Source organism: Callorhinchus milii, unplaced genomic scaffold, assembly GCF_018977255.1.
Source record: "Callorhinchus milii isolate IMCB2004 unplaced genomic scaffold, IMCB_Cmil_1.0 Scaffold9, whole genome shotgun sequence".
Classification (NCBI taxonomy): domain Eukaryota; kingdom Metazoa; phylum Chordata; class Chondrichthyes; order Chimaeriformes; family Callorhinchidae; genus Callorhinchus; species Callorhinchus milii.
The window spans coordinates 18,596,810-18,668,898 of NW_024704750.1; the positions used below are offsets into that span (position 1 = coordinate 18,596,810).

The 72,089-nt window shown below is 44.4% G+C and overlaps 2 protein-coding genes across 4 annotated transcripts in view; one reads left to right on the forward strand and one right to left on the reverse strand.

The window, feature by feature from the left end:
- Positions 1 to 1,667: 1,667 nt before the first annotated feature.
- On the reverse strand, positions 1,668 to 33,031 carry bmf2 (BCL2 modifying factor 2). Of its 2 annotated transcripts, none has more exons than XM_007893194.2 (4): positions 32,882 to 33,031; positions 15,988 to 16,362; positions 13,501 to 13,685; positions 1,668 to 3,334 (listed from the first exon to the last, which is right to left on the reverse strand). In XM_007893194.2, exons 2-4 carry the CDS (start codon positions 16,286 to 16,288, stop codon positions 3,221 to 3,223), a joined length of 600 nt encoding a protein of 199 aa, XP_007891385.1. In that variant the 5' UTR covers positions 16,289 to 16,362; positions 32,882 to 33,031; the 3' UTR covers positions 1,668 to 3,220. The 2 variants fall into 2 exon arrangements, with proteins under 2 accessions (XP_007891385.1, XP_007891387.1); XM_007893196.2 differs by lacking the exon at positions 32,882 to 33,031 and adding an exon at positions 21,254 to 21,270.
- A 38,690-nt stretch (positions 33,032 to 71,721) lies between these two features.
- The window catches only part of bub1bb (BUB1 mitotic checkpoint serine/threonine kinase Bb), a 26,325-nt gene continuing 25,957 nt past the window's right edge, over positions 71,722 to 72,089 (forward strand). For both annotated transcript variants that reach the window (XM_007893191.2, XM_007893192.2), the window contains exon 1: positions 71,722 to 72,008. The gene's annotated coding sequence lies outside the window, so the exon portion shown is untranslated. The remainder of the gene's footprint in view (positions 72,009 to 72,089) is intronic.

Sequence of the window (72,089 nt, forward strand, 5' to 3'; positions counted from 1 at the left end):
CTCCTCCCAAATAAACCTTGCAGTCACACTTCACTCAACACTCACTCACCGAAGAGTCAACAATTGCTGGTGAGTCATTTTTTGATGGTCCACATCTTGTTCCATGAATCTTAAAGGATAATGTGTGTGAGAGAGATATTAATGTCCATTTATCCATTTCTGTTCTGAGTTAAGATGCACAAAGGGGTAAAATAATGCAATGTCTCTAACACCAGAAAACTCTGGAACTGTCCTTATAATGGGAATTCACTTTCTAAGCACGTTAGTGAACAGCTCATTGTTTAACACCCAATAGTTGTGGCAGTTCACATACTTTGAAGAATTGATCAAAGTTCCTTAAAAATGATTTCAAATCATATTTGAAGAACAATCGACTTGTCAGTGTAGAACAATATAACTGATTGTCCACATCACAGCGCCATCGGCCCACTCGCCGGTTGTATTCTAGAATGGGTCGTGGAGAGAGACTTGATGAGATTGTACTACATTTGGGATCAGCTGCTATCAAAACATATGGTCCCAATTGGCACATCTTACATCGATATTGCTACCTGGCGTTACAGGTCTGATATCGGCAACAATCTAGAAGGGAGGTCCAACCTTGTAGCTGCTGAGGGCCGGATGCCCTATTTGAAAAACATCCGCGGACCGCATAATCAGGATTTTTGTGTTTTCCTTCCAGAAACGTAACATAACATTTAAGGGTTATGGAGGGAACGGGTGGGCCAGATGAAATGGAGAGAGGGGGGCGGATGAAATCAGCCCATGGGCCGGATGCGGCCCGAGGGCCACCTGTTGGACCAACGTGACCTAGAGCAATGGATAGATGGATATTGAAGGACTGAATAATTGGACTGAATAGATCTTGTGGACCCACAACTTGCATGCTCAATTTAAGACCAGCCTTTTCGTCCTTCCCAGCTGTTAGGTAATACAAATTTTAATAAGCATTTATTGTATAATCTTTTATAAAAGCCTACTTCTTAGTTAAGGGGTGCTCTGCATTCCATGTGATGTGGGCGCAGTGTGACATAGGATCAAGCCTTTAGATTCTCACAGCGACACCCAGTCTGAGCGGCAACATTGTGGGTAGAATCAGGTGAGGATCAGTGTTTGCAGGTGCAGTAAATTTACAGTGCATCTGTGACCTGTGGCCCCTTTAGGCTGCCATCATATGTCCAGTACTGCCCCTCGAGCCAGTTCCAGTGTTTGTATAAGTCACTCGTTTAAGTTTCATTCTAAACAGTATATTTTCATTAAGAGCCAACAACACACTGTTGCTGCTGTGTGGAAGAGGTGTACACACATTATTGCCTCGCTATGTGGAAATGATGCTTCCTGTGTACATTACAGGCTTGCTGTGTGAAAGGGGGCGTCATGTATATACATTAGTCTTGCTGTGTGGAAGGGCATCCTGTATTGCAGGTGCTGTTATACGTAACCGATTTTAATGAGATATGGATTGGAGGTGGCCTTTCAATAAGCTGAGGACCTTAACTGTGAACTTGTGGTCGACTAACAATGGCTCTTTACTGCACTTGCGAGAAGTAAGTGGTTGTTGTGCACTGGCTGAAAAATGCATCTGCTACTTACTGAAATGTGTTCCCAAAATGCACAGGCAAAAAACACTTTACAGTAATTCCTGTGAAGCTCTTTGAAACGTCTCGACGACGTGATAAGGCGCTATATCAAATGTAAGGATTATTATTATTGCTACTGGGTATTGTACAGGGATGTCAAATCCTAAGATCTCCAAAGAAGCTGTACCTGTCAACATAGTGGTCATATCATCAAGTGTGAATGTGATGCAGCTTGTTCCTAAACAACAATAGCAACATATCTGCTAAGCTTCGGGCATCTGCCAGCATTCTCCAGAGGTTTTAAAGTTGGCAGTTTCATTCCCCACCTGTAGCTGTCAGTCACTCAAGCCAAAATTACACTATTACAGAAGAAATAAAGAGGTCCTCATGGGGAGTTTTCAAGTGGTAACCCTAAGACCTAAGACCGGGAGAAATCACAGATAATGTGGAGCTCCTTCTACATTAAACGTCAATAGGCTTCAATGCCCTTCCACAGAAGCACACTTGGTCCATGTGGTACCCTGTCCCTACATTCTTCCTTCTTACTCTTTGTGAACTGAACATACCAATTTTGGTTGCAATTCATGTCAGAGCAGAATTGTGGGCTGATGCCCACTACCCATGTTTGGAATCAAACTCATAGATTACAACTCAAGAGATAACTAAGCATTTGAACCTAACCACAAAAATCCATCCGATTAATTCGGTCCAGCAGAATAGGGAGGTCTGCTGGCTAGAGAGTAAACAAGAGATGACAGCTTTCTTCAAAGAGTAACTGCTGTGTGTCATCCTCTCCCACTCTCATCTCCCGACCTCCGGCAAGACCTTAACTGCAGTATTTGGTTCAATTTTCATTCCGTTCCAAGACTGGAGATGGAGGACAAAAATATCCCACAAAAAGATTTTCATTGCCGGTATTGGGGCTTTGCCAATCAAGGCCAAATGACTGCCTAAGTGAGCACTTGGTAGGGTTCATTTCCACCATCTACACAGTAAAACTCCAAACCCACAGTATTTATAACACAAGAGCCTAAATAAACTTCATCCATGAAACGGCCCAATGGCTCTCTCATAAAAATGAAGATAAACACTCAAGGCACTCAAGGTGTTAAGAAAGCGGTTCTTACGAAAAGAATTGAGTTCCTGGAGAGGTTACTCAATGAGGTTACACTGCTACAACCCTTAGTTTGCACACGACCAGCGTTAAGGGTCGAGCAACCAGTTAGGCTTGTTCCACACAAGTCCTGAAGACATTTGAAAGGAATCCTGAGGTCAAGGAGCTCCCCACTCCCTTGTTTTGCTTTGAGTTTCTGGTTTTGGAACTCAGAAGCTTCGCCAGCGTGGCAGGAATGAGAAGAGGGAAAAGCCACGTTCTTTTCCAACGATGCCGTTGGGATCCAGGAGTTAATGAATGAGCCTTTGAAGGAAGAGGAGCTGCCGAGAGATGGGATAGAGAACAGCCACGTATTGTCCTGGAGTTCTGTCGGAAGCGCTGCTTCGTGTAGAAAAAGGCAATAGCATCCGGCCAGCGGCGTGCGTCTTCAAACCCGTTCTGTTGTTCCCTTGTTTAGTGCCATTTGCAACACACTCTGATGCTTTTGTGGTGCGGGGTGGTGGGTGGAGGGGTTGGTGTCTGGATCTCATCTTTGACCTGGCATTGCCCTATTCTCTTCTGGGTCAAAGATCATAGCAAAGAGGAGGACAAGAAGTCTCCACCAGAATGGCTGGTCCACGTGGTTTTCCATCCTGTGATGCTGTGGGGAGAATAAAATGATTTTGAACAATTAAAGCTTACGAGAAATAGCCACCCTACCATTTGAATTTAAAATCTAGAATTAATCTGTTAGTCGCGCAGCGCTCTGAGATGCTATCCTGCTTGATGGGTGCTATATAAATGCACGTTTTTGTTGTAAGATAGGTAAACTGGGTTCATTCAAACCTGCGATGGCTTTCAAGATCATTTTCAAATAGCCGTCACAGAATTAAACACTGGGTGCAATTATTTCCCTGTGCTAAGTGTGATTCTACAGGAATCTTGAAGCTGCGGACAGTAAACCTCACATAAGCCATATCAGTTGGGACTATACATTTAATATGACTTAGGGAAAGTTATCTAGAAGATAAACTCTTGAACGCGACTTGGGCAGATGTACGATTTAGAAGATTATACAGATCAGACTTATGCGAGTTCTACTGTATTTGGGAGTTGAGAATATTAGGCTTTATGTGCGTGCACACATACCCACCTACAGACACACACACTTACAGAAATCCCAAAAGAGGTCAATGGAGACCACTTAAGAGAAGCTGAGAAAGTGAAACCTGGCACCCAACCGATGTGTGGCTCAGTGCCACTTCAGGAAGATCACTGTGTAACTCAAACTCAACAGCCTCTTAAATCGATTGTACACTTGCCCTCCAGCAGTGCTGCCTTTTGTTTCCAGTAAAATTCACATCACATTCACATTTGAATACACAGTACAGCAAGTGCCAGGCAGGTTTATATTGACATGCACCATCATTGCTAGCAGAGGGATTTGTTTTCCCTCTTTTTTTAATGTTAGGAATTATTTTCCCTTCCCTTTGAGTGCACAAAGTGCCAGGACTTTGCTCGGGCCAAATTAAATCATGACCCTGTGCTCCATTCTAACCTATCGTCTGAGGAACAACTTCAGGCTGAACAAATATCTGAATTTACAATCAGCACTTTACACCAACCTGTCAATGTGAAAGATTATTAAGGACTTTCGATCTTAAATATGAAATAATTATAAAAAGCAATGCATTCAATGAAGCAGTACTCCAGCACCCACACTAACACATTGTGCAGCCACTTTATATTGCAGAGTACAACACAGACCCTTCTGTTGGCAGGTTTAGCCCTGTCAGAAGACTACTGGTGCTGTGTTTGACCCTGCTGACACTATGGGGGTGTAGCTCTCCAGAGGTTGGAGCGATACACAAAACCCAGCAAAGATTCTCCTGAGTCTGTACAAAGTGACCTCTTTCTGCAACCCTGGGCTCAGAGCCAAGTGTTCCACTGAGCTAATCTCCAACACAGCTTTACAAAACATTGAGAAATCAAAACAAACTTTAGTGCTGTTTATCTCCACACGTCGCAAGTAAAGATTCCGTGTTCTTGTATTTTCCACCTCAAGGGTGTGTGTTAATACAAAGGTTGCTCGACTGACTGCATTGAGTACATTTCCAGAGTGATGATCAATGTAGTGAGTGGTAGCTTTAATACTCTTAAATGCTCGGGAAATGGGATTTCCCCCAAGGCTCCGAGACTCTGTGTTGGTGAATGGTTCCACAGCCCCCTTTGATACTTCATACAAGTGTCCAGTTTTCATGTGAGATCAGTGAGAGTGTAGCATCACAGCCCAAACAATTGACCTTCACCTGATGTCCATGCATGCATACTTTGGGAGGTGGGGGCGGGAGAGGAGAAAAGAGGAATCTCTAGAGGGATGAGGAGGAGTGGGCAGCCTGGCTAATCCTACCCTTGTTAGCCCAGGTAAACTGAGGACAACTGCCATCCGTTGCCCTGCTCACAATGACCTTGGACTTTGTATGCACTAGAGCTACACTGGGCAAAGACTTTACTTTGAGCAATGGAAACAATGACGTTTCTTGGCTGGGAAGGCTCGAAAAGTCGGTAATATGGTCGTCGAACAGCGCAGTGTTCGACGTTCTGGACCGCAGTGTTGTCACAAGTATTTAAAGCAAATCTGGCATTGAATTTAGTAGCGAGTTGTCACATCTCAGGCATAAATTGAAAGTCATAATCAGTGCAGAGACAGTCCGAATGTTCCAATGTTCAACCCCAAACATCTTACAACAGTGAATACAAGACTCCAGAACTGATATTCAGTAACTATCAGTACTTGAGGATATATTGGAAACAGTAAAACATCTCTCGGGGCATTAATTCCTCACAATTCACCTGCAGACACACTTCATTTCCATTGTGTTCCTTGGAGTGTGTATGTGGGAGAGAGAGTGTGTGAATGAGACAGAGTGCCTGTGTGTGTGGGCTGGGGAGGGGGGGAATCTATATGAAGATAAAAAGAATCCTTGCACACACTCCTTGATAGGGCGCTTTCACACCAGGATGATATCTCAAAGCACTTCACTGATTTATTGTGAAGCGTAGTGACTGCGAATTGTGCTAGCGAACCATAAATCTAGAAAAGCAAATCAAGAAGTGGTTAAATGCTTGGGTTTGGGGTTAGGATTAAACCATGAGATACCGAGAAAGGTGAGGACTTCAACAGTCTTGAGATTCTGGGGAAGAATGAGTTAGAACAGGCAACATTGCGTTAAGTCTCAATTTCAACAAAGTGAGGATATATACCATTTACCCATCCTAATCAATTGTTCACACTAGGAATTTAACAAGCGGCTATTTAGGAATGACAGAGTCATGGCATGTCTTTTCACACGGTAAAAAACACACCATTCTCATCTGTTGCAGTGATAATAATAATCCTTGCATCTGATACAGCGCCTTATCACGTCGTTGAGATGTCTCAAGACCCTTCACAGAATCTATTGTAAAGTGACTGTAACTTGCGGGTGAAACACGGCAGCCAACTGTGCACAGCAGTGTCCCACAAACAGTCATGGTTTGAGTGACCATTTTTTGGGGGGGAGGGATTATTCCTCCTGGAAAGTGATCCGCCAATCGACTAACAACCAGGTTCCGATTTACTGCTAGGTAAACAGAAGCAGATCAGTAGCAAGTCAGCCGAACTTATGCAATGTAACGTGAGGCACTGGTCAAGAAGTTTCACCCGTCGCTTTATATGGTGGAAGTACTGGAACATCTCAGCCCTGCGGGCTGCCTTGCTGCGGTTTATGCGCAGGCTGAATCAGCAACAAAAGGGGAATGAATCATTCATTTGCCTTTGTGATTGCAGAGCAAAAAGAGAGTGTGTGTGTGTGTGTGTGTGTGTGGAAGGGGGGGAGGTGCGCCGGGGTGGCTGGCTCTAGTCAAGATAAGGCACGCAATTAAAGTATTAAGCATGGAACCCTGCTCTGTCCACCAGGAACTTTATTGCAGGTGTTCTGCACCACTAACAGCCTATCCCTCTGCCAGCACCCCAGGCACAATGCAGGCATGAGCTCATTTCAGCAGCTAGAACAGATTAAGATGACAAACAAGCACTCCCTTTAAAGGGGGCTGTGAGCAGTTAGCAATCTTTCAAAACACAAATCTGTTGAAATGTTTTCTAATTACATTTAACATAGGCGCTGACTGGCTAGGAGGAGTTACTGTGCCCAACGGTGCAAAGGCGCTGGAATAACATCAGTAAGCAAACAACAGTAACACAAAGCATTGACTTGCTGGCAGGAGTTATTAAGCTTGACAACAATAATAATCTTGCATTTGATATAGCACCTTATCACGTCTCAAAGACGTCTCAAAACGCTTCACAGAATATACCGTAAAGTGAATTGACTGCATATTTTGTGGGAGAAATGCGGCAGCCAATACCGCACAGCAGTGTCCCATAAGCAGTCGTGGATTGAGTGCCAACATAAGTATTTTTTTGAAGGGATTACTACCCCTGGAAAGAGATCCGCCAATCCACTAACAACCGGGTTCCTACGTACTGCCAGGTGAACAGATGTGTGTATGGGGAGTAAGGAAACTTGCCTAAGGTTTCGCCCTGCCCAGGAATCGAACCCAAGTCCTCTCGCTTGAGAGGTGAGTGCTCATTAATCCTCCACTACTGTGAGAGAGCTGAAAAATACATTGGTAAAAATTGTCATTAACAAAGGGTTCTGGCTCTGAGCCCAACTGTGAGAGGGAGCGTGATTATCAGCAGCAGTAAAGATACAGCCAGTAACATAAGGTGTTTGCTGGAAAGAGATACAGAGACTGACGGTACGAGAAAACTGGATTAACATTAGTTCAGATTCAGATTGTCATTAATCCATGAGTCACTTAATCAGTTTTAACGTTGATTTATATTTCTGGCTTTTAAACAGGAATTTCCTGCCTGCAGCAACTCCCACTGACATAAGGTTTTGATTTCAGTACAAAAGAGATACAGATGAACCAGCTGCAGTACGTCCAAATGCCCAAGCCTCGGAAACTGAGATAGCGACGTGAAATTCACTGCTTCGGGTGTACAGGGTAATTTCACAAATCATTCCATTTAGTTCATTTCAAACACATCTGCTCCCATGGACAAGTAGGAGTTTGGTTTGGCTTTAGAAAACATCATCCTTTCTGAAATGTTCAGCAGGAATATTTCATAACCGCCACGGTAGCCCATGAAATGGTGCCATATTAGCTCGCTGTTTTGTCTGTTGCTTGAAGGAGCAGGGTGACGTGAGGCCAGAGATATTCAATGCGATATGTGGCTATGGGATTTGTGGTTGAGTGTTAACATGTAAACACAGCCAGAGTAGGGAAAGGCAGATTTAATAGCTCTTCTATTAACCCACTGCGTCCCCAGTGCCAGTCTTCGTAACTCCAGTGCCAATGCCCGTACCCCCTTAGTGCCACAATGCTAGTCCCTACCCCCACCCCTAGTTCCAGTCCCTGCACCCTCAATGCCAATCCCCAACGTAAGTCCAGACCCTGCTGCACTTATTCACCACGAGTACCAAGAAAATTATTGTTTAGTCAGAAAAGTTTGAGACTTAAAGGGGCAGTGCCATCTACTGGGGAGGGGAGGAGGTCAGCCATCGCCAACATCAATGTGAACTGCAATCTTTTCAAGAATACTATGGTGGACTGAAGGGACAATGAGGGTTGAACACCCATTCTCTGCCCACAACACTGACCTCTTATTGTCGTGGTATTTCCATTATAAATGCAGGACTCAAAACATAGCCACTGTTGGCAAACAACGAAGGTTAGACCCTCGTGTCCCTGACCGACTGACTAAGTAAACACTCCACCCAATATGCTGTAGAGTCGCACAGATCTGATCATTGATATGTGATGAGTTAGTTGATCTCAGCCGATGAGTGCTACCCTGGGGATCATTGTGGTTGGGCTTGGGAGGGAAAAGGAAATCAGCCTAACTTCCTTGCCTTGATCACAGTCCAAATTGCATGTGTGAGGATGTCAAAGATCAGAGGTAGCTATGATCACCCCATATTCTCTGTCTGGATTCGTACACGAGAGCTGCTAGTGCACAGGGAACAATACACCAGCGGTCACCACTTACAGGCCGAAAAGTGGATGGGTAAATGGAGAAAAAAATGGATCATTACCACAGCAATGTGTTTAAGAATAGGTTTATATCCAGAAATATACTGAGGGTTTATATGTACATATGAGTGTGTCAAAGAGTGGGTGTGCGTGTGTATGTGTCGTAGAAAGTAAGGTACATGTGCTCATATGTGTTTTAATGTGTCACGGGAAGTAAGATAAGTGGGTTGAAAGTTATCTGTATACATGCGTGTCTGATTAAACACGTTTGTATGTGGGTGTACATGTGGCTGTATACAAACACATAAGTACGTGTCAGTGTATATATATATATACACACATACGTGTACGTGTCTGTGTATATACATGTATACGTGTGTACATCTGTGTATATACATATACAGGCGTATGTGGGTATCTGTTCATTGTGGGCAACAAGGTAGCGAGGGTTGTCTAAGGCAATTCAAGTTGGCAGCTAGAGCGATGACTCAGGCACTAAATATAGGCAGACAAACACAGACGTACATGCAGACAGAAGCAGTCACCACAGGGCAATCTGTCACACGCACCATGCACAATTGCATCATTGTACAATCGTGCCTATCGAAACCTACTGCTGATAAGAACTCACTGTCTCCTAGTGAAACAAGTTCAATGCTCCCAATCCATTATCACCCTCTGCCTGCTTCTCTACAACACAGAGGTTCCTAGTGGAGGAAAGAATATTTTAAAAATCAAACAGTGCCTTTTTTAAAAAAAAATCTTTTTAGGGAAGGGAAGTTTCTCAAAATACAGAATGTTAATGTTGGGAATCAGAATTTGTTAGCTCTGAAGTCTAAGTTAATTCAAGTTTTTCTTTTGCAGTTGAGGCTGAATTCAGCAATTTACCAAATTACAATAATAATCCTTGTATTTGCTATAGCTCCTTATTACATTGTCAAGACGTCTCAAAGCGCTTCACTGGATATACTGTACAGTGCAGTGACTGTGTATTTTGAGGGTGAAACGTTTACTTTCCAACTGATGGGCACTCACTCCAAGTCTGGATACAACATTACCGGGTCAGGATTAGTGTGGTCAGAAACTCCCTCTATTCTGCCCTCAACGATGTGGTTTGTCATCCTCCATGGCTAAACATTGCTGGAGAGTTTCCTCACCAATTTAAAAGAGAAACAAGAATGATCCTCAGTGTCAGAGGGTTGAGCTACGAGCAACAATTAGACAAGCTGGGGCTCTTCAGTCTTGAGTGAAGACATCTCATATATGACCTTAATGAAGTATATCAATTTTAAATGGGATTCAAAAAGTAAACCCAGATCAATACTTTAAGAAGCACCAATAAAATAATAACAGTAATCCTTGCATTTGATATCGGGCCTTATCACGCCGTTGAGACGGCTCAAAGCGTTTCACAGGATATACCGCAAAGTGGATCGACTGTGTCGCTCGCATTGTTGGAGGTGCTGTCTTTCAGTTGAGACTGAGCTCCCTATCAGCCTGGTTTGAAAAATCCCATGGCCCCCATTCAAAAAGAGAGAGGAGTTTCTCCCAGGGTCCTGGCAAAGAATCCCACAAATAAAACTGGTCACTCACTCCATGACCGTTTTGAGACATGGTGGCAATTGCCTGTTGTGTTTGCTTACAAATTACACCGTTGCAAAACCTTATAATAAACAGTGTGAAGTGCTTTGGGACGCTGCTATGCCAAATGCAATGGTTATTTTTTATTAAGCAAGGCTTGTGGCAGCCAGCGAGAAGGCCACTGGAAACCAGCAGCCAAGCGGGGTTGGCCTCAAACACATCCAAGTACTTGCAGGATTCGTTATTTGTTAATCCAGCCAACTCGACCCCAGAATGCACTGTACACTGACTTAGTCGAATGGAACAAGAATAACAGTGGAAAGCTGCTAATGCACCGATTGTTAAATGTGACGAATCTTTCATTGCAGTGCCGAAGCCCTTATCAGAAACTCAGTGAAGGGTTGCCACCCTTAGTGAGCAATACATTACAGGCCCTATAGTGTCAGGTCACATCAGGCGGGATCATCCTGGTATCAATGACACATACGCTGCAGCCTACACCGCCTCCACGAGGTGGTACCACACTCGCTGGTCTGCTTCATACAGAGAGTAGCACATGGCTGTCAGCTCATGCACAAAGTCTCAGTAGTTCAGCCAGAGGAGACTCGGCTTAGCGAAAATAAACCACCTCGCCTGACTCAACAGCAATTTACTTTTCCATCGATTATGTCGTCCTGAGCCGCCTTAAAAAAAAATGTTGGCTAATTTTACAACTTTATTCTACATTGTTTTAATGCTGAAAAACAGCGTATCCATTCTGTGACGATTTACCCAAGGCCACTATTTGCTCTGTAACAGACATTCACATATCCCGCCCATTTATCCCCCCCCCCCACACCCACTCTGCTGGGTGGTACGACACAGTTCCACAGTCCCTCCACCAGTCCCCAATGGGCGAGTGAGCAGAAGCACAGAAACCACCCCGAGCAGTACGTTTTGCACTAATCGGGGGGGTGGGGGGTTGGGGGGAAGCAAAAAGAAATTTAGAAAGGTGTCTTGATTGTCCGCTGCTTTGGTTTCTGATAGGAGAACATCGCCCCCTTTACATTACTCTCACTTCTGTTGCTAGTGCAAATTGAATGCTATTTGCCTACACAACAACGCATTCAACGCATTTCCTTTTAAGATGAGACGTCTTGATGTGAAAAGCTGCTATATTCAATGCAAGTGTTATTTTTCTATTGCCTGATCATTATCGCTTTTCCGAGTGAGGCGAGTTCAACTAGGTACCGTCTGCCTTGGGAATCAGGCTGGAAGACACTATTTCATAGCGGAGGGAATGTCAACCCCATTTATTGACAGATTATCTCACTGCTATTTGTGAGACATTGCCTGGCAGATGAGTTGTTCATACATAACATAATCCCAGTATTTGCATTTTTTTTGTATAGAACTTTTCACCTCAGGAGGATGTCTCAAAGTGCTTCACAGGATATACTGTAAGTGTAGCGACTGTGTATTTGTGAAAAAGCGCAGCAGCCCCATTTACACACAGCGATGTCCTACAAACAACCATAACGTGATGACCAAATTTTACCTGAGGGATTGTTGGTCAGGGCACCGGGAGAAACTTCGGCCTTTCTGCCCCCACCCTTTGGAACTCCATCCCACAATCCCTTCGCCTCGCCCACTTCCTTGCCTTCTTCAAGGCACATCTCAAGACCCTCCACTTTGACCACGCCTTCGATCACCCTCCTACTCTCCACCCTCCCTGATCCCAAACCCCACCCCCTCGCTCAGGTCCAAATCCCTGGGATGTCCTCCTGACTTGAAAGGCGCTATACAAATGTAATTTTGAATTGTATTGTACAATTTGCCTCAGTATCCCTGAGCTCCAGAGCGGAAAAATAGTCAGATCGTGTGCTGGCTCTCACCAAGATAGCATATGAAGAATGTAACTGAGGAAGTTAGCGGTGAACCAGGGAGCTGAACCCAAGCCAAGTCAGTGTCTTGAGGTGAGAAAGGAGGCACAATGAGTACGAAAATACAATATCTTATACCTTAGGTACCCGCCCGGATCTGGCACTCTATATGTATGATAAATGATTCCAAAATTAGTTAAAATTACCAGACAGTGATGTGGTGATGAAAACGTGTCAAACCACAAGGCTAACGCCACTATCTAACCGAAACAAACCTAGCCTTGTGTTTATAATTTTTTTTTAAGTCATCCTCGTGTCTAAACACATCACCGTGTTTAAGAGTATCCCAATCAAGCTGTGAATTCCACGCATCCCAACCACACATGGAAATTCCAGAGGTAGATCGTTGCAATGGAATGTTGAAGGCTTTACAACAACAACAACAAAATTACACTTATAGTGAGTCGTTCACGTCAGGAGGACATCTCAAATCACGTCGCAGGATTTACTGTGACATTTAGTGACTGTGTACAAGTGCTGACATACTCAACGTATGTCACTCCTATTAGAAGATAGTTAACACGAGGGGTTTTATGGCTTTGTTTTACATGAAAAAGAAACCAGTTTCACACAGCCCGCAGAAAGGTAATAAAAATCCTGGAATAAGTCATTGCTTGTTCACCCACAAAGGACTAAACACTGGCCTGGCGTCCAGTATCAGTCTCCTCTAGATACCAACCATCTCTGACTGGCATACTACCAATACACTTAATTGCGGGATAAGATTATTTATGTTGACTATGATCGTTATCGGGAGGCGGCCAGCATATTAACAGGCCTGCGTGGAGCCGATTTCTATCATCACATGACTGGTGCTAACCCACATCTGTCTATGATATACTGGAGGATTCAATTACACAAGATACAAATCTTTTGGTGAAGTGACATTTACATAAAGCGATTTGTAACTGCTTTGACTTGCAAACAAAAGCAAAGATTGTCAAACCAATAGACATGACCTTTAACAGTGAAACTGTGCAGTCTCTATTTATTTTGTTAGTTCTAAGTGCTGCTCGTGATATAAATATTATATATATTGTGACAAACCTCTTCCCAATTTGCATTAAAGTTCCGATGGTCAAAACTCCTACCATTCACACCTGTTGAATTGCGTGCGTCAGGACCTTTGAGCTCACATCGAACACTCCAGTCAGTGCAGTACTGGGGGAGCAGCTGCACTGTCCGAGATGCTGTCCTTTCAATGAGACATTAAACCAAGGATTGCTGGTGGAGAGAAACCTACCCTCTCCATGCAGGAGCTGTGAAACTGGTCCCCGATCTGCTGCAGCTTCCGGCCAATCCCGACCTCCACTCTGTCCTCAGGCTGCAGCTCCATTGGCATTCCATCCCCTCGGCCTTGATGGGGGAGGCCACTGGACCGTGGCACTTCAAACACCTCCGGAGAACCCAGCCGATATCCTGCATTCCCTGAGGAAAAGAAAACAAATTGGTAACTGCAGCAGTTACAGGAAGGTTTTTTTTTGTCTGACACATGAGGAAACCCATCGCCATGCTTAAGAGGCTTCAAACCAAACTGAGAATTCCATACATCCCACCTAAACATGGAAATTCCAGAGACAGGTTGTTGGTATGGAATCTCTCCCCTGAGGGAGGTATCCTGTTTACCTATTTCCGGAGAGTATTAGGTGCAGGTTGACAAAAGCCAAGGCACTCTCTGCAAACTCTTACAAGGAAGATACGATCCTACAGGAGGGTCTGATCGTCCCTTTTTAATGATGGATTAGAGAAATAAGTCTCCAATTAGAGAAATAACTAGATAGTCTGTGTGTGTGTGTGTGTATGTACACATCAAATAAGGACAGGAGTTAGAGGATGTCAGATTAGGACAGAACTGGGTTTGGGTTCAATGCCCCACCCCCTCCATGGGAGGATATAATAATAGTAATCCATGCATTCAATATAGAGCCTTATTACGTCACTGAGACGTCCCAAAGCGCTTCACAGAATATATTGTAAAGTGAATTGACAGCAATGTCCCACAAACAGCTATGGGTTGAGTGACCACTTTTTTTTGTTGAGAAATTATTACCCCTGGAAAGCGATCTGCCAATCAACTAACTGAGTTCCTACTTACTAGGTAAGCAGAGGTGCATGGAGTAAGGAAACTTGCCAAAGGATTCGAACAACCCGGTAATCGAACCCAGGCCCTCTCGCTTGCGAGGCGAGCGTGCTAACCACTATGTCCATGTGACCAGTTGGGGTGAGGGGCTGAAGGAGAGAGTAATGGTGAAAATTGCTCCCCCACCAAAAAAACATCACAACTAATGAATAAGAATTTAAAGGGCCTGAGAAAAACTTTCAGGGTTAATTCGAAAGTGGCTGTGCAGGAACTGGAGTCAGGAATATGATCAGGACGCGAGCACATCCCTCTCCACAGCTCTCAGTACATGACACAACAGCCAAGTTTGTTGCATCAGCTATACTTGTTCGAGTGATCAACCCCCTTCATGGGAAGTGTCCTGGAAAGCTGAGCTAGCCACAAGCCAAGCTGGAGTGGGAGGGAGGAGGGTGACAAGGCAGCATTGGATTGGGCAGTCAGGTCTGAGCATAACTGGTTGTAAGTAACAGTGGAGTCCCATAGCTTAGTGGTTAGCACTCTCACCTCGCAAGTGAGAGGACCTGGGTTCGATTCCCAGGCGGGACAAAACCTAAGGCAAGTTTCCTTACGCCACACACTTGCCTCTGTTTACCTAGCAGCAAATAGGAAGCCAGTTGTTAGTCGACTGGTGGATTGCTTTCCGAGGGTAATTATTCCTCCAATTCATGATTGTTTGTGGGACACTGCTGTGCGCAATTGGCTGCCGAGATTCGCCCACAAAATACACAATCAATCTACTATATCCTATACAGTATACCCTGTAAATCGCTTTGAGACATCTCAACAATGTGATCAGGGGCTTTATCAAATGCAAGGATACCTATTATGCAAATAAAGATTGGAATTTTAAATCCAGACTGTAAACTTCTGAGTCGTATTGGAGAATCGGAGATTTTGCGTGAAGGCCAAGCACGTAAATAGTCGTTGAAGGATCCAGAGAATTGTTTTTTTTAAAGAAGAAGCATCAACTGTGTAAAAATACGTTTGACAAACAAAATCAGAAGAGCTGGATCAATTGAAATTTTCAAGACTGAGTTGAATAGATTGTTCGGTAAGGGTGTTAAACGATATGGGGCAAATGTGGTTGAATGGAGTTGAGGTACAGATCGGATTGAATGACGGAAGTGGCTCGAAGGGCTGAATGATCTATTCCTTTCCCAATTTTTCTAGATAATCATTATAATCCTTGCATTTGACCAAGCGTTTTATCACATCACTGAGATGTCTCAAAGAACTTCACAGAATATACTGTAAAGTGAATTGACTGTATGTTTTTGTGGGCGAAACGCAGCAGCCAATTATGCATAGATATGTCCCACAGTCGTCGTGGACTGAGTGCCAAATTTTCTTTTTGAGAGATTATAACCCCCCGGAAAGTGATCCCCCAACCGACTAACAACCGGGTTCTTGCTTACTTCTAAGTAAACAAGAGATGTGTGGAGTAAGGAAACTTGTCTAAGGTCCTGCCTCGCCCAGGAATCAAACCCGGGTCCTTTTACTTGCAGGTGAGCCTGATAACTGCTACACTGTGGAACTTCACGGTTGATTTTTAACCTGCACTGCATCCCTGCACAACCCAAGGTGAGATAAAATAGCACAGAACCTAATTACCATAAAACAGTCTTCGAGGGTGTGCTCCAACTCCGCCTGGTAAGCTGGGCTCTGCGAGGTCTGACCCGGGGATAGAGGTGGGGGTCTGGGTGGCCTTGTCACACTGCACCTGCCGACCGCATCCGGGGCCGCAGAAGTGGACCGAGTTTATCGGAGAGCGCAGCCGCGAGCGTGTGGCACGCCACGTCAGAGACTCGTGGGTGCCAGAGGTGTTGTCGCTGTAGCCGCTGTCGGGGGCCGTCAGGTCCTGGGCAAAGACTTCGTCGTCACTGTCCAGCTCTTCAGTGTCAGACAGATCCATGGCATCAGTCCGCTTTTGCCGCTTCGACTTTTTCTTTGTACCTTTTACGGCCAAGGAGCTTTGGTCGAGGGTTCCTGAAGGGAAATAAATAATAAACCTCAGAAAATTCATAATATAAACATAACCTGCGCATTTGTTATCACACCTTATCACATCGTTGAGACGTCTCAAAGCTCTTTCCCAGAATATATTGTAAAGTGAATTGACTGTGTATTTTGTGGGTGAAACCTGGCAGCCAATTGCACACAGCAGCGTCCCAAAGACAGGCGTGGATTGAGTGACGCTTTTCTTTGAAGGGTTATTACCCCCGGAAATGATCCGTCCATCGACTAACAACCGGGTTCCTACTTGCTGCTAGGTAAACAGAGCCATGTGGAGTAAGGAATCTTGCCTAAGGTTTCGTCCTGCCCGGGAATAGGTCCTGGATCCTCTGCCTTGCGAGGTGAGCGCACTAACCACCTCCACAAAGCATCTCTTTATAAACTAATTTCTCCCCTCGCCTCCTGAAGCTGTGGTACAGTTTCATGACCCGCTTGAAATGCACAAAGGAAGCAAAAACAGAAGGTACACATACTCCGGGCAGACAGTACCTATCGAGAAGGAAGCTGAAAGAAACCCAATGATATTAAGCTCACCGTTTCTAAACAGTGCGAGGCACCAATAAAGAAGGCAAACAGGAAGCTACATTGCCACATCAGTTGGCTTCAGATCTCTAGAAGTCGTGCTCAAGTTGCACAGTTAAGCTACACCTGGAAGTTATTGTATGGTCGCCAGGCCCCAGAGGCAAGTACAGAGGAGAGCGACGAGGCTGGTCGCCAGTGTTAGAGGCATGAGCTGTGAGGAACCACTAAATAAGCAAGGGCTTGAACGGAGATAACAAGAGGTAACTGTATAGATGTATTTAAGATGCAAAATGGAATAATAATAAAACTTGCATTTGATATGGTGCTTTATCAATTCATTGAGACGTCTCAGAGTGCTTCACAGAATATATTGTGAAGAGGATGGACTGTGTATTTCGTGGGCAAAACGTGGCAGCCAATTGCGCACAGCAGTATCCCACGAACAGTCGTATATTGAGTGACCGATTTTTTTCTTTTTGGAGAGATTATTACCCTTGGAAAGCGATCTGCCAATCGAATAACAACAACAACAAAATTACATTTGTAGAGCCCCTTTCACGTCGGGAGGACATCTTCCAACTTCTTGCTAGGTAAAAGAGGCGTGTGGAGTAAGGAAACCTGCCTAAGTTTTCATCAGAAATTGAAGCCAGATCCTTTTGCTTGCGAGGCGAGCGCTCTAACCTCTACCCTATGGGACTCTATGAACTGAAAGAAATTTAGAATAATACTCCAGGTTTGCCATCAGGATGAGGGTTACTGCATCACAGTTCTGAAGGGCAGATTTAGGACAGGTACCAAAGAGTTTTAGTTTAAACATGTCACGTAATGTTACGTATGTCACGTAAACCTGTGACACTTCAATTACAATGAGATCTTGAGTTGGAGCCAGATTTTCTGTACGAGACGTGCTTTGTGTCTTGAGGGTTTTTCAGTGAAGGCGTTGTTCATTCACACAGCTGTTTCCCCCACAAATCCTTTTACAACCTCATTGACTCTCTTCCCCCCTCCCACACATAATTGCATACACACCCACAACCTCCTTTTTCCTTCCCCCACCCCCCCAAAAAAAAAATTAAACAATGACTTTGGTTTGTTTAAACAGATTTTCAATACAGAAGGAAGCCCATTGTGTCTGTGCTAAATGTCTTCAGTAAATCGATGACTTGCAAACTCGACCGTGTGCAGAGTATATAACAGCTGGCCTTTTCTAAACACCTTCATCCTGCTGCCGCTCTGCCTCACACATTGCTGCTCACATACATGAATTCAAGACGTGTACATGAAGGCCAGGACATCTGTCACAGGGTAGAACGCCTGCCAGTGGCCTTACTCATTTCCTAGTGACATCATGGCCTTTGCTGAGAATGCAGGCTGTTTACAGTCACAGGTGCGGCTGAATAACTGAGACGCACAGAACACCACCACGATAAACAGCAATACCCAGAAATGACCACAAATGTAGATACACAGACACGCAAATACAGACACAGAGAAATAAACAACACATTGCATTTATATAGCTCCCATCACGAGATCGTCCAAAGATGCTGGACAGTCAAGGACTTGCATCCCAGCCGGGGGTTGGAATCAAGAAGGGTGGAGGGTAGGGGGTGTAGTGGGAAGGTGACCAAAGGCATGGTCAAAGAGGAAGATCTTGAGACAAGCCTTGAAGGAGGGAAGGGAAATGGCGAGGTGGAGTGGCTCTGGGAAGAAGTTAAAGAGGGTGGGAATAGAAAGGCTGAAGGACCAACTGCCGAAGGGACATGGAGCAGTGTCAGTGGCTGCCAAGCAGAGGTCAGTAAGGTAAAATATATAGAAACGGATGCAGAGAAATACACAGAGACGGACACAAATATATCACAACTGAAAAATACAGAGAGACATACAAATATGTATACAGAAAGACAAATGCACACTACAGAGAAATACTCAGACTCTCTCTGTACAAAAATACCACGTGGACATCCATTAACTATTCGGGGTCAGATTGGCTGAGATGGTAGCTCTCTCACTTCTATTCCACGCCTCGGCTTGGTTTACACCGACACTCTAATGCAGTCCTGGAGGGAGCACTGCACTGTCAGAGGTTCTGTATTTCAGATGAGATATTAAGCCGAGGTCCCAACTGTCTGTTCAGCCTAAACATGACATTACTTGAAAAGAGAAGGGTTTCTCTCCGTGTCCTGGCCAATAATCTTTTCACCTCATGGCATAGGGGTCTTGCTGTGTGAAAAACGGTTGCTGCGTTCCTACAAAAACATCACTACACTTGACACCCCATGTGAAGTGCTTTAAGGCATGAATGATAAGGCACTACAAAATGCAAATTATTACTTTCTACTTTAAGAGAAATGAGCTGCTGTCCACATCCTGTAGAGTTTTGGTTAGAGCAAGCAAGAGGAACCAGTTTGATTCCCAGGCTTGGCAAAATCTTAGGCAAGTTTCCTTACTCCATACACCTCTATTTACCTAGCAGTAAGTAGGAACTCTGTTGTTAGTTCATTGGTGGAAGGCTTTCCGGGTGTAATAATCCCTCCAAAAGAATAAAAGAATTTGGACACTCAATCTACGACTGTTTGTGATACATTACTGTGCGCAATTGGCTGCCATGTTTCGCCCACAAAATATAGTCAATTCACTTTAAAGTATATTCTGTGACATACTTTGAGACGCCTTTTAGAGGTGATAAGGCGCTATATCAAAATATAAGAACTATTATTATTCAGATCTCAGCATGGACTCATCCAACTCCTTGCCAGGCATCTTGTCCCAGCTCTGCCAATGCTCCTCTTATTCAAATCAAACAACTGTGGCTGATGATTTTTAAGACTCATTTCCCTGATATTTACTTCAATATTTTCCCAAACATTTTGAAGCTATTGTTCTTAAACACAGAAGTAACACAAAAATATTCCAGAGTCTACAGCACACTCGTGTGGTCTAATTACTCTCTTGCACCAGCACCGCACCGCAGGAGCATTGGAAAACAGGAGCAGACATGTGTCAGCCTGGCTCAGTCAGCATCCCTCGTGCCTGGGATTCAGTCACGTCAGGACTTGGATCTCATATAGTTTAAGATGACACTTCACGGCTGGAGCTGTGCTGCATTGTTGAAGGCTGTCCTTTGGATGAGACTTTAAACCATCTGCCTGTTCAGGTGGATGTTAAAGATCCCACAGCACTTTGTGAAAAGAGCAATTTCTCTCCCGGTGTCCTGGCCAACAATCCCCCAAATAAAATCGTTCGCTTCATGGCTTGTACGTAGGATATTGCTTTGCACAAACTGGCTCCTGCACTCGCCCACAAAACACACACTGTACTTTACAGTATATCCTGCAAAGCACTTTGTGACGTCCTCTCCACGTGAAAGCACGCTACAAAATACAAGGATGATTATTCAGCCTGTCAAGACTGCTCCCCCATTTTATCAGATTACAACAGATCTTCCAATCCCCTTCCCTTCCCTCCATATTGCTTAAGAGTTCTCATTTCTTATGTACAGGTTGTCCACAATTTCAGTTATCCCCCCTCTCTCTCCAGTGCACTGACCCAACAACTAAAACATGTAAAAGAATGATGATAATTGTATTTAACAACAACTTGGATTTATATAGCGCCCTCCAGGCCGGATGGCGTCTCTATTTAGAAGTACTTCATTGTATTCAGTACAAGTGTTTAACTATATTTAGATGTCTAGAGGATCAGTGTGAGCGCCATCATTTTCATGGCACACAATGATCCATCGTCATGTTCGGTGTGATATCATGGTTGAAGTGACGAGGCAAAATGCATCTGACAAATTGTTTCAGTTCCTCCGTGGTACCATATCACTGTTTTGTAATGGGGTTAAGAGGACTTTGTTGACACACTGTACAGTATCCAAGTCTTTCCTGGATCAATGCTGGTGTGATAAGATGCGAACACTCTTGGCTGATCTGTGACTGGTCAGCGAATGAATCAGGACATGACTGAGACAGATCTGAGACAGGGTCAAACAGCTGCCCTCTCGCTGAGACCCAGTCTGGGTCCACAAACACAGTGTTCCGATACAGAATTCAATGCAGAAACAGTTTTAAAAATGTGGTCATATTTCTTTTTCCAAAGGGATTATGATTGCTAAACTGTTCATTTCCTATAATAATAATCCTAGCATTTGATATGTCGGTGAAATGTCTCAAAGCGCTTCAGAATATACTGTAAAGTGGATTGACGGTGTATGTGTGGGCGAAACGCAGCAGCCAATTGCACAAACCATCGTGGAATGTGTGAGCAAATTACTTTTTGGAGGGATTATTAGGGCCGGAAAGCGATCCACCAAGCGGTTAACAACCAGGTTCCTTACCTTACTGCTAGGTGAACAGAGAAGTGCGGAGTAAGGAAATTTGCCTAATGCTTCGAATCCAGGTCCTCTTGCTTGAGAGGCCAGAACACCGACCACATCGCCACAGGACTCCACGAGGGCACGTGGGAGGGATTGGAACTGGGATGAGAGGCCTTTGTGTCTAGGGCTCGCTGGCTGGCACAAACTAAACTTGTATCTGTAAACCCAGGAGTAAAGTGCTTAGTCATCTGAGTCCAAACTCACAGCATGTGTTGTTGAGCTGAGAACTCTCACTTCTGCTCCCCAGCCAGTGACTGGTATATTTAGCTGCCTCGCGCCTGCTTCAGCCACTCTGCGGTCGCAGATCTCCGAGAAATTACTGTTTATCTCCGTATCGAAGCCTTGTTTTCACATACAGGGCCGCGGGGGAGGGAGAGGAAGGTACGGAGACGCGGTGCAGGAGGAGTTCAGCTGCACTCTCTGCTCGCTCTCTCTCCCTCCCTTTCTGGTTACAACTTACATACAGGAAGGAACTCGCTGTCTTGTCGGCACCAACCTTTCGATGAGATTTGTACTACAGGCTTCACTTTTAAAAATAATCAAACGTATTGCACACTTGTGTCTCTCAGATATCAGCTGAAAAGAAAAAAAAATACTGGGCTTTGGATATTCTTAACCATTCTCCCCCACCCCCTCTCCCCCCCTCTCAAGTCCCCGTCTCAATGTCAAGGATTCGAGTAGTGTGTTGGCCCAGTTTCCAAACTGAAACCAGATTCCAGATTTGATCTGCATTCTGCTAAACTAACGGATCTCCAGTCAGTCACTGGGGGCAGGGAGTCAACTTTCTCAACTCCCATTAACCCTGCAGCCAAAGCCCTGCCGGGTAGTTGGTCCTTGCTGTACAAGCAACAGGAACCTCAGCTGTCCCTTCCACTTAAACCCCAAACTTGTCATGAAGTCTGCTGCTTGATTTATCACGTCCTCTCTATGGTTAGATTCCAGTGCTTACCCCAACGCACACTCTGGGGGTCCCCAAGCCTTGGCTCTTGCTAACCTATGGCTAATACTCTCTGGAATTAGTTAAACAGGATGCTCCCTCAGGGAGAAAGTGCGCATTTCCTTCCAATAATCTACCTCTGGAATTTCCATGTGTAGGTGGGATGTATGGGATTCTCAATGCGGTTTGGATACGGTGATGATGGGTTTCGGCATTTGTCAAGACACCCAGCTGACCCCAAAAGAATATCTTGTGGGCATTTGGTTTTGACCTCTCCAGCAATATGCATCATCTATTTAGTCACTTGCCCTATGGCTGGAGCTCAGGGTTAATCTGTATGATTTACCTCTACACAGGTTCCTGATGGCCTACAGCATTGCTTTGCTCACTGCTCACTTACACGATTTGCTGAACGGGAATACATTAAAGAATGAATTTAAACTCAGCAATCTTTAATTTTAAGGAATGATCTTAAGGCTGAGATGATGAGAAAGTTCAGGCCTTAGTTCAGATATCTATCCAGAGATCCCAGCTGGTATGTACGACTGTTGGGCAAAAATAGGGTGAGGTGTGATGCCTCCTACAACTGGCTAACTTGAGGGATCATTCAATAATAATAATAAACCTTGCATTTGATATAGTGCTTTATCACATCATTGAGGCGTCTCCAAGCACTTCACAGAATATACTGTAAAGTGAATTGACTGTAGATTATAAAATCTAATTTACATTTAATTTAGATGATTGAATTTTGATTTAGAAAGAGGTTAGATTTTAAAATAAATCTCTCTATGTGTGTGAGGTCATGTATCATCACAGACATCTTAGCATTGGGGATATTGGCAAAGGTGCTTTACAAATGTAATTTTGTCATGTATTTTGCTTTGTATTAATCTGGACTGAAGATGGGGAAGCAATTGGGGTGGGGGAGTGAGGCAGACTCTACCGATCATTTAAAAGTTACTGGGTGGTTATTTTATTGCAAATCTGACAGCTAGCACCTTTTCCTAGATCAAGCTCCATTACCTTTGCCACAGGGAGTTGGCAAAGACATGTTGGAATAGCCTCGGCCAAGCATTCATAACTGAGTCCATACAACTGAATTGCCATAATAATCTCAACATCAGGCTGAGATGGGGGAAGATGGGTGGGGGGGGGAAGGCAGGGTCAAAGATGTGAATGGTTATGGTGTGGAGACAGAAGGGAGGGTGGAGAGAAAGCAGAGATAGTTAAGTAGATCTTATTAATAATAATAGTCCTAACATTTGGAATAGCAACTTATCAACATGATCGAGGCGTCTCAAAGCGTTATACTGTAAAATGGATTGATTATATTTTGTGGGTGAAACGTGGCTGTCAGTTTGCGCACAGCAATGTCCCACAAAGAGAATGAGTGACCAATTTTATTTGGAGGATTGTTGGCCACCGGGAGAGAGAATCTCCCTTCTCTTTTTGAATAGTGCCACAGGAATCTTTAACATAAGCCTGAACTGGCAGACTGGACCTTGGGTTAAAGTAGACCTAATTGATTTTGGACACCAGGAAGACGATCTCCTCGCATTTGGAGTTGAATGGGCAACATTTATACATTTTGTTCAAATCGTTTAAACCTACAGTACTGAATGTTCCTGTGATCCACAGCAGAGAAAAACAACTTAGCAAGAATTTGCTTGGTGAAAGAAGACCAAGGTCCATCCAGTTCGCCTCGCACCATCCTGGGAATCGCTTGACAGCTCATGTCCCAAACCATATATTGTATTGTACGTACTGGGCCAGAAATTAGGGCTAGTGGGAAGACGAGGGGCTTCACCTCATTCGGTGGCTTCTCCGAGCACAGACAAGTCAGCACGCTGGTGTACCCCAATAGGATAAGATTAGCCCCCAATAAGGGAAGCACCCTATTAACCCTTTCGAGCACCAACATCACACACACTGGAGCAAAATGAAGCTTAAAATAAAATCAACTAACTAGTTTTAAACTGTGAGCAAGTGGAGTAGGGTGGAGTGGACGACATGACTCTTGATATTGAGGTTGCTGGCTCAGTGGGAATTGCTTCCTGTTCCATTCCCGCCTTACACAGTGCCAATTGGCTGCCCAATCCTGAATTTATTCTTCTGAGCAAAACAAAACTAAGAAACGTACTGCGTAGTGAAACAGCCTCTAGATACTTGCTACCTAGTGCCGTCACATTTGATGAACAGCAACGTGGGTGAGGCTGCAAAGAACTTCGATACGCCTGCAGGAAAGTAAAATTGGAACAATGGAAGACAAAAATAAAAGGTGCGCCTGTCTGTCGCTCTGTAATTGTGATGATTTTAAAGTCACAATGACATCAAAGAACCGACACCTCTGCATCCTGAAAGGCAAGAAAATCGCAAAGACTTCCATCAAATCACTACATTCCTATAAGGTCACATTTTACGTCCAAAAGTCCTCTTAAAGCTTCAACACCTTCCCAGATCAGCAGTCAAGAGTAACAATGCCTCCCTTCAGTGTATAGCAAATTCAGCATCAACAAATTTAGCTTTGCCCCCAACCCCACCCAACTTGCCCTACTCCCCCTAATTTCTTGCAGTCTTTGTCCACCTCCGCCTGTCGCCTAGTCTTTGCCCTTCCCCCCACCCCCTCTTCCCTTGTTTTTATCCACAGGTGCACTCAAAGCCACATATTAAAAAGCCAGTTGTAAAGGCTTACCGCTCACATCACCTCTGCTCCGCTCCCCACCCACACACAAAAAATAAACTGGTCTCAGCTCACTGCTCCCCACCTCAGCAGCTGCCACGTGGATATGGTCGTGTTTGCAGTAATATCTCAATCACCATTCTTTACTGAAGTTTGAGGTGTAACATGTACCCTGGAGGCAATCAACAATTCCCAAGATTAATGATCAACAATCCCCAAGATTAATGATCGTCCATCTAATAATAATCTTTGCATTTGTTATCACGTCTGTGAGACGTCTCAAAGTGCTTCACAGAATATATTGTAAAGTGGATTGACTGCATTCTGTGAGCGAAACGCGACAACACACAGCACAGCAGCGTCCCCCAAACACTCGTGGATTGAGTGACCAAATTTATTTATTTTGAAGGATTATTAAAGCGGTCCACCAATCGACTAACAACTGGGTTCCTAATTACTGATAGGAAAACCGAGGCGTGTGGAGTAAGGTTTCGCCCCGTCCGGGAACAGAACCCGGGGCCTCTCGCTTGCGATGCAAGCACGCTGATCACTACGCGACAGGACTGTAACGGAAGTCCGCATAGGATGCTACTGATATCTGTTAACTCAGCACAGATCAGCATTTGATAACGCAAAATGTGTATTGCCCAGTGCTGCACTGAACAGTGCTTTAACTCTCCAGGCCCTCAGGAATATTCTAGATTTCACAAGTGCAGATTCATTCGACAGGGAAGAGCTCCTGGTACTCAGTGACTGTTCACAGGCTAACTCACAAATAACTAGTTATCAAAGTCCACACCAATCCACCTATACCTCACCTACTGTTCACGCGTTCTAGTGGTGAGAGAGGAGGCATAGCGACCAAAAGCAAGAAGCCTAGCTATTTTTCTACAGCGAGACATAGACCAATTATATATAGTAGTCTATCTCCTGATTGTTAGGCTCCGCCACTGTCGAGTACTCTGGGGCGCTATTTAAATGCAAGTTGTTGTTGCTGTTGATTCAATATAATAAAGAACGTTTATGGTTGCATTTGATACAGTGCCTTATTACATCATTGAGACGTCTCAAAGCGCTTCACCGGATATACTGTAAAGAGGATTGAGTACGTTTTTGTCAAGAAATTGAGACAAGTTATGGTGGTGGTGGGGGGGGGGGAGATATCAAGCTTGGATTTTTGAAGCCTGCAAGGTAGAGAAGACGGAGGGAGATTAGGAGAGGGGTCCCACAGCGATGAGTTTTCATTTAGGTAGCAAGTGTAGAAATATAAGCATTATGGGTGCTTGATATCTCTCTCCATTATAAGGAACGCTGGTGTGCAGTGAGACAGTGACTAAGTCAACTGAATATCATGTGGTTACTGTGTACCCACAGAGCCACACAGAGGGATGCCAGTGTCTGTGGCATTAGATCCTGCCCTGTGGGATCACTTATCTCTCTGTGGGACACCACACTGAGAAACAACTCATCTCAACTAGCTTTCCATTGGAGAATGATAGAATAGAAAGTACATATTCTGGTAGAAATCTTCTTATGCTTCCCCCCCTGTACCTTTAGCAATCTCTTTGTGCACCTCCCATAGACAATAATAATAACTCTGCTTTGCCGCTGAAATCAGTCTCATCTTCAAAAGCATCGTGCTGTCAGGAGTCAAATCAGTAATGCTCTGGACATGTGCCAATCTCCTAGTTTGTTGTTCTCATGCATTAAAGGCAGCACTGGGTTATCACAGGGAATTTGAATATAGTAGAACCCTGTTATAACAGAGCTGTTGGTGGGGTTGATAAAATCCCAATCAGCACAATAATAACAATAATCCTTGCATTTGATATAGTGCCTTGTGTGTATTTTATCGAGTGCGTATTTTGTGGGCGAAAACGCGGCAGCCAATTGTGCACAGCAATGCCCCCACAAACAGTTGTGGATTGAGTGACCAAGTTTTTGAAAAAAATATAAATAACGGGGAGCAAATAAATAAATAAAAATAGATTTGTGAGTACAGAAGGGGGTTTCCATATGTGTGAAAATTCTAGCTCACACAAAAAACATTAATAGGTCTCAGATGTGTGCTGATTCATCAAGAGCAATGCCAAGTACCTAGAAAACAATGGTTAAAGCATTGCTGAACTGTCCTTACACTAAACCCTCCAGGGGAATGCCTGGAGGGGTGTGGCGTGCCCAGCCACTCCAGGTGTTTCAGGCAAGATGGATGGACAAGATGGACTACATTAGAGCCCTGTTATAAGGAGCACACACACATATATATATGTAGCTCCTCTAATAATAATAATTATAACAGTCCTGGCATTTGATATAGGGCCCTATCACGTTGTTAAGACGCCTCAAAGCACTTCATAGAATATACTGTAAAGTGAACTGACTGCATATTTTGTGGGTGAAACGCAGCAATCCATTCCGCACAGCAATATCCATAGATAATTGCGGATTGAATGACCATGTTATTACTTTATTTTTTTGAGGGAGTATTACCTCCGGTTAGCAATCCGCTAATCGACTATCAACCTATTTACTACTAGGTAAACAGAGGAGTGTGGAATGAAGAAACTTGCCTTGGAATCGAACCTGGGTCCTCTTGCTTGTGAGGCAAGTATTCTAACCGATACGCTACGGGATTTAGTTACCCCGGCTGAGATCAGCCAACTCAGCACAGCCTGTATTTTTTTCAGAAAAAAGACATTTGATTCTTACCACTAACTACCAAAATATCTCTGAATACAACCACCCTAGATACGCAACAGTGCAAAATACACTGTAGTTAGGAACAATGCAACCACTTGTAATTACATTGGTTTCTCGGTCTCCAATTATAGCCCTGAAGTTAAGTCTCATAACAAACACAGCAGGGTGACTGACAGCCACCACGGAGCCTGTCCCTTTCCAACTACAACATGTTTAACTGCTTAGGAAAACTGCAAGCATTTACAGCAAGGACCCAAGTTCGGTTCTAATTCTGCATCGCGTTTGCCGATTGATTTCAGCCATGATCCTACAACTGTCCTCTCTGTTGCTGCTCCTCTTGGCAGGGAATGGAAAAAAATCTGCCAGGCTACTGGTTGCAATCCAACAAATTGTCTACACTGCTGTAGGCAAAGGCAGACAGTGCAAGTCTTGGCTATTGATGTTTCTCACCATCAAACAGCATCACGCTCACATAAACAATATCCATTTAGACTGACCCAGGAACCGAGAGAGCTGGGTTCAATTCCCGACAGGGCGAAACCTTGTGCACGTTTCCTTATTCCACATGCCTGATAATAATCTCTCAAGAAAAAAACAATAATAATTTGGTCACTTCAATCCACGACTGTTTGTGGGACACTGCTGTGTGCAATTGGCTTATGCGTTTCGCCCACAAAAATGCAGTCAATTCACTTGACAGTAAATTCTGTGTGGCGCTTTGAGAGGTCTAGAAGACGTGAAAAGCGCTACATCAAATTCAAAGATTATTAATACTTATTATTTGTAGCTGATCGTGGCAGCCAATTTGCACATAGCAATGTCACACAGGAAGTGAATAACCATTGCAATTTTAATCTGGGGGAATGTCAGGCAGGACTCAGGGGGGAGGAAAACTCCCTTTTTTTGAACATTGTTATGGGATGTTTAACATCCACTTGAGCAGGCTGAATGCGCTACCTGAATTTCTCATTGAAAAGATGTCAACTCCAGCAACACAGCCCTTCTCCAAGCCTGCCATGGTCCTAAGGGGTTTGAACTCACATCCTTCTGACTCAAAAGCAGGAATGCTACAGGAAGAAACGGTGAGAAAATTGGGAAGAATAAAAGCACTAAATTGGATAACAACCCTGTTATAGCATGTTGGCCTGGGTCTTGTCAGAGACAAAAAGAGAATGTGGAAAAAGTAGCTGACTTCTGGGATGTCAGGTTGCTGCCCATATCGCTGTTGGACCCGGGTTCTCTCGCTTGCGAGGTGAGCGCGCTAACCACAACGCTACACAAATCCACTTCCATCGCAAACTGACATTAACAACAACAACAAAATTACATTTGTATAGCGCCTCTCACTTCAGGAGGACGTCCCAAGGCACTGGACAGTCAGTTTTGGCAATTAACGGCAATCTCCGCCCATAACTTGACAGTGGCAATGACCCATGTCCTGCACGCCCGTTTACTGTGGGCTCACAAGGCGCCCATGTTAAAAGCAAAGCCCTTAATAACGCCCGTGTAATTCCACAAGCGTTGCATTGCTAATCCCACTTGGCATTGGAAACTGTTTTCATTTCAGCATTTTTTTTTTGGCTCCAGGAGGTGCTGACTCATGTTGTGGTTGTTCTTCGTGACTAAGATAGATAGTGAGTGTTGGCAGACTATTAAATTGAAATATCACAACTAAATCTGATCTTGTCATACGATATCCACACACACACTGAATTGTAAATCCTTGGAGATTTTTTCAGCCTCCCTCGCCCAAGGGGTCCAATTGTAGCAACACCCTCTCCCCCACACTTCTCTCACCGAAGTCCTTCTGAAATCAGCAAAGCCACTCCTCCCCACATCCCCGCCCTCAATAAAGAGAATAAAACTACCAAATAAAAAATGCAATAAATAATTGAGTGCTTGGTAGATTTTTTTAAAAAATAAATATATCTGCTGCGTCATGAACTGGCTGCGAACAGGACAGTGGGTGTCTGAAGCCGTCTCTCTCAGCACGCTCGCCGGCCTCAATGAGAGTGAGAGGCAAAAAAAAAAAAAAAAAATGCACATTGTCCCTGTATTCTGCCTTTAATAATAATAATACTTTCATTTGATTATAGCGCCTCACCACATCTTTGAGACGTCGCAAAGCGGGTCACGGGATATACCGTCAAGTGGATCGACTCGTCGTTTTGTGGGCGAAACGCGGCAGCCGATGGCGCACTAAAACAATTCGCCTACAAAATGCAGTCACCGTGCTTTAACAGTATGTCCTGCTGAGTGCTTTGGAATGCGCTCCTGACGTGAAAGGCGGTGTATGAAAATACAAAGATGATTATGACTCAATTTGCTGCTCACACCCGTTTGAAGATGTAAACAATGACAGAGCCACTAGGACCCGGCAGTCAGGACACACACACACACACACACAACACACACACAGCCAATGATGAGCAAACGCGCCCTCAGGGCCAGAAACAGTAATAAGAGAGGAAGATAAACACAAGGAAGTGGAGAGAAACGAGAGAGAGAGAGAGAGGAATATAGGTACTGTACACACACAGAGGCTTGTAACAGACATCGAGATAAACACAAGGAGGGAAACTAGAGAGGGATATAGGTACTGTACACACACACACACACACACAGACTATATCAGACATTAAGATAAACACAAGGAGGGAAACTAGAGAGAGGTATATAGGTACTGTACACACACACACACACACACAGACTATGTCAGACATTAAGATAAACACAAGGAGGGAAACTAGAGAGAGGTATATAGGTACTGTACACACACACACACACACAGACTATGTCAGACATTAAGATAAACACAAGGAGGGAAACTAGAGAGAGGATATAGGTACTGTACACACATCACACACACAGAGGCTTATAGCAGACATTAAGATAAACACAAGTGGAGAGAAGCTGTGTGTGTGTGTGTGTGGGGGGGTCGATACACACACTCACACACACAGATATTAGGATTGACTGACAGACGTGGATCCGGTGCACTGTTACCAAAGAGATCGGGTTTTAGTTCGCGTGAAAATCCACTTTTTTTTAAAATAAAAAGCCATTTCCAGTGCCAGTGGGGAAAGGCTGGTTTTCATTATCGCGAAATTAAAGACCGACTTTTCTAAAGTTTTAACCAATTGAGAGAGTGAGAGAGAGAGTGAGGGAATGAGAGAGTAAGAAAGGGTGAGTGAGAGAGAGGGAGAGAGAGTGAGAGAGTGAGTGAGAGTGAGAGAGTAAGTGAGAGAGAGAGTGAGAGAGTGAGTGAGAGAGAGTAAGTGAGTGAGAGTGAGTGAGAGAGAGTGAGTGAGTGAGAGAGAGTGAGAGAATGAGAGAGTGAGTGAGAGAGAGTAAGTGAGTGAGAGTGAGTAAGTGAGAGTGAGTAAGTGAGAGTGAGTAAGTGAGAGTGAGTAAGTGAGAGTGAGTAAGTGAGAGTGAGTAAGTGAGAGTGAGTAAGTGAGAGTGAGTGTAAGTGAGAGTGAGTGTAAGTGAGAGTGAGTGTAAGTGAGAGTGAGTGAAGTGAGAGTGAGTGTAAGTGAGAGTGAGTGTAAGTGAGAGTGAGTGTAAGTGAGAGTGAGTGTAAGTGAGAGTGAGTGTAAGTGAGAGTGAGTGTAAGTGAGAGTGAGTGTAAGTGAGAGTGAGTGTAAGTGAGAGTGAGAGTGAGTGAGAGAGTGAGTGAGTGAGTGAGAGTGAGTAAGTAAGTGAGAGTGAGTGAGTGACAGAGAGAGTCCACATCAGGCACTCACTCCCCACCTGCCCCTCCCTCCCTCACTCCCTCCCTCCCTCCCTCCCCCCCCCCTCTCCCTCCCTCCCTCCCCCTCCCTCACTCCCTGCCCCTCAGTGAGTGTGAGTGACACTCGGGCTGCGCTCCCCTCACGGGGGGGACCTCCGGCGCCTTTTGTACCAAACACACAATTTCCCGCGATTTGTGCCCTGACATGTCCCGGAAACGACAGTAAAGAGAGAGAGAGAGAGAGTCTGACAACAAACAACAACCAACCCCCACCCCCGGCAACGGAGGGGGAGAGAGAGGGGGGGGGGGGGGGGCTTCGTGCAGTGACCAGGACAGCGGGGAGGGAGGGGGGGGAGGGTCAGTCAGCCCCAGGTCAGGGTCGGGGGGGGGGGGTCGGGCTGTGACAGCACCAACTGATGTGCCGCCGGGTGGGGGGGGGAGTGTTGGTGGGGGGCGTTGGTGGCGGGGGGTGGGTGTGTGGGTGAGGGGCTATGCTGGGGTGGGGGGGGTGTTGGTGGGGGGGGGTGTTGGTGGTGGTGGGAGGCTGTGCTGGGGTGGGGGGGGTGTTGGGGGGTGTGTGGGTGAGGGGCTGTGCTGGGTGGGTGTGTGGGTGGGGGGCTGTGCTGGGTGGGTGTGTGGTGGGGGCTGTGCTGGGTGGGTGTGTGGGTGTTGGTGGGGGGGTGGGGAGGGGTGCTGGGGTGGGTGTGTGGTGAGGGGCTATGCTGGGGTGGGGGGGGTGTTGGTGGGGGGGGGTGTTGGTGGTGGTGGGAGGCTGTGCTGGGGTGGGGAGGGTGTTGGTGGGGGGTGGGAGGGGGTGCTGGGTGGGTGTGTGGGTGAGGGGCTATGCTGGGGTGGGGGGGTGTTGGTGGGGGGGGGTGTTGGTGGTGGTGGGAGGCTGTGCTGGGGTGGGTCTGTGGGTGAGGGGCTGTGCTGGGGTGGGGGGGGTGTTGGTGGGGGGGGGTGGGGAGGGGGTGCTGGGGGGGTGTGTGGGAGGGGGTGCTGGGGTGGGTGTGTGGGTGGGGGGCTGTGCTGGGGTGGGGAGGGGGTGTTGGTGGGGGTGGGGGGGGTGGGGAGGGGTGTTGGGGTGGGTGTGTGGGTGAGGGGCTGTGCTGGGGTGGGGGGGGTGTTGGTGGGGGGGGGGGTGTTGGTGGTGGTGGGAGCTGTGCTGGGGTGGGTGTGTGGGTGAGGGGCTGTGCTGGGGTGGGGAGGGGGTGTTGGTGGGGGGGTGGGGAGGGGGTGCTGGGGTGGTGTGTGGGTGAGGGGCTGTGCTGGGGTGGGGAGGGGGTGTTGGTGGGGGGGGGGTGGGGAGGGGGTGCTGGGTGGGTGTGTGGGTGGGGGGGGTGTTGGTGGTGGGGGGGGGTGTTGTTGGGGGGGGTTGGTGGGGGGTGTGTTGGTGGTGGGTGTGTGGGTGAGGGGCTGTGCTGGGGTGGGGGGGGTGTTGGTGGGGGGGGGGTTGGTGGTGGTGGGAGGCTGTGCTGGGTGGGTGGGGGGGGTTACAGGCACAGCGTTTGCTCTGTAGCTGCAGCGGGTACTCACCCTCAGGTTGGCAGGTGTCCGGCAGTGCAGTGCAGGGGCAGTGCAGCCGTGTGTCAGTGTCAGTGCTCCTCACTCACTCACTCCCTCACACTGTCTAACGCTCCGCTCCCCGCACAGACCCACTGCTTACCTCCACTCTGACCTGTCACTCACCCCCACGCCCCGCCCCGCCCTCCACCAGCCGCAGCCCTCATTGGGTCGACCCGCTGCCCGTCTCCGGGGGAAGCAGCCAATGGCAGCGGGGCTGGGCCGTCGCTATAGCGCCGCCCACCCCTGCCTGCGTTCTCCCCCCCCCCCCGGCCACCACCCTCCCGCCCCCTTGCAGGACTGGTCTTCCACCGCAGGGGCGCTCTCTCCCGCCCGCTCACTCGTTTAACCCTCTTGCTCGCTCGCTCGCTCGCTCCTCTCCGTCCGCCTCCAACCCGCGCGGGGCGCCGCCTACAGCCCGAGCGCCGCCGGCGACCGCTCGTGTCGCTCCCGGAGGAAGGCATTGTGGGTGTTGTAGTGGCGCGCGGTGGGGTTCTGTGGCTTCTCTTCTCGCAACGCTGATCATCGTATTAACCGTTGATAACTCCCGCGTTTGACCTCGAGTCACCGAGGCGTCTCGGGGCGCTTCACGGAACATACTGTCAAAGTGGAGTGACTGTGTGTTATTGTGTGGCCGAGACGCACCCGCACTCACTGGACACTGGGCCTTGTCGCGCCTTCGCGACGTCTTGAGGCGCCGCACCGCGTGTGCTGTCCAGTGAGTTGATTGTATAATAATAATCCTTGCATTTGATATAGCGCTTTTCACGTCGGGAGGACGTCCCAAAGCGCTTCACAGAACACACTGTAAAGTGAATTGACTGTATATTTGTGGGCGAACGCGGCAGCCAATTGCGCTCAGCAATGTCCCACAAACAGTTGTAGATTGAAAATGACCAATTTATTATTGGTTTTGGTTTTGGAGGGATTATTATTAGGCTCTGTGTGGAGTAAGGAAACTTGCCCGAGGTTTCGCCCTCTGTCTGGAATTGAACTCAGGTCTCGCACTTGCAAAGCGAGTGCTCTAACAACTGAGCTACAGGACTCCACCATATAGGTTTATGGGCGAAACACCGCAGCCGACGGCGCACCGCAGCGTCCCGCAGACAGCTGTGGATTGGACTGGACCAAATTATTGTCGGTTATGTATTGTTATCACTTACACACGGTCGACAGGGGCTTATAAAACATCGCCATTAACAGACCCTGGAGCACCCAAGCAACTCGACATAAAAGCAGCATGGGAAGTAATCGAAATAAAAGTGATTCGGTACAGCAGCCCCAAACACTTGAGTTATTTCTTCTGCGGTTGCCATAATTTAAGCAACTTGTAGTGACGAAAAGACGTCGGCGGGATCTCAGCCGGGCGGTCCTTTGGCCGGAGCTGAATGCACGAGGAATTTATTTCCATTGTTCCATCACAGGCTCTGCCGAAGGTTATTTTGTTTGCTGTTACAATAAGTTTGTGTATTTATTCAGAAGCTCTGCCCATGAGGTCATGCAGTGAGTTAAACGTACAAAGCTAACACTTTCACTGTGAATGAGAGGTCCCCCTTCTATCTGTGCCCCCAAACTTCTCCCACTTTCTGAGCTTAAATGCTTATAAGTGGCAAGATAGAATGATTCTGTATCATTTGCAAACCCTGGTAATTGTTGTTCGTAGGGTTTAATTTTAACCTGAAACCAACTATGGCAAGCAATGATGTCCTTGTCAACGTGCGTTACAAGTTGCAGTGTTGAATGTAATGTTGTTACTCTTTAAAATCATGAGGCAATGTTTCGCTTCTGGGTGAAACTTGTGTCGATAAACATCTCTTAATCCAACATCTTCCACTGTATCAAACATTCCAAATTACAGTAATGAGGCTCTGACAAGTTACCGCGATGTACTCGAGGGTGAATGCATCTCCCAGTTTATCATGGTCCTAAACGCCAGTGTTTCGATTTGGGGGTCTTTGCTGAATTAACTGATCTCAGTTTGGCTGGGATTAAGGGTTCTACAGTCTGTGCTTTGCGCCTGGGAGGGGAACATACACACTGAAAGTGTCCTGAGCCTCTGCTGACACAGTGATTGATGGTGATACGGTGACATTTGTGGAGTCCTGTAGTGTAGTGGTTAGCACACTTGACTTGCAAGCGAGAGAACCCTTTGGCAAGTTTCCTTACTCCACACACAGTAAATAGGAAACCAGTTGTTAGTCAATTAATAGATTGCTTTCTGGGGATAATAATCCATCAAAACAAATGTTGTCACTCAATCCAAGACTGTGGGACAATACTGTGGGCAATTGGCTGCCACGTTTCACCCACAAATGAGGTTAATCCACTTCGCAATATATTCTGTGAAGCTCTTTGAGATGTCTCAATGACATGAAAAGACGCTTTATCAAATGCAAGGATTATTATGGTCACACAGTGACCGATGGTGACATAGTGACTGCTGCTGACATGGTGACTGCTGCTATAAAGTGCACCAGTTTGGATGTCAATAAAGAAATGACTGGGCTCAGCCTTGATTTCTCTCAGCACTCAAAAGAGCCTCCGAGCACTTTCTGTCTGGCTCAGGCATGAAGAGCGACCACTTGGGGGAGGTACTGAGGATCTACAGGCCAACCAGATGAATTAGGATGGCATTTTCTGCTCCTGTGCATTGCCATGTTCCCAAGGAATCAATGCCTTGAGGTGAGGAAGTGAAAAAATGAGGAGAAAAATACCGTATTCCCCATTAAAGAGGCTAACTTGACATGATTCATTTACACAACTCATACACCGTGTTATATATGTGAAAAAGTTGTGGCTAACTTTCTGAAGTCAGCACATGGATCTGCCAATAACAGGCTTGCATGGTTAATTGTCAGTTTACTGCAGATTGCATAATGAGGTTGTGGTGTTGGGGGAAGGAAAATGAGGGGCTGAGATGATAATAATGGATTGGGGATGGAAAAGGGAGAGCGCTGTCCATTGTCGCTGCACTAATGCTAGGGTTATGTTACATACGAGGAACTTGTTGGTGCCGTTGTGATGGTTGGTTTGACGCAGAGCGATTGCGAACCACAAACAAGCTGTGCCACATTCCCTCAATTACCCTGTAGCGCAGTGGTTAGTGATAGCCACCTCGCAAGCGAGAGGACCCGAGTTTGATTCCCGGGTAGGGCGAACCCTTAGGCAAATTCCTTACTCCGAACATCTCTGTTTACCTTGCAGTATGCCGGAACCTGGTTGTTAGTCGATTGGTGGATCACCTTCCAGGTAATAAACTTTCCAAAGAAACAAAAGTTGGTCACTCAATCCATGTCTGTTTGTGGGACACTGGTGTGCGCAATTGGCTGCTGAGTTTCGCCCACAAAATACGCGGTCAATGCACTTGTTGGAAGTGCTTTGAGATGTCTCAACGATGTGATAAGGCACTATATTAAATGCAAGGATTAGTATAAAGATTATTATTATCTTAGAAAGGGGCTGTGTCGTTTGGCACTGAATTGAATAGACCTGCGGACCAAATTAACTTTACACATTCTATAGGTGGTCGTGTTCCTTTGTTTGGTTCAAGTAAATGGAGCGGTAAAGAAAGGGTTATTTCAAGTAGTGATGCTAAAGGAGCCCCAGGTCAAGGATCAGGTCAGAGTTTCCTTTCACTGCCACATCGCCTCTGACCCTCATTAAAAAGCACCCAACATGTCTGCAGCAATCCACAGGAGCCAGACTAGAGATTAGCAGAAATGTTTTTGAACGCAGAAGAAGAAAGAACTCGCGTTTTAATCAGATTGAAATCGCTCAAAGCTCTTTACAGTAATTACTGTCAATGTGGTCAATGTGTTTGGAGGCAAATGTGGCAGCCATTGTGCACAACACCAGGTCCCGCAAGAAGCCAACGACTGATATACCTGGAGGATTAAGAGAAATTCCCTGCCTTCTTTGTTTGGATAGGGTTATGGGATCTGTAACATCCACCTGAAGGACAGGTAGAGTACTGTGGATGCAGACCAGAGAGGCTGTACATGCTCGGTCAATTAATTGCTTGTAAACCGAGCAGCACATATTGTTGTGAACCGGGGTGGAAGGTACAGGGGTAGGGGTAGACTAGGATGAACAACAGCATTGTATTCAACTGTAATCCTTTCCTCTCTCCATCACACTGTGAGCACCTGACATGTTCATCCTGTATGAAAGGGACTGTACAAGCTCAAGTTGTTATTGGCATCCATGTCTCGTGGTACAGTGCACTGACAAAGATACTATGTAGTGCAACCTGGACATTTCCAATGCAGTTTCTTATCAAAACTCAGAAAAAAATAATACATTCATATTGGGAGGCGCTAATGAATTTGTTCCCTCGATGGCTCGGTGGGTAAATGCATCAGGTGTGGGACTGAGTCACGCAAACAGAGGGCAAGTGGCATGCTCCATTCTGGCCAACATTGGGTGACTCCAGTTGGACATGGTGCTAAGGAGACACTACAGCTGGCCTCAGCACCCCTGGGCTAGGGAAGAGAATACGTAAGGATTCTCACCACTGATCCAGAGACAACCCCCACCCCCCAAACCCCACCGTCAAGTGTGAATATGTTTGTGTGTGTGTATGAGAGAGAAAGAGACAGCATTGTGTTCAACTATAGCCCTCCCTCTCCCCTCCACCCCCACCACAAACGCAAAATGGTGAGTTTCGCCTATAAATACACAGTCAATCCCCTTTACAATATATTCTGCAAAGCGCTTTGAGATGCTCAACAATATGATAAGGTGCTCTATCAATGCAAGGATTATTATTATTATTATTATCATACATACACTCCAACACATGAAGAATAACCACAAGGGTGAAGTCCCAGAGGGAATATAACACACCCCAAAACAAGTTAACAGCTTCACGAGAGGAATTTTGAGAGGGATTGAATTGGATAGCTCTTTTCAAAGAGTTGGCACAGACACGATGGGCCGAATGGCCTCCTTCTGTGCTGTGTAATTCTATGATTCTATACTCGGTCTCTCACTTGATAAACAAGCTCACAAGAGGAGTTCTTTACACATCTGACACCTCGTGACAAGGAAGTGTATTACACACATGCATCACTGATTGCCCATCCAAGCCTCGTTCCTGCACAGGGTGTCCACAAAGTCCTGTTACACCCTGTTACAAAACAGAGATATGAGAACTATGAAGGAGCTGAAACAAGCTGCCAGAGATGCATTTTGCCCTCGATGCTTCATCCACATTATGGAAGATGTCACACTGAATATGCGGACGGATCATTATCTGCCACACTGATGCCCTGGACTTCTAAATACAGTTAAACACTTGTATTGAATACAATGAAGTACTTCGAAATACAATTATCATTGTCCTTCCACATGTTTCAGCTGTTGGTCTGTAGAGAAAAAANTGGTGGTGGGTGTAACAGGACTTTGTGGACACCCTGTACGTGATACATCTCCTAAAGTATGTTAATCACGATTTGTTTTATAATTCTGTTCCCTGCCCAGAAATATTTAATAACCCGAATCTCGTTGAGCACTCAGTTTCTTTGTCTTGCTCACTGCAAACTTAGAAGCTGTTCCTTAACTGTTGCCATTCGCTAAAGACCCTGTCCTTTCTTGTAAAAAAAACACAGCCCTACTTTGGACTGTCTGGAACCCTCTGAACTTTGATTTTTAGTCCTGGGGGCAGTATTTGATCACCGCTCAGTAGATATCCTGTTTTAGCTGTGTTCAAACACTGACCCTTGTAATGGGGTCAGCTTTGGTGTTTAGAATTCCAGTGGCACAAACAGGAGGCCACGGAAGGGGTGAAGGGGAAGATGGGGGGGAGGGAATCATCTTGTAAACATCATAATAACACGAAGACATTCATTCACGCATGTGCAAAGTTACGTTCAAGTTTCTAGACTTTTCTCAGGATTCTGCCATTGGTACATCGCATAGAATCATAAAATCCTACAGCACAGAAGGAGGTCATTCAGCCCATTGTGCCTGTGCCGGTTCTTTAAAAGAGCTCTCCAACTAGTCCTCACTTCCCCACTCTTTCCCCATAGTCTTGCGATTTGTTTTGTTTTCAAGTAAATATCCAGTTCCCTTTTTGAAAGTTATTATTGAATCTGCTTCCATCACCCTTTCTGGCAGTGCCTTCCAGATCATAACAACTCTGAGTAAAAAAAACTCCTCCTCTATCTTCCGTCTGGTTCTTTTGTCAGTTATCTTAAACCTGCGTTCCTCTGGTTTTAATGGAAACAGTTCCCTCCCCATTGGAAATAGTTTCTCTTTATCTACTCTATCAAAACCCCTTATAAATTTGAACACGTAAGGCAGACACTGTAACCTCCCACCCCACACACACACGCACATACACAAACTAATGTCACTTCACATTAACATCTTCACACTAACATGATATTTGTGCTTCCACAATGCTGTTGAGAGCCCACTGAACCTGAGCAATGTCATTTGGCGCACATGGTCTCCAGAACTTTGCATGGTATCTAAAGTTCTGGCTGTTAAAGCCAGTTCCAAGAACTGCAATGTAAAAGGCTAACAGATTGTCGGAAACATTGCCACTCTGCCTCTAGTGGAATGACACTTAAAGAACTAGCATTTTTATGGCACTTTGTTGAAAGTCTTAAAGTGCTTCACAGTAATTACTGTCAAGTATAGTGTTTTTGTAATTAAGTGGCAGTTATTTACCGACAGCAAACTCACACAAACGGCAATGAAGTGCACGACCTATGTATCTGGAAGATTTTTGTACAAGAGACTGGGAGAAATTCTGTTGTTGATTAGAATCTTTAATGTCAGGCTGAAGAACAAACAAATAGGACCTCAGTTTACATGTGAAACAGGACATCTGACAATGCAGAGCTCCCCTAGTACCGCAGTGCAGTTTTAGTTGAGAGGATGAACTCAAATTCTGAAGTTAGCTTTTAACCCACAACCTTCTGACCCAGAAATGAGAGGAGAGCTGTAGTACTCCAGCCATCATGGCTCATTGGCAGGTCTTAGGAGTGGACACTGGGGGAAGTGATTCTTCCCACTCAGCTCCTGTTAATCCTGCGAGCCAAAGCGCTAACAGTTTGTTAATCCTGCAAGCCAGACGCTTGCCAGACAGTGCTTGCAATGGCAAGCTATGTGTTTTGGGCTGATTAAACTCCAGCAGTTACCCCAACATACACTTTGGGGTCCCCAAGCCTTGGCTCTTGCCGACCTGCGCCTAATTCTCTGTGAATTCAGCAAGAAAGTTGCATCCCTCCAGGGAGAGAGAGAGAGAGAGTGCGCATTCCATTCCAAACACGGAGATTCCCATGTGTGGGTGGCATGTATGGAACTCTCAGTCTGCCTTTGGGTACTCTTAAACATGGATTTCCACATGTGAAGGAATATGTTGAGAGGCTTTAATGTTAAACTCATTCCTGTACACCTGTGGACATTAAAGATCCTGTAGGACTATTCAAAAGATGAGTTTCTTTTGGTGTCTTAGCCAACAATACTTCAGATCAACTGGTCATTTTATCTCACGGTTAGTTATGGGACATTGCTAAGTGCAAAATGGCTGCCGGGTTGTCTTATAAAAACAGTTCATGGAATCACAGAATTATACAGCACAGAAGGAGGCCATTTGGCCCATCGTACCCATGCCGACTCTTTGAAAAGAGCTATCCAATTCAATCCCACTCCCCCGCTCTCTCCCCATAGCTCTGCAAACTTAGTTCCTCCCCAAATAATTATCTACTTCTCTCTTAAAAGTTGTTATCGAATCGGCTTCCACCACCTTTCAGGCAATGCATTCCAGATCCGAACAACTCGTCGTGTGAAAAAGTTTCTCCTCCCATCTGTTTCTTTTAACAACTATTTTAAATCGGTGACCTCGGGTTCCCACCCGCCAGTGGAAATAGTTTTCCTTGTTCACACTATCAAATCCCCTCAAAATTTTGAAAACTTCTATTAAGTCTCCTCTTAACCTTCTCTGTTACAAGGCGAATAATCGTAGCTTCTCTAGCCTCTCCTGATAACTGAAGTCCCTCATTCCTGGTACCATCCTGGTAAATCTGCTTTGCACCCTCTCCAATGCCTTGACATCCTTATAATATATAATAATCCTTGGATTTGATATAGCGCTTTTCACGTCTTCTCAACGTCTCAAAGCGCTTCACAGAATATACTGTAAAGTGAATTGACTGTATATTTGTGGGCGAAACGCGGCCGCCAATTGCGCACAGCAGTGTCCCACAAACAGTCGTGGATTTAAAATGACCAACTTATTATTGTTTTGTTTTGGAGGGATTATTATCAGGCGTGTGGAATAAAGAAACTTGCTCAAGGTTTCGCCCTGCCTGGAATTGAACTCAGGTCTCTTGCTTGCAAGGCGAGTGCTCTAACCACTGAGCTACAGGACTCTACTCCTAAAGTGTGGTGCCCAGAATTGAACACAGTACTGTAGCTGAGGCCTAACCAGTGTTTTATAAAGGTTCATCATATATTCCAAACTTTTGTAGTCTATGCTGCTAACTACACTTGATAGTAATTCACTTTAGGCACTTCAATGCGATAAGGTGCTCTAAAAATGACCGTTTTCTTTTTCTATTTTCAACTAGCGACAGTATAGCTTTAAGTGTTGAGCCCTGAAGAGCGGTTCAACAGTAAAATGTAAAACTCTAACCTTCCTGAAATAATCCAATAAACTGTCGCTGTCAAATGTTTACCAAATCTGCATCAAAAGCCGTCAAAATGTGCGTGAGCAAATTAGAAGAAAAAAACCCTAAAACCTTTGATCTTTTACAATCACCCAAGCAAAATAAATAAGAGTATTACATAAGCTGTCGAGACATAAATAAGCTTGCATTTGTGGTATAGAATTGTTCAGTGGTTGGCCCCGAGTTGGGAGACAGAGCAGTTATACAGCCCCTTCACCTTGAGTGACGTCTCAGAGTACAGTGTCCACAAAGTCCTGTTACAATACAGCGATACAAGACTACGGCGGAGCTGAAACAAGCTGTTAGAGATGCATTTCACTTCGTCACTCCATCCATGTTACGGAAGATGTCACCCCGAGCCTGATGACGGATCATTATCTGCCATGAAAATGTTGGTGCTCGCTCACTCACACCAATCCTCTGGACGTCTGAATACAGTTAAACACTTGGACTGAATACAATGAAGCAATTCTAAATACAATTATCATCACTTGTCCACATGTAGTTGTTGGTCAGTGCACTGTAGGGGGAAAAATGGGGTAACAGAACTTTGTGGACATCCTGCACTGTATAGAGACATTTGGGCTTCCCCTGATTATCTTGTGGATAAAGGTGCCTCTTGGTCCAGCACTGAGCCACACAGAGGGGATGTCGCAGATCTGAAACCTTCCCCTTTGGACTGTGCTGAATTAACTAATCTCAACCAGGGGGTGTTATCAATCAGGTATCCTTTGCTATCTGTGACTCCTGCTGGACAGTATGTGTATATGGACTAGAATAGTGAATGATTGAGAGGCTTACCCTTTCTTGTTATTATTCGCTCTAGAGTGTAGTGCCAGCAGCCCAAGTGTGTGTGTGTGTGTGTGTGTGTGTCCAGGCTGTGAGTGCTGGCTGTGAGCGCTGGCATTCCCTTTTAAACTCTCCAAGACCCTGCCTGCGTGAAGGGCACTATATAAATGCAAGTTGTTGTTATTCAACTGTGGGCAGCATCACAGCCGAGCCAAGTTCTAGCTCTCACTCAATCAGACTTGGAACCTTCTTGGTCCTACAAGGCTCAGTGTCACACTCAAACAGCACAATGTACCCACTAAACTTGTGGGGGAGCCCTACAGAATTGCCTGTATCCGTAAAAATTGCTGCGTATGAGCCTGTCGACTGCACATTCCTAATATTGTTTCCTGTTACGGAACACTGTACAGGAGTGGCGATTAAACATTTAAAGTGTGTTCACACACCCTCTCTCCCATCCCATTGTCAAACTAACTTTATTTATAATCGAGGAGGAGGTAAACAGAATGCGATATGTTGCATTTGGAAGCTTCAATTTCAGCTCCTGTGCCGGTTCCAAATGAACTCAGGCGGACTACACAGTAGCTGGGTCACTGGGAGAATCTCTCTGCTCCTCCTCACAACAGCACCTTAGGATCTTTAATGATAACCTGAAATACCAGTACAGGCAGACGGGCCTTGATTTCACATCTCATCTAACAAAGCCCCTTACACTGCAGTATAAACCCAGAATCCATAATGTTTGGACGTAGAGGAGAGAGAACTAAGCCAGAATGACTGGCTTCTGGGTCTTGAGTTATCCAGAGAACTGAGTAAGCATTAAATTAATGAGCCTTTTTGCCACTGCAAGTTTTATCTACTAAAGTGCTGGGTACAATTACCAGTTCGTCAGTCTGAATGCTTTTACTAACCAACACACAGGGGATGAGCTGTGTAAATCGGTTGAGTGAGTCGACTGTGCGATCTGAAGGGCAGCATTTCTGATCAAGCAGTGAAGCTCCCCCCTGAAGTGTCAGACTAGACTAGACTGTCCCCAGGTGGAGTGGGTCGGCTATTCAAGAAGGATGAAATAATAATTATCTGTGCATTTGATATAGTGCTTTATCACGTCATCAAGACGTCTCAAGGGGCTTCACAGAATATACTGTAAAGTGGAATGACTGTACATTTTGTGGGTGAAACATGGCAGCCAAATGCACACAGCAGTGACCCACATGGAGACGTGGAATGAGTGACCAATTATATCTGGGGGATATGTTAGTCAGGAACACTGGGGAGAGAGAAACTCACTTCTCTTTTTGAACAGCGCCGTGGGATCTTTAACGTCCACTGGAAAAGGCAGACGGGACCTCAGTTTAACATCTCATGTGAAGGACGGCAACTCTGACAATGTAACATTCCCAGCACTGCATTGGAGTGTCAGCTTGTGATTTCAACCCCCAAATGGGGCTTGAACCCATAACCCTCTAACTCAAGAGGCGAGAGGGCAACCACTGAGTGAGGCTGAAATAAATGGGGAATAGTGGGGTTTAGCTGAATGGAATAAGAGGGGTTGGGGTCTCATGTGAAGTATAAAGACCAGCATGGAACGGTTAGGCCGAATGGCCTGTTTCTGTGGCTTATTACTCCATGTGTGTTGGCCAAATGGTCTAGTTCATCTGTACCTCTCTTGTGATCCTTAAGATGGGAGAAAAGAGATGAAGCTTATCTCACAATTTCAGAGTGAGAGTAACCTGCAGTCAGGTTACTTTGTGTCAGAGGCAAGGTTACATCCTTATGATCTTCTACGTAACGCTACCCCAAGCATAGACTGAAACTTGACTCACCACTTCTGAAAATCTATCTGCGACCTGTGCCCAAGATTTGATTTCATTCTCCTGACCTGTTTGTCTGCCGCTTAGAAAAACTTTAATTTTGCGCTGATTAAAAATTTACATGCAAAGTCTTCATTTCTTCATTGCATCGAGCACTCTGTCACGTCTGCAGTTTCCCCAGACACACAGAATCCCAGTCTGGTATCCTGATGTTATCATTGCCTTCCACCCCTCTTAACTCCAACCCCCAGTTCGAGTGCAAAAGCTTGATTGTCCAGCGCCTTGGAACATCCTCCCAATGTAAAATAACAACAACAAAATTACATTTATAGAGAGCCTTTCACGCTGGGAGGATGTCCCAAAGCGCTGAAAAAAGGCACCATATAAATGTAATTTGCTGTTCTTGTTAATAATCCTTGCATTTTGATACAGGGCCTTAACACTTCTCAAAGACATCTCAAAACGCTTCACAGAATATACCGTAAGTCGATTGACTGTATATTTTGTTGGCGAAATGTAGCAGCCAATTGCACATAGAGGTGTGTGGAGTAAGGAAACTTGCCTGAGATTTTACCCTTCCTGGGAATCGAACCCAATAACAACAATGACTTGTATTTAGATCACATGAAACCTTTCACACAGGACAAGATCTCACAGTACTGTTCAGTGGCGGGGTTGAAGCCAAGCAAGGGAGAAGAGGGAGGTGAAGAGGTAGGCTTTCAGGTAGGATTTAAGGATAGATAAAGAGACGGTGAGGCAGAGGGATAAAGTCAGGGAGTTCCAGAAATTAAGGCACAGCCACCGATGGTGATGTGGTTGGAAGTTGGGGGGACACAGTAGGCCTGTGCTACTTGAGCGGAGTGGCAGGTAGAGGAGTGGGGTACAAGCAGGTCAGAGAGTTAGAGCATGACGGGATTTGTATGTGAGGCTGAGGACTTTGAAGTCAATTCAGAGATAGGGAGTCAGTAAAGCATTGTGAGGTTGAGGTGAAGGGTGTTTGGAGTTTGGTGCAGGTGAGGATTCGGGTAGTGGAGTTTTGCATTAACTCCTTTGTTTGGTAACTTTTCCCTGTCTGTGCATTTGTAAATAACTATTAATACAATTTAAAATATATACAGCAATTGATATGACAGTAAAGATCCACACACCTCTGTTTATCTAGCAGTAAGTAGGAACCCAGTTGTTAGTCAATTGGCGGATCGCTTTTCCGGGTTAAAAAAATTATAAATAATAATTTGGTCACTCAATCATAAAATTCACGACTGTTAGTGGGACACTGCTGTGTGCAATTGGCGACCGCGTTCCGCCCGCAAAATACATAGCTAATTCGCTTGATTCCGTGAAGTGCTTTGAGACGTCTCGACAACATGATATGGTGCAAGGGTTATTATTATTATTAAATAAACAAAGCAGCTGAGCATCTAGTCATTTCAAGAAAAGCCGTGTTAGGAGCAGAATATCTGTTAGCGTGAAGAAGAATGAAATAGAGACACAAGGAATATGGCAAAACAACCCATACAAGGGCTAAGCCAAGGACACTGTCAAACACACATAACACAAAACAAGGAGATTTATCCTAAGACCAGACCATGTTACAGAAACCTGTTGAGTCAGCTCCATCTCATTTGGGTAGCAGCTGAGGCTACATTGACCTCAGTGTCCTTCGACTTCGGAGAGAAAAATCAACCAGCGTTCCTGCTCCCTGATTATTATTCATTGCCCTCCTTCATGGCTCACTCTGCTGTAAGGTTCCTGCCTACGAACCTTGGGTGACAATAGGATTAAGCTCAGTTGTCCCTAAGGGACAAACAACCCACTGACACTCACTGTGTTAAATGGTAACTTGGGAACAGCGCTGGAGTGTGATATAGAAGTAGCAAAAGTTCTGGCCTCAGGACAGGAGGACAGAGAAAACCCCATTTACACTACACACCCGGGTTCGATTCCCGGGCATGGCGAAACCTTAGGCAAGTTTCCTTACTCTGCAAGCCTCTGTTTGCCTCGCAGGAAGTAAGATTGGTGGATCATTTTCTGGAGGTAATAATCCCTTAAAAAAAATTAGAATTTGGTCACTCAATTCATGACTGTTTGTGGGACACTGGTGTGCACAACTTGTTGCCGCGTTTCGCCCACAAAATACATAGTCAATTCACTTTACAGTTTATCCTGTGAAGCGCTTTGAGACATTTCAACAACGTGATAAGGCGCTATATCAAATGAAAGAATTATCATTATTAATTATCCAAAAATTAACCTCACTTCGGTATCTTACAGGTAGTGGCTAAAGCGAGTGGCTTTAGTTTTTGCTGAACGATTTGCTCACAAAATAGAAAGTTCGAGATAAGCTGGTGTAATTTTTCGGTGTGCGTGTCTGAAATGTAAGTAGCCTGGAACCTGTGTACTTTGTGACCCAGGCCAAGGCGATACTTAACCCTCCAGATCAGATTGTGTAACAAAAGCAATAGGAGACTCCGCTCAACCAATTCCATCCACTCAGTGGTAATATTGAGTCAAATGGGTGGCTTGGCCGTTAACTATTAAAGACGTATGGACAGTGATCAATGAGCGGTGTGCTCGAGCCAGCTGTCCACGTGATGACATACAAAGTAAGAGACACATCAATGATCAATTAATTACCCCAATTCTATTTGGGACGTCTTCTCGACGTGACAGGTGCTTTACAAATGTAATTTTGTTGTTGTTCGCTGAGCTTTAATGTATCCCACTAAAAGGAGTCCGTTTGCTGGATTCAGACTGTTTCATAGTAAATTATTCCCCAGTGCATCAGCTCACTGGCATTTTGCTCGATCCCAGAAACCCGGGATTAACTGCAACACCCAAGGCAATCTTCGCTATTTAAATTTATAATTTGGGAGAAAGACAGTGTTACAGTAAAAATAATAATTATCCTCGCATTTGATATAGAGCATCCTCACCTCGTTGAGACATCTCAAAGTGCTTCACAGGATAGACTGTAAAGTGATCTGACTATCTTTTGTGGGCGAATGCGGCAATTGCACTCAGCGGTGTCCCAAAATCATAGGTGGAGGGAACAAATTATAATTTAATTATTTTTCTTGAAGGGATTATTATCCCCTGAAAATAGATTATCAAGGTGGCAGGGCTGTTTTTAACCATAAAAGAGTGCAATTTAAACAAGAAATCCAGGATCCGAACTTTGCCCACCTTCTATAGGAATAATTGTAGGATACATCACGTTGACAAAAAAAATCACAAATAATTATAGGAATAATATCCTTTGCATTTGATATAGAGCCTTAGGATGTCATCAAGACATTTCAAGGCGCTTCACAGGATATGCTGTGAAGTGGACTGACTGTGTATTTAGTGGGTGAACACAATGAGTCTTTGAAGTGTTGCAACTTTTGTTATGCAGACAAACATGACAATAATGATAATAATAATTCTTGCATTTGATATAGAGCTTTTCATGCCTTCTAGATGTCTCAAATCGCTTCACAGAATAGACTGTAAAGTGAATTGACTGCATATTTGTGGGCGAAATGCAGCAGCCAATTGTGTACAGCAGTGTCCCACAAACAGTCATGGATTGAAATGACCAATTTATTATTGTTTTTTTTGAGGGATTATTATCAGGCGTGTGGAGTAAGGAAACTTGCCCAAGGTTTCGCCCTGACCTGCCGGGAATCGAACCCAGGTCTCTCGCTTGCAAAGCGAGTGCTCTAACCACTGAGCTACAGGACTCCACGGGAGTCAATCTGCGACAATCTGCATCAACGTCCCACTAATTGCAATGGAATGCTATTGTTTCCTTGTGTATGTTACAGATGACGGAGGAACATTTTAAGGCAAGGACAGAACTCCCTATTTCTTCTGTAACATGTTCCTGAACCACTAGAGTAGGCAGATGGGACCTAGGTTCAAGTGGAGCACCTGGGTTTGATTCCTGGGCGGGGTTAAATCTTAGGCAAGTTTCCTTACTCCACATGCCCCTATTTATCGAGCAGTAAGTAAGAACCCGGTTCTTAGTCTTAGTCAACTGGCAGATCACTTTCCGGGAGTAATAATCTCTCAAAAAAAAAACATTTGATCACGCAATCAACGACTGTTTGTGGGACTGTTGTGTTGCCATGTTTCAGTCACAAAATACACAGTCAACCCATTTACAATATATTCTGTGAAGCGCTTTGAGACATCTCAATGACGCAATAAGGCGCCATAGCAAATGCGAGGATTATTATATATTCATTGAATAACAAAGTGAATGCTTTCCCACTGACTCAGAACAGCCATTGATCAACAGAGGAACAGTGTTAGCAGGCTATTGTTTCCTAACGTTAACCTTCTACTGTTAACCTCACTCTGCTGAACAGGTAGTGCTTTCTCCAATGCCAAAGTAAACATTGATATGAGAGAGAGAGGCAGCTGAATGGCTTAGCCCCATCTGGACCAGCGAGCAACATATTTAATTTTCCCCACGATTAGGAAAGCGATACAATAGTCCTCCCCAAACACAAGTTACAAACAATTATACGTACAAGTTTACACACAGTTTACACTCATAAGTTGTACCTGACGCTGTAAACCTGGTTACACTGCTCCGTCTTATATATAAAAAAATAGAATCACTCAATCTACAACTGTTTGTGGGACACTGCTGTGTGCAATTGGCTGCTACGTTTCATCCACAAAATATACAGTCAATTCACTTTACAGTATATTCTGTGAAGCAATTTGAGACGTCTCGAAGACATGATAAGGTGCTATATCAAATGCACGGATTATTATTACAATTATTATATACATTCCATTGACACATCTAGCAGTACCTTTGCAACACCAGAGTTTTTAAGACCGTATGGACAAGACATAGGAGCAAGAAAGAACTCTCTGTACTCTGTGTCACTTAATTTCCTCTTCTTTCAGGTGAGGCCTTAAAGAAAATTCTTAAAGTCATTCATAATTTGGAAGACTGTGTGCTGCAGTTCTTAAAATAAACTGGAGAAAACCTGCGTCAAACTGAACTTAACTTGAAATTTTTTTCCGATGATTTAATAATAATCTTTGCATTTGATATAGTGCTTTGTCACATTGCTGAGACTGTCAAAGCACTTCACAGAAAATACTGTAAAGGTAATTGACTATATAGTTTGTGGGCGAAGTGTGGCAGCGAATTGTGCACATAGTGTCCCACAAACAGTCATCGATTAAGGTTAAATACCACGAGTAGATTTGGGACATCTCAATGGTCCATAATATTTTTCCCCTTTAAACACTGGTAACCCCTCCTTCCTTTTGTTATTCCTCCTCCGAGTGCTCCATGTAAAGCATCCATTTGAAAATACACCACACTATTCTGCTGCATTTGTTTACAACAACAACAAGCATTTGTATAGCTCCCCTCACCCAGGGTAGTGTCCCAGAACACTTGAAACTTAATTCAACCCAGTTTGTTAAGTTACACAAATGTGTCCCTGTGTACTCATAAATAAAACTATGATGCAGTTTGAAACCATAAATACCATGACATTAAAGATGCAAAATTAAATCATATTTTTTAATAATTTAATTAGTTATTTATTAGAACACAGGGCCGCGTTTGTTAGATGTACTGAATGGAGGAGAATAGTGCTTACACTAACTACATCAATAATACAAGCAGGACACGGAGTAGAATAAGTACTGTGTTTGTGTGGAATTGTAAATTGAAGCTTGCTTGCCTTTGCACTTGAAGTTCTTCTCCTGCGTATTTTAGCAAGCAGTGTTACCTGGCGATTAAGCTGATGAATTTGTTCCAAGTTCAAGGAAACTGTTCCATTTGAATCTGTCTTTCTTGCTTGGTTGAAGTCATAAAAAGGAATCAATGTTGGGGTTCAATATTAAAGGAATTTTGGTGTGCAATAGAAGTGCTAGGATTTAAATAAACTCACTTAGGTTCATTACACTTTAATCCAAGATTCACCAACTTTTCATTTCACTGAGAAAGCAAATCAAGGATGAAAGCAAGCTGTGCAGGACAACATGAAGGTTGAAAGGAGTAAGGGAGAGTGAGAGATAAATCAGGAAGTCACAGTTAGTATGGATTTTAAAGACCTGTGGATAACAATATAATAATCCTTGCATTTGATATAGTACCTTATCAAGTCGCTGTGACATCTCAATGACCTTCACAGTGTATATTGTAAAGTGGATTGACTGTGCATTTTGTGGGTGAAACACAGCAGCCAATTCTGCACTGCAATGTCCCACAAAGAGTCTTGAGCAAATGTTTTTTGGGGGATTATTACCCCCAGTAAAGCGATCTGCCACTTGACTAACAACCGGGTTCCTACTTACTGCTAGGTAAACAGAGCCATGTGAGTAAGGAAACTTGCCTTAGGTTTCAGCAAGATTGTATCTGGGATTTGAGACTGAGGGAAGAGAGGAGCACATAGTCTTGAATTGCAGCATCAAGTGTTCCTCAGTTGAGATAAGAGAGAGGGCCATGGATTGAATACACATTGTGTGCTCAGACAGCACGCCATTGGGTGGAGAGGGCAACTGTACTGCAGCAACTCGCTCATTTTATAGCCGACTAATAATAACAATAAATATAATCTTTGCATTTGATATAGCGCATTAGACGTTGTTGTACGTCTCAAAGCGCTTCACAGAGTATACTGTAAAGTAAATTGTCTGTATATTTTGTGGCCGAAACGTGGCAGACAATTGTGCACAGCAGTGTCCCACAAATAGTCAAGGATTGAGTGTTCAAATTCTTATTATTTTTTTGGAGGGATTATTACCACCGGAAAGCGATCCACCAATTACTTAGCAACCGGGTTCCGGTTTACTGCTAGGTAAATAGAGACGCATGGAGTAAGGAAACTTACCTAAGGTTTCTCCCTGACTGAGAATCGAACCCAGGTCTTCTCACTTGTGAGGTGAGCGTGCTAACCACTGCACTACAGGACTCCACCTGTAGTCTATATACAACCCGACATTATCATAACTTTATCACATACCCGGAGAAAAATAGCTAGGAATGTTTCCCTATAATGTCAATACAGTATTGCTCACACTACTGTTGCCCTGGTACAGAAGGCTAACACCCAGAGCAAAATCTAAAGCAATGCTTTAATATGGTTTCCATCTGAATGAAGGAACAAGGTTACAAATAGTGTATCTTCTATCATGTGGAGCATCATTCAAGGGCTACTGTATTCTGTTCTTTTTATGAGATTATCTGGATGGCGTCTCCAAGTCTAAGGCTGCCAAAAGAGGCCCCCGCACTAAACACAACTAGTCTCAACAGTGTGTTGTCTCCTTCCAAGAGTCTGCCTGACTGCAAGCAAGACACTGACTGCATGTAGAAACTGGCAGAGTCTGTGAGATACTACATCCATGTACAGTGAGACATTGTTTCAGAGATACATTGCCAAAATTTTCTTTGAACTGCAAAGTACAGTTCTCAACTGTCCGAGTCAAAAAAACTAAATTGAAAAAGAGCCTCACTGGGTTTAATTAGTTTCCTTAGTTCAGTTCTGGAGCCTGGGTTTAAATCCAACCCAGACTGATTGTGAGTCCTCTTTTGATGATACATAATGGTTCTAAGTGAGATGACTTGTCTCCTTCTTCCTCTTCTCTTCTCCTGAACTATGGATCTATGGCTATCCTATGCTAGCTACCGGGTTCCTACTTACTGCGAGGTAAACAGAGGCGTGTGGAATAAGGAAACTTGCCTAACGTTTCGCACTGCCTGTGAATCAATCTCTTGCGAGTCGGGTGCTCTCACCACTGCCTTACAGGATTTCATGACAGGATTGTAACAGACACAATCAAAATATATTTTCTCAATCTCAGTTAACAAAAATGAGTAATACACCTGAACAAGTGCTATAACATAGCAGGCGCTGAGGTTTGGGAAATAAGCTCCCAGTAGGGAATCACACTTCATCAGTAAAATGGTAACTTAAAATAAAACAAAGCATGAAACATCTTCTTCACAATCAGGTGGGTTGCTTCATTTAAAAAAATACAACACAGTGCTGAACTGAACCTGCAAAGTGCAAATCTCTGTAAGAACATATCAATCATATTGTGAACAATCAGGTCTCTGTAGTGCACCTAAGGAACGTGAGTCAATCCTGTTCTGGAGCCTAACCAGTAGGGGTTCAGTGTTTGCATCAATTAAACATTTGTGGTAAATCACCATGTCTCTCCCATTCACTCTGTCCCTGTAATCAAATGTTATCAGTTGTCTCCTGTGGTGTTTCTCTATACAGCCTGACTCATCACTCTTCTTCCTCAGTGCAAACTCTCAAATGATCTCACCCTGATGTTTGCTCATGTGATTACTCACTAATCCTTCTCACTCCCCCGCTGGTTTTCAAATACTTCTCAGCACCTGGTCCTGGTCATAAATATCTTCGGGATGAGATCAGCCCACGTTCATAGAGCAGATGGAGTTAGGGTGCGATTCCTAAGGAACTGAGTAATGCCAACCATTCACACCTCTCGCCAACTATTCGCATCTCTCAACTATACTACTTCATTCATTTTATCTCTTCAACACAGACTCCTGCTTTTGAAAGCCACCGCAGGACTCCCACTGGAGATCCATTCAGTTCACACCATCCAGTTTGGGATTTGTTTCAATTGCTAATCTTTCAAACCCAAACCATTCCACCAGAGCCCTGATCACAGAGAAAAGACTTTTCACAATGTCCTGTAAATACAGGCTAATACTACCTTTACATTACACTAGAATGGTGATGATCCATGTGTCTGCTTATCTGCATTGGAGTTGACACAGGACTGTGGGATAATTAACAAATACCCAGTTATACACACATGCAATGTTGCGCACTTGCGTGTAAGGTTACTTGGGACATGATTTATATAATCTGGATAAGCAGTGGCAAGCTTCCCAGACAGGGCTTTCAATGGCAAGCTATGCGGTTTTAGAAATATAATGATCCTTGCACTTGATATAGCGCCTCATGATGTCGTTGAGCCATCTCCAAGCGTTTCACTTGATGTACTGGAAAGTGGATTGTGATTGTGTAATTTGTGGGCGAAACGCACAGCCAGTTGCACATAGCAATATTCCACAAACAGCCATGGAGTGAGTGAGCAATTTCAGTATTCAGTGTACATGAGATTTTCATGTGCAGTGAAGCAGCAGTGGGACCCAATCCGGAGAACTAATGTACTAACCATTCACACCTCGGAAAGAAGGATGGACATCAGAAAAAAATAATTCAAGGTATTTAAAGGCTGTAACATAATCTCAAGTTTCAGATAAACTACACAACAATAATAATAATCCTTGCATTTGATATAGCGCTTTTCACGTCTTCTAGATGTCTCAAAGCGCTTCACAGAATAGACTGTAAAGTGAAGCCACAATGTGATCAGAACTAATGTTATCCCATTTATAATAGTTTAACACAGCTGACATGGTAGATTAAATGAAAACTGCAAATGTGCCATCAATTAAACAGGAAAAAAACCACAACCTAATAAAGTGTAGCTTTGGGCTATAATTGTTCTCAGCAACACAGGGTCAAATAGGGAAAAATCAACTAGAATTCTTACCCTTTTCTGCGGTCCAGAGTGGGAGTTTGGCCTATGAACAGAGACGGAAAGAACTGGGACTTTTTCGACTGGAACAAAGAAGGTTGAAAGGGTGACCTGATTGAGGTCATTAACATTATGAGGGTTTCTGATAGTCAATCGGGAGAAATTATTTCCACTGGTTGGTGAGTCAGTAACTAGAGGGCGTCAATTTAAGATGTTAGTAAACAAGCAAATGGGGAGATTAGGAAAAATTTTGTCAGAGTATTGCGTCAGAGTCATTTGTGTACATGGTCATTCAATCCATGAGTGTTTGTGAGACACTGCTGTGAAGTGCTTTGAGACTCTCGAAGACGTGATAAGATGCTATATCAAATGCAAGGATTATTATTACATTTATATTGCACTTTTCACGTTGGGAGGATAAGGTACTGTAGAAATTTATGGCACAGAAGAAGGCCAATCGGCCCTTCGTGTCTATGCCGGCTCCCTCAAGAGCAATCCTTTCTGTCAACTGACTTATCCTTTCCTCATAAACCTGTATCTCACTCTTCTTAAGGTATTTGTCTAATGCACATTGATGTTGGCATTGGTCAGAATAGCATTGGTTCTGGAATCTAGGGAGTCAGAAAGATAAGAGTCGGATGCCATCCACATACAAGTAGACACCATAGCTGCAGATGATGTTACCAAGTGGGAGCACATGGATGGTATAAAGAAGAGGACTAAGGAACAATACATGTGACTGAGGGGAGGAGAAGCCGAGACAAAGTGAAAGTAGGATTGCCAAACAATAAACAAGGATTGCCAAACAATTCCTTCTAAAGGAAGAAATAAGCATTAACAAGCAGGGCTCTTTTTTTTAGAACAGTAGTGTCTATACCATACCACTCGCTAAAACTAGTGGCAGGTTCGCTCCCTTTTAGAATGGAAAGGTATTTTAAAGATATAGCAGAGAGATGCCTAATTTTACTGTTCAGCAATGAGATAGGTATCTAATATTTAGCTAATATTCAGACCATTCTGAGACGGGCAGGGGCAGGGGTGGAGGGCAGGACGATAAGGTTTTGTTCCACCATAAAGCAACGGCAATACTCATCTGAAACCCAGCTCCTGTCACTCAACGCTGTCACTTTAACAAAGGGTTGGATAGGTCTCCCTATGAATGTGGCGACAGGCAAGGAATCATGTGACTGCTGTACGACTACCCGGAGTGGATTACCTCAGGGACTCGGCAGCGAGTGTTGTTTTTAAGCAGTCATGCATACTCTAATGCCTGACTCTGAGAAAACACATCGGGAACAAAATGAGCAATTAACTAAACAACTGTACAGCACCAAGCGTGGTCTAGTAATGGACTGTGAGAGCGTGGATAATATCAGCAACAGGTATCATGTGAGCTGGCAGAGCCAAGAGTGCTCAAGTATCACTGATAAGCAATGCCACCCAATACTATCATGGGTGTCACCAATGCAGTGTCGGACTACCTGCTATTAAACAAAGGGATCTCAGAAATTTGGATCATTACTTTACCTCATTGCCAACAAAGAACCATTTGGCACCTGTTCGGCAGCTTTTCTTAAAATGTTTTATTTTGTACTCAAATAAAGCAGTGGAATTGAAAACTCTACCCCTCTAAAAAGATGTAGTGAAAATACAGCTGATCTAACAATAATAATAATACAAATAATAATTATAATAATAATCATGCAGTTGCCAATTGCGCACAGCTTTCTGGGAAGTAATAATCCCTCCAAAAATAATTGGTCACTCAATCCAAGACTGTTTGTGGGACACTGCTGTGCGGAATTGGCTACTGTGCTTCACCCACAAAATACAGTCAATCCACTTTACAATATATGCTGTGAAGCGCTTTTAGACATCTCAATGACGTGATACGGCACTGTATCAAATACAAGGATGATTATTATTTGAATCATTATTATAATATACAAAATTATTATCATAATATACAATATTATATTGCTCAAGCATTGCAGCTTTTGGGGGCTGGTTAGTGAGATCGCAGCAGACTGTATTTTTCATCCCATTAGGTCTGATCTCCTGAAAATGCTAACGTTTCCACCGTACACGTGGAGCACATGATGTTACGACATCACATATGCGATGATATCATACACTCTATATGTATGCAAAATGAAACTTTGCAGTGGTGCCCTTCAACTGCAGAAGTGAGGGAAGCATTCTGCCACAGGTACCTTACACCAGGCTATCATGTCAGCCTGTCACTTTCGAGACTATAGCGATAAGCCCATCATTCGGACATTTTGAGCATCACAGTATTGGTTCTGTTATAGATTAATAGCAAAAGACAATCATGCTAACTCCACCTGATTTCTTTTCTGCAAACTCTAGTCGGTCTTTTTACCAGTGCTTTTGCAATTGCAGGCTAACGAAATTGATATTTTTGTCTTAATGTATTTCCATCTGCTAATTCAGCAATAGATGGTTCTCAGGGCTGGTTGATGAAATGCAGCAGGAAGCAGCTTTCAACTGAGCTCCTCTGATTAAGGCCCAAATGGATGACTTTCATGTGCAAGCCTTGAGAGGCATGTAGCACCAGAACCTGATCCTCTGCTGATCTGAGCTGCACACTCTGACTTTTAATGAGGTGTTGCTGGATAGTGATTAGAAGCAAGAAATATCACTCTTCTTCCCTCCTCCGATAATGGTGTATTGAGAACATAAGAGCAAGAGTCGGCCATTCAGCCCCTTGAGTCTGTCCCTCCATTTGATTAAATCATGGCTGATCTGTACCTTCAGCTCCAAATACCCGTCTTTACCCCATATCCCTTGATATTCTTACCTGTATTGTCACCCCTGGCTGAGATCAAGTAATTCAATATAAACTGGGGATACATCCAAGACCTTTCCAGGTTAAGTGACCAGACAGAAGGTTTCACTGTGAATAAATGATAATGCATCCCCTTGAAATCTGTGCATAGATACAGTATCTTACTCACCTACACAAGCCTCTGCTGTAGCTGCCCTTCATTCATTCTGACTGAGTGATGGAAAATATAGTGCTCCAAGGTGTTCTGCCTCGGAAGCACTTGAGAAACTCAGCAGGAATTGTCTGAGTGACCTTGAAAAACAAATCTGTTGAAAAATTAATGTAAGAAACATGACCTCTCCAAAAGCAGAGCAGAAAGTCACCATTTCTCTCCAATGTCAAATCTTCAGGCTAATTGACTAAACATGAGGAGAGGGAAGGGAGAGGAGAGGGAAGAGAGAGGAGAGAATAACTGTGATATGCAGTTGAAATGGAGTGGGGGTTAACCCAGAGATAAATCCTCTTTAAGATTGACAAATAGAGCAGTGACCACAGTAAGCTGGGGGGAAAGGGGGGGAATGTTTTAATTCACGTAACGTGAGCCAAAAATGCAAAATTGGTGCTTTAATAATGCAAATACTAGCCGGCAATGTGACGGTACTCAGTGAACGCTCCAATAGGCCTTTGGTCACTGAGGACAGCAGAGAAATCAGGATCCCTGATGACAATAATAATAACAATCCTTGCATTTGATATAGTGCCTCATCATGTCATTGAGACGTCTCAAAGCGCTTCACAGAATATACTGTAAAGTGAACTGTATATTTTGTGGGTGAAACACGGCAGGCAATTTATATATATAGACAAGAGCTACATGGGTGAAAATCGGAGGGCACTTAGCATTCAAGGCTGGATATCGGTATCACAAGTGAAACCCGATGCTGAGTATGGGGCGTTACCTGTAAAAACAGTGAGAAAATGCCAGGCAAGCCAACCTGAGCGCTGTCACAGGATCTGGCTATTACGTAATGCCAATAATTAGCAGCTCTGGGCCCCGCTGTCTGGGTCTCTGATATGAGGCTGACCCACTGCAACTGGTGGGCATTTGCAAGCCGATACTTATGTTTGTGTTCTATGGGCTGTCTATCAATGTCACCTAGATCATAGCCGCAGACTTGTTTACTGGCCTTAGAAAACAGAGCACCCCTGTCTGTCATTGTTGTTGTTCCCTCAATCCAGGGTTACTGGCTTTCATATACTGTCGTCAAGACAAAGAGCTAAACATTAGCATACTACTGTACTGCACTCAGGACATCAGTCTGACCCCTGGGAGCAAGGACATAGCTGTGTTGTGCATTTCCTTGTTTTGTACTGCGATTCCGATGTAGTCAAAGAAAAAACACTCTTTTTAGTATCCATTGCTGTGGGAGTGGAAGAAAAACACAAGTGACTTACTTCCTAAAGCAAATATTTACTGCTCATGAGGCAAGCAGCGACCTTTAAATGACGTTTAACCCATCCGTCAGCACATTGTGACTGTGGGCAGGGTCCCAGCACCCGGGCTCAAGACACAATAGGATCTTAACTTGTTCGCTCGAACACTATTATACGTGTGGCATGAAAAAATTGTCAGCAGTAACTTGTTAGATATGCGAATGAAACACTTAGTTTGTTTCCCATGGTGAATTTTTAAAAATGTCTGGGTTTTTTTTAGAAAAAATAGAACATCAAAACGAAAACACAGACCAATGCCTTCTGCCTCTCTCTCCAGTGACCTGTTGGAGAAAGCTACTGCCAAGTGTGTCACTGAGTGCAGTCGGGGAAGTTCATGTCTCTCGGCAGAGTAGTGATTTTGTATCAGCCTGGCAGGAGCTGGTGTCAACGTCTCCTATTGTGTCAGAGGCGCCGCTCGTCTTCGAGTCAGAAGGTTGTGGGTTCAAGCCACCAAGTCAGGGCTTGGAATCACATAGTCTAAGCTGACACTCCAATACGGTGCGGTGGGTGGTGGGTGAGGGTGTTGCATTGTCGGAGATGCTATTCTTCGGATTGGACGTTAAACCGAGGTCCCGTCTGTCTGTTCAGTTGGACTTTAGAGATTGCATTGCACTGTTCGAAAAGAGAATTACATTTCTCCCGTGTCCTGGCCAACAAATCCCCCAAATAAAATCGGTCACTCGCTCCAAGGCTGTTTGTGGGACATTGCTGTGCGCAAACTGGCTGCCACGTTTCACTCACAGAAAATACTGTCAATCGAACACTACTAAAATTTTATGCATTTGTAGCACGCAATTACGCACAGAAACAAAGCGGTCTGTCACTAACAAATTGTAACTTTATAGAATGGAACTGTTCTCCTTAGAGCAGAGAAGGTTAAGCGGAGATTTAATAGAGGTGTTCAAAATTATGAGGGCTTTTGATAGAATACGTAGGGAGAAACTGTTTCGACTGGCAGGTGGGTCGGTAAGCAGGGATATAGATTTAAGGTAAAAAAGGTACCAGGGGGTAGATGTGGAGAAATATATTTACACAGAGAGTTGTTGTGGTCTGGAATGCACTGCCTGAAATGGTGGTGGAAACAGATTCAATAACAACTTTCAAAAGGGAATTGGATAGGTACTTGAAGAGGAAACATTTGCAAGGATACAGGGAAAGGAGTGGGACCGATTCCAAAGAGCCTGCACAGGCACGATGGGCCGAATGGCCTCCTTCTGTGCTGTGATATTCTTTGATTCTATAGTGTAGTGGTTAGTGCGCTCGCCTTGCAAGCGAAAGGACCCAGGATTAAATCCCGGGCAGGGGGAAACCATAGGCAAGTTTCCTTACTTCACTCATCTCTGTTTACCCAGCAATAAGTAGGAACTTGGTTGTCAGTCGATTGTCGGACCGCTTTCCGGTGGTAATAATCACTCAAAAAAAAATTGGGTCACTCAATCCACGACTGTTTGTGGGACACTGCTGTGTGCAATTGTCTGACGCATTTCACCCCCCAAATTTACAGTATAATCTGTGAAGTACTTTGAATCTTCCCAAAGACGTGATAAGGCACTCTATCAAATGCAAGGATTATTATATTTTATTTTACATTACATAAATACAAGTTATTATTTCAGGAAAAGTTAAGTGTGGTTATACTAGGAGCAGGGTGAGATGTAGTAAAGAAAGCACACTCTCACAAATCTTATAGCCAGATCAAAACGCAACCATTCTGAGTTTCACAGGCAACAAGAAATTGTAGCTTCTCAGGACTCAGACCAGTTCCCGGACTCCAGGGGCTGGCTTCCCTCTGTAACTCTATTAAACTCTGAGTAACGCAAACATTGGGGCTTTATCTTCACCGCAGCTCCACTGACGTGAGCCAAATTAATTCTCCCTTGCACTCTGTCTGGAATTGAAGTCCTGTGGGAGATTGTTCAATACTCTGGAGACAAACTATAGAAATAATATGAAAGCAGTATTCAAAACAGAGAAATACATTATAAACAGAGAATTGTTTAATTTTATTAAAATTTATGATAATAAAATTGGAAGCAGAGTTATTTAATTTGCTACCTTATTACAGTTACACTGGTGTCCAAGAACTTGGAGTAATTGATGCCCTAAGGCCTCTTATTTCAATAATGACTATTCGTGGGAAAAATAACTGGCGTTTGAAGCTTCCTTGTTCAGAGTTTGGAGTACAAGTCCAACAGGTTGAATGCAACCTCCAGCTGACATTCGTAGCAAAGTAAATAGTGTTATTCTGGGGGTCTGAGTAAAATCTGCTAACATTCACCCATTGCTGATATTGTTTGGCTTAATACAACAACAACCTGTATTTCATGTCGGAGCACTTAACAGTGGCACAGTCTGACGCCGAGCTGGGTGGGGGTGGGGAGTAGGTGGTTGTAAGCATGGTCGAAGAGTCCCTGGCTTTTTTTTAATCATCTTGAGGTTTCTTCTCTCCTCCCAACTTCCTTGATTCATACTGGGATACCTTTCCACGAGAACGTAGGAACATAGAAACAGGAGGTCACTCAGCCTCTCAAGCCTGTTCCGTCATTCTATTAGATCACGGCTGATCTGTACTTCAACTCCATTTACCCACCTTTGCTCCATATTCCTTTGATACCCTGACCTAACAAAAATCTGTTGAACTCAGTCTTGAAAATTTGAATGGATCCAGCATCCACAGCCTTTTGGGGGAGAGAGTCCCAGATTTCCACTTGCCTTTGTTTGAAAAAGTGCTTCCTGATTTTACTCCTAAATGGCCAAGCTCTAATTTTAAGATTATGCCCCCTTGTTCTGGATTCCTCCACCATGTCACCTCCCAGTATCTTACCTCGTATGTAACCACTAAAAGGTATATAAAGGTTCTCCTTCAGTGCAGCCCTAATACAAGACAGTGGTTGGGATCTATAAAACTCTGACCTCTAAAGATACATTAGCATGTGCATAACCCTCTATCCAGCTCCCTTATGCACTGCCTGTTTCCTGCAGTGATTACTGCAGTAGTGATTGCATCTATGTATTCTTGCATTTGACATAGTGCCTTATCACATTATTGAAACATCTCAAACCGCATCATAGGATTTAACTGTAAAGCATAGTGACTGTGTAATTGTAAGCAAACGCAACAGCCAATTTCCGCACAGCAATGTCCCACAAATAGCCATGAAGTAAATGACAAGTTTTATCTGGAGACTTGTTGTCCAGGGCACCGGGAGAAACTCCCTTTTAAACTTCTATCTGAACAGGCAAATAAGGCCTTCAGATAGTCCCATCACACTACACTGGAGTGTCAGCCTCGACTGTGAGACTTGAACTCACAACCATTTGACTCAGAAGCAAGAGTGCTATCAACTGCGCCTAGCAGATAATAACGTACGGAGCGGTGATCAATGCTAACATCAGGGTATATAGCCGTGCTTACATCTGGATGAAGAAGTCTGTTTGTACCCTTTCCTTGAACAGAGCTTGTCTGAAAACAACCACATGCCAACTCTGCCTCTTTAACTGAGTGTAACAGCCTGAGCAGAGGGACCATAGAGGGAGTAAGTGGCTGTCTATCAACACCAGTGAATTAAAGACTTCACAGTTTCTTCTAAAAATAAATTCCTTGGTGAGTTAATGCATGAAGTAGTCAGCTTCTGGTAAACAAATACCTGATCCAAGGATACTAGAATTTCAATCTGTCGAACCATATCTCCATCATTCCCAGCATGGGGAATTCTTGATCCAAGAATAATACTCAGATCCCAAACTTGATTCTTCTAAACAGTGTAAGTTAATTATTGAATTTGTAATGCTCAACACTTTACAGAAATCCAGATCCAATGCTAATATTTCTCAGACAAGTAGCTATTGAATTTATCAGCTGCCACAGGGATATTGAAATGCACCTGGGAAGGTTTTAAACAAACACAGGGATGCACTGCTACTCTGGGATAAATCCACCCAGAGAACATACACTATTCTTAGGCACCAAAAGCCCAATGCACTTCTATTTAACACTCCAGGGGCAGAGGATGGCAAAATATGAGAAAGTAATAAGTACTTCTGCAGGTGCCAGGTGCACACCAGTCAATCCCTGTCCACAGACCCATACCTTGCCTCCGAGTATGGACCAAGGAGACATCACTGCGAGATCAGTGTGTCAGTAGATTTCCACAATGTATCTCTGATTCACTATTAGATATCTTTTTTTTTGTAAATCTTGCAATATAGACCTGTTAAGTATTTGAACGCTGGGTGCATCAGAGACCAATCCTCAGCCCCACAGTCGATAGCACGAGCAGGAATCCTGGCTGAATTTTTCCTTCTTTATCCCAAGCAACATGAGACCCTACTTGTCCTGTGGCTGACATCGGTTTAACTCAGCCCAGGGTGAGAACTGAACCATGCCTCTTCCCATGTTTGCACGGCTCACTTTCACCCTTCAAAATGTCCTTTAACAATCAAACAATCCATCCAGGGAGCTTTAGACTCACCACTGACTGCTTTTTATGAGAGTGAGTCAATCTGAGCCACATATCCACAAGAGTGTCGGGTATAAATTCCCAACAAATTGAATCATTTGAAAGGGGTTAATTTTGTGCTGTAGTATTTGTGTTCTCCCATCTAGCTTTGAAATAAATACTGTACCATTCTTATAACTCCAGCAGGAAGAACCATTCCAGATTCTATTGATATGACATTGAGGATTACAACAACAACACCAGCTTGAATTTATATAGCACCCTTCATGCAGGGCAGGTTTCGGAGAGCTTACATAAGGATATCAGGAATACAATCTAAACTATTCCCCAAAGTACCTATTTATTTAACTCTATTACTAAACTTTTTAAACTTTGCTGATTTTCCCCCCTCTTCTCCTTCCAATGTCACCTATTCCCCTTCTGCTGGATTCCACAGACAACTTCCAATACCACATTTGAGTGATCTTTCTTTGTGTCAGATCATATGGGACACTGCTGTGTGCACTTGGTTGCCACATTTCGCCCACAAAACACATGGTCAATCTACTTCACACTGTATTCTGTGAAGTGCTTTGAGAGGTCTCAACGACGTATCAAATGCAAGAATTATTATTAATAATAATGAAACAGAACCAGAAACGTTCTTTATTATATTGATCAACAACAACATGTGAATTTAGGATCAGGTCCCAGAAAACATACACAAGGTGAGGAGAGGAAGAGCATTGGACGTTGGTGAGCAAAAGCTAACTCTGGTTTGTGCATCACCTGAACACTTACAGACACTAGTGAATTGTCAAGAAGATTTGTTTAATATGAACTCAGACATTTTAAAAGAATACTAAATGTCCCCTCCAGCCCCATTCACTGAGTTGTTCTATGCCCTATAGATTTCCACAGTAAAGAAAATTGGGTGTACAGTGTTAGAACCTGTAACACTATGGTCAAATCTGCTTTGGAAAAACATATGAACAAATTAATCTGCTCTCCGCTGTGAGGCCTGAAACCTGACAGTGTGAAGCGATGTGACTGATAGAATTACACTGAATCATGGCCAATGGCAGGCTAACTCCTGCCTGAATGCAGGGAAACAATAGACATTTGACAACCAGCTGAATGAGCAACATTTCAGCTGTGTAAACACAGCTTCAGCCCAGGGCAGAGGGCGGGCTTCATATCCCCCCGAGACTGATGACTCCTTCCAGGGTCTGGCTGGTGCAGCAATTAATTTAACCCCTGAAGGATCAGACAATTATTTTTGGGATTTGCACAGTTTATTGGTTTCACGCAACTCAGGGATTCTCGAAAGAACAAGTCGTTTTTAAACTTTTTTCCTCCTCCAATTTTACGTCTCCACGGCATTGCTCCTTTCTATCTCTGTGACTTGCTAACTCCATATAGACTCCTTCAATCTCTCTTCCACAACCTTTGGAACTCCATCTCACTCGCTCCCTCCCTCGCCTCCTTTAAAGGCAGTCTCAAGACCCTCCTTTTCGATCGTGCCTTTGGTCACCCTTCTAACCTCTATCCTGCCCTCCACCTCTCCTGATCCCAACCCCCAGATCGGATCCAAATCCCTGACTGTCCAGTGCCTTGGGACGTCCTCCCAACGTCTCAAAGCGCTTCATAGAATATACTAGTGAATTGACTACATATTTTGTGGGCAAAATGCGGCAGCAAATTGCGCACAGCAGTGTCCCACAAACAGTCGTGGATTGATTGACCAAATTTTTATTAAAAAGGGATTATTACCCCGAAAAGCGATCTGCCAATCGATTAACAACTGGGTTCCTACTTACTGCTAGGTAAACAGAGGCGTGTGGAATAAGGAAACTTGTTTAAGGTTTCGCCCTGCCTGGGAATAAACCTGGGTCCTCTCGTTTGCAAGGCGAATGCTCTAACCAATATGCTACAGGACTCCAAGATAATCTGTTGAAAAACAATCATAGGTTGATTTTGATTTTGAGAAGAAAATGAGAGGGAGAAGGGGAAGAAAAGGAACGATCAGGATAGAGTGCTATCATTGTGATTTTTTTCTTGATTTTTGCAGGCCAGAAGGGAAAGACTGGTGTTGTATTATCAATCCCAGCACTCCCAAATCCATTGTCATCAGCTTCCCTAGTCCACTCAGAACAGCTAAATGGGGATATGCTTGAAGGAAGTCGTATTCTTCACGTCAGAGAGGAAGGAAGACTGTCAGGTGCATCCTGCCGTACAGCAAGTGCAATTGCAATCACAGTCACACTTGGCAACTGTCACGGCTGAACACATTTCGTGTGATGGCCACACTGTTATCCCCGAAGGAGATGGGTTTCAGTACGCCCTACTTTCACTGAAGTCAGAAGCTTTATTAATGGTAGAGAAGAAATCAAGAAACAATGGGAGGCAGCCCAGTTTAACAGCAAGTTGGTCTCATTCATGTCGATCACTTTCCTCATCCTATTTCCTCAGTTTCTTTTGTTTATAAAATGCTGTTTAAAACCAGACATCGTGATCCACGCTATTCCCACACTGGTCCAGTGTGTCCTGTTTTTCTTTTCTTTAGTTCTGTTGAGATTTATTGTTCTATTAGAAGTGTGGCTGAGCCCTTCCTTTGCTTAGATCTGCCCGTGTTTCACACAATGCTCAGGTGAGAAGCCAGCCTTTGGTAAACCACTTATTCCCAGACTGTCGCCAACGCTGCTCTATCAACAGAAATTAGTTTACAACAACAACTTCAACAACAACTTGCATTTATATGGCACCCTTTATGCGGGGCAGCATCTCGTAGCGCTTAACAGTGGCAGAGCTTAACAGCACGATCAAAAAGGAAAGTGTGCTCTGAAGACAGGGAAGGAGGAGGCAAGACGGAGGGATTGAGTTCCATAGTTTTGGGGCATAGCGGCTGAAAGCATAGCTGCTGGTGATGGGGCGGAGAGGACAATGCGCAAGCAGGAGCCAGCTGAGTAAAGGCGACGGCGATTGGAAAATGGCCAACTACTGGGTTATCAATTCGCTTTGAGATGTCTCGAAGACGTGATAAGGCTCTGTATCAAATGCAAGGATTATTATTATTATCATGCGTAAAGCAGAAAGTGACATCGGAGATGACCTGAAGAGGAGTCTTCCTTTGCTTTTCCCTCCCTTCCTCCGCCCTTCTTGTGGAGAATCCCCATAATTCAGTGGCACAGATGCCCCATAATAAATGCATTTACCACCATGCCATCATATTGTACTGAACCGTGCATCAAGTAGAGGGATTTTCCACTCCAGTTTCTGCTCCTTACTATCAAGTCAGTCACTATAGTTACGGGATAGTTTCACAGATTGCTCTCCAGTACTTCCCCAAAAACATTCTTCACATGAAAGCCTCAACAGGAAGCGTGAACAGGAGTATTTCACCACAGGGAGGGGAATCATAGCCAAGCTCATTCTCTTTACAGCTAGCAAGAGATGTGCTGTAAACAGCACTGGTCATTGCATACTGTTTATAAGTAGGAATCTTTACTAATTTAGAACAATGTGCAATGTGCATGGGGAAAAATGGTACTGAATGGGTTGCTCATTCAAAGAGTTAGCACACATGATGGGCTGAATGGTCTTATTATGTGCTGTAAATTTGTATGGTTCTGTTTCTATAGGAAAGGATCTGAAACCCTGAGGTCACAAAGGCAAAACAACGCATTACCTGTCTTGTTGAGAGGTCTCTGATCATTATCGGTACTGGCTGGTATACTAGATGTTACTGGCAAATTGACAATGACATAAGAACAATCCACTGTGGTATTATTATGCATTGGGACACAAACATGGTACTTTGAGGGAGTGAGCTCCAAAGCTAGTAGCTGAAAGTGTGGCCTCCAATGATGGAGGGGACAAAGGACAAGCCGGAGGAAGCGGGTAGCAGTGCAGTTGATCTGGCAGATGCAGGCATTGAGCAAAAGCTACATACTGCACTGTATTTTGCTTGCAGGGCCAATACTTAAGGATGCAGCACTTCAGCCTGCTCTTACCCACCTTCTAGAGGTGAGGCCGAGACTGTCAATGGCAGAAAAGTGAGTCTTCTTCCTCCCTTCCCGCCCCCACCCACCCTCCCCTGACTGGGATTGGTTCCGGGAGTTCTAGAAAGAGCAAAGAAATGATAAAGTATCTGAAATGTTATAGCATGGAAACACTGTACTCTCGTACAACTGATAGAGTTAATAATATTTGTCCAGACAAACTAAAAATTCTGTCGCTGTTATTTTTAGTGACAGAGGGTCCCTAATGATTAATGAAGGAATGAAGTACAAGGCTTGCATTGTTTTCAATGTCTGTCTACACGTGTCCTGCCCCTGGGGCTGAAACCCAATCCCCAGCTGCAGCCTAACCTTCCTATGAGCTGAGGTCAGCACAACATTTAGATATGCCCAGCTTGGCCAAATCCAGTTTAACCCTTTGAATGCTCAGTTCCCATTACAGGTCTTCAATTTGGTCGTTGAAAAAAAATCCAAAATTTCTCTGCCAGTTAAATGTTTGCAAATCACACACTTTGCTTGAGTCTAGCTTTCAGCACCGTTAAGAACGCAGGGAGATGTTTGTATTCCAAATTCAATCATAATATAATAATCCTTTGATATTGGGCTCATCACATTGTCAAAATGTCTCAAAGCTTAAAATGTAGTGACTGGGTGTTTGTAGGCAAACACAGTAGCTTATTTGTGAACACAAATAGCCAAGAAGTGACTGACCAATTTTGTCTGGTGTTTGCTTTGATCCTGCTGGTGCCGAGGATGAAGAAAGGAAAGTAATATGTCCGTGAAGGGAAGCAGGCTAGGTTTCTCTACCTCCATAACCTCCACTTAAGAAACTATGATGAAACAGACTATCTGCTTTAATGCTATATATTGCATTTTAGGTACAATACAAATAATTAGATAGTTACATAGAATTATACAGAAAGATACAGCACTTAAAACAGGCAATTCTAACACAATTATACACATCTGTCTCCTACATCCCCCATTCCCTTCTCCTCACAGATGCATCAATAAATGCATTGATGCTTTTTGCACACACACAGACTTATTCCAAGTGGACTCATAATAATAATAATCCTTGACCTGAGGACGTCTTTGAGACGTCTCAAAGCACTTCACAGAATATACTGTTAAGTGAATTGACTGTATTTTGTGGGCGAATCACGGCAGCCAATAGGCACAGCAGTGTCCCACAAACAATCATGGATTGAGTGAGCAATTTATTATTTTTTTTGAAGGAATTATTATTCCAGGGAAAAGCGATCCGCCAATCAACTAACAACCGGGTTCCTACTTACTGCTAGGTAATAAGAGCGTGTGGAGTCTTGATGGGAGTCTCATCATGGATTGGTTGCAAATAATAATTGATTTATTTCATATGTTCTTACGTTTTTAAAAAAATTATAGAGACGCAACAGGAAGATGGTTATTTTAGCAATTAATGGACTCCATTGCAATATTATAATGAGTGCCCTTCCCTAACCTAGAGACGTCAAAGCCAACATCTGTACTGCCATCTCAGATCAATTAATTTGTCCTCCTGATGTGAAAGGCGCAACACAAAACATAAGGATTATTATTATTATTAATTCTGCGCTATCAGGTAAGTAGTGCATAAACTCACAAAACCATCAGAGGGAGCTCCTAAAAGAAGCTACTTATATTCTTTCTTCCTTGGATTTTTTGACCATGATATAACTGTCGCTTACATATATACCATACAACCTTATCATCACCTTCTCCAATAGGCTCTCGTTCTCATACATATATCCTGTGAAACGCTTTGAGACGTCTCGACAACATGATAAAGCGCTATATCAAATGCAATGACTGACCAGCACAATGCACCGAGTAGAGGATCTCACTGGGAGATCAGATTCCAAACATCCTGTGCAGCAGAGGGTCGGTACTGGTTCCATTTACTGTACTGAGGTGAGAGAAGAGAAGCATCTGAGCAGTGAACATCAAGAACAGCCAACAGTGCACCCTGCTGGACTCTATCCCAATCACAACTTGATCGGCATATTGTAGTGACGCAAATCTCTTGGCCATGTTCATTGAATGGCCATACGGACACCCACTGGAACAGTTTATAAAACTTTTCCTTCCTTTTTTTTCCAGCTCGTGAGCAGGCTTTTATTTTATAACAAAACATTTCCCTGCAAATAAAATCATAGAAACGTGAGAAAACATGGAATGGCAAAGGACCATTCAACTCATTATGTCTGCTACTTCCGGCAGACATTATAATAATAATAATAATAATGTCCGGCAGACATTATAATAATAATTATAATAATAATAATAATAATTGCATTTGATATAGCGCTTTTCACGTCGGGAGGACTTCCCAAAGCGCTTCACAGAACACACTGTAAAGTGAATTGACTGTATGTTTGTGGGCGATTTAAATCATCGGGTATTTTGAACAGGGAAATACTTCAACTTCCAGAGGGCATAGTTTGAAGGCATTTTAAGTAGCCCGCCCATCCCCCCACCCCCCCTAAACTATGAGCCCCAATACCCCACAAGCTACACCCCCACAATACCACACCCTATCTTAAAAGTTTCACCTCCCAATTCCCCTGCCAACTGTGCACCTGCAATACTCCATACACTACACCGTAAACCCAGCGAAGTTCACCCCTCACAAACTGTACTTTCATAATAATATAATAATAATCCTTACATCTGGTATAGCGCCTTTCACATCAAGAGTTTGTTGCATAGTGCTTCACCAGAAATAGTATAAAGCGTGGTGATTGTTGTGTTTTGTGGGCAAACGCAGAAGCCAATTTGTGCACACAAACAGCCATGGAGTGAGTGACAAATTTTATTTGGGGAATTGTTCACCAGGTCACTGGGAGAGAGAAACTTTTCGAATAGTGCCATGGGATCTTTAACATTTTTCTTCAAATATTTAACAAATGTTGTTAACAAATTCTCTTTCAAAAGGTGAGGTTATAACTTGGCCTCAACAGCCATTTGCAGAAAGATTCAAACATGCCGTTATTAAAAAAAATCAAAGGAAGGTAAACATTTCCATAATCCACTGGTTGGTGTTAAGACAGATGTTCTCTCAACACAGAAGCCATCTTGTGATGTTGTGGTCTGATCAAGAAGTGGCAGCAATAGGCTTAGAAATGGATGAAAGATCATCCCAGCTTCCTAAACAACATGGTCATTTAGGAAAGAGCAAAGATTGAAGCGGGAAATGAAAGTGCAACTAACAATTGGTTTTAAATCTACATCCCTATTTGGGAATTGAAATATATGACATTTTCTTGCAGATTCAAAGTGCTAATTATCCTTGAATCCATTAAGGAACAGAGCATCTCTCACCCATTGATATTAACAAGTCTTTATTAGCTTTCACGAGTTAAGTTATTTTACTTATTATTTTAATAATTTGCTCACTCAACCCACAACTGTTTGTTGGACATTATTGTGCACAATTGGCTGCCGGGTTTCGCCCACAAAATATACAGTCAGTACACTTTACAATATATTCTGTGAAGCGCTTTGATACGTCTCAACGACGTGATAAGGTACAATATTGAATACAAGTATTATTATTATCCATGTGACAGATCATTTTTACAACAATTCAGTACAACATTTGTACTGAATACAACTAAGCACATCCTAAATACAATCATCATCATTCTGCTACATGGTTCAGTTGTTGGTCAGTGCACTCACTGTATGGAAAAAATGAGGGTAACAGGACTTTATAGACATCTGTACATTTGAAGCACTAACTGTCAGGCCTCGCCCACCCTCACGCCTCGGCCATCCTCTCCTCTAACGACAACTGCAAGGAGATGCTGGACTTCCTCAAAACCAAAGTTGAGAAAATCTACTCAGCTGCCTCTGCCCTTCCGACCACTAGCCCCACTCCCTCCGCACCTTCGAACCTGTCTCCTGCTCCTCTCTCACCACCACAATAACACATATGAAACTGACCACCTGCTCCCTCAACCCCATCCCTACTTCTCTCCTTACCTCCCAGCTCCACCTCCTTGCCTTCTACTCACAGACATTATAAAGCTCTCCCTGTCCACTGGTACTGTTTCCACCCCTTTAAAAACATCCATCATCACTCCTATCCTTAAAAAACACTCCTTGCACCCACCCATGTTCTCAAACTACCACCTCCATCTCCAACCTCCCTTTCCTTTCCGAGGTCCTTGAATGAGTCGTTGCTTCCCAGCTTTGTTCCTTCCTCTCCCTCCACTCCCTTCACGAAACCCTCCAATTGGGTTTCTGTGCCGCCCACAGCCTTGGTCAAACTGACAGATGGCATTTTGTCCATTTGCGACCAGGGCTTCCTCTGCTTCCTCGTCTTCCTTGACTTCTCTGCTGGTTCAGATTGTACCTCTCACACCCCCTCCCACTTCATCTCCGCAAACGGCTTCTCCTCCAGCCCCCGCACCGTCTTGTTCGGTGTTCCTCAGAGCTCTGTCCCGGGTTCCCTCCTTTTCGATATCTATATGCTCCCTCTTGGTGACATGATCCACAGACATGGGGTCAACTTCCACATGTATGTGCATGACACCCAACTCCACATCGCTGCCTCCACCCTCGACTCCTCATGGCATGTCCGTCAGGCATAAAGTCCCGGATGAGAGCTAACTTTCTACAGTTGAACGTCAACAAGAGCAAAGCCCTCCTGATTCGATCCCGTCAGCACCTCTTGCAACTATGCAAACTCCCTGCTTGTCGGCCTCCCCGACTCCTCCCTCCACAGGCTGCGGGTCATCCACAACTCCGCAGCCCGCGTCTCCCCCCTCCCGCACCGGGCTCCGCGCCCCCCGTCACCCGTCACCTCCGCCCGTGTCCACTGGCTTCCCGTCGCACAGAGGATACAGTTCAAGGTCCTGGTCCTCACCGTCAAAGCCCCTCCATGGCCCCTACCTCCGTCACCTCCTAAAAGCCCCTACCACCCTGCCCGCCCCCTCCGCTCAGCGGGGCTCCGACCTGCCTCAAGTCCCTCCGCCCGCCCGCCCGCCTCACCCACCCCCCCCCCCATCTTTGGCCCATCTCAAGACCCTCCTCTTCGGCCGTGCCTTCGGTCAGTCGGTCAGTCGGTCAGCCTCACTCCCTCACTCCCTCCCTCTCTCTCTCCTTCCCTCCCAAACTGATTACAAACCAACGAGTGGATGCGCTGCCCAACTCCCTGGACAACTGCAGCGGGAGGGGGGGGGAGCGCGAGTCAGCCAATGAGAGGGCGCGGCACTGCGGGGTGGGCGGCAGCTCGAGCGGCGGCGGTTGCATTCAAATATTCAAATGGTCGGCGCTCCCGCGAGCGGCGTTGGGCCTGAGGGACGCGGAGAGCCTCATCCCTTCCCTCCTCCTCCTCGACTGACTGACTGACCGACCGATAAACAGACCGACTGATATCCCCCCTCTTTCTCTCCCCGAACTGATCGACTGACGAGAGTTCCCCTTCACAACCACCGGACGCAGAAAGCGAGAGCTGGTGGGTGGTGTCGGTCAGTCGCAGGGCCAACGAGGGCTTTTGTACAGTGAGGTAAGTAAGTAAGTAAGTGGGGTCGGGGGATTGTGCCTCGTTTCTTCCAAATGGAGACTGAAACGATGCCCTTTGCTTTGT

What these genes read in the sequence shown, in the direction of transcription:
- bmf2 (XM_007893194.2), bottom strand. Translation starts at nt 16,288, where the DNA reads ATGGATCTGTCTGACACTGAAGAGCTGGACAGTGACGACGAAGTCTTT. An exon ending in CCCTCGAAGACTGTTTTATG is followed by an intron (nt 13,686 to 15,987) that starts GTAATTAGGTTC and finishes TCTTTTCCTCAG; the next exon opens with GGAATGCAGGATATCGGCTG. An exon ending in ACAGCTCCTGCATGGAGAGG is followed by an intron (nt 3,335 to 13,500) that starts GTAGGTTTCTCT and finishes TTCTCCCCACAG; the next exon opens with CATCACAGGATGGAAAACCA.